General features: G+C 44.6%; 1 protein-coding gene, 1 non-coding gene and 1 pseudogene across 2 annotated transcripts; 2 read left to right on the top strand and 1 right to left on the bottom strand.

Moving 5' to 3' along the window:
* The first annotated feature begins 42,198 nt into the window (after positions 1-42,198).
* Positions 42,199-42,298, top strand: LOC115900613. The gene has a single exon (XR_004060282.1). It is a non-coding gene; the product is annotated as a small nucleolar RNA U13 (small nucleolar RNA).
* A 1,575-nt stretch (positions 42,299-43,873) lies between these two features.
* LOC104656459 lies at positions 43,874-44,636 on the top strand (annotated as a pseudogene).
* A 7,590-nt stretch (positions 44,637-52,226) lies between these two features.
* On the bottom strand, positions 52,227-62,144 carry SLC25A28 (solute carrier family 25 member 28). Its single transcript, XM_010356073.2, has 4 exons — positions 61,729-62,144; positions 55,379-55,607; positions 54,249-54,305; positions 52,227-53,071 (listed from the first exon to the last, which is right to left on the bottom strand). Exons 1-4 carry the CDS (start codon positions 62,017-62,019, stop codon positions 52,554-52,556), a joined length of 1,095 nt encoding a protein of 364 aa, XP_010354375.2. The 5' UTR covers positions 62,020-62,144; the 3' UTR covers positions 52,227-52,553.
* Positions 62,145-71,617: the final 9,473 nt, after the last annotated feature.

Below are 71,617 nucleotides of genomic sequence, written 5' to 3'. Positions count from 1 at the left end.
CAGGCTTGAGCCACCGCACCCGGCCTATTATATATATTTTTAAAAACAGAATATAACAAGTATTGGTAAGGATATAGAGAAATTGAACTTTTGTGCATTGCTGGTGGGAATGTAAAATAATGCAGCCACTGAGGAAAGCAGTATGGTGTTTCCTCAAACAATTAAACATATAATTACCATATGATCTAGCAATTCCATTTCTAGGTATATACCCAAAAGCATTGAAAGGAGGGACTTGAACAGATATTTGTATATCTATATTCATAGCAGCATTGTTTACAATAGCCAAAAGGTAGAAGAAGCCCAATGTCTACCAACATCTGGATAAGCAGAATCTGGTATTTGCATACAATGGAATATTATTAAGCCTTAAAAAGGAATGGAATTCCAATGCGTGCTACAATATGAATGAACTCTGAAAATATTATGCTAGGTGAAATCAGCCAGACTCAACAGGACAAATATTGCATGATTCTACTTTTTTATTTTTAAATTTCTGTGTGTGTGTTTTTTTAGAGATAAGATCTTGCTCTGTATTCAGGCTGGAGTGTAGTGGCAGGATTGTGGCTTACTGCAGCCTCTAACTCCTGAGCTCAAGTGATCCTCCTGCCTCAGCCTCTAAAGTAGCTAGGACTATAGGCACATGCCACCATGCTCAGATAATTTTTTTGAGGGGGTAGGGAAAGGGGGTCTTGTTATGTTGCCCAGGCTGGTCTTAAACTCCTGGCCTCAAATGATCTTTCCACCTCAGCTCCCAAAGTGTTGGGATTGCAGGCATAAACCACAATGCCAATCCCATGATTCTTGTTTTTGAGGTACCTATGAATTTGAAGCAAATTCATAAAGAAGAAAAGTAGAATAATGATTACTAAGGGCTGGAAGACAAGGCAATGAGGAGTTATTGCTTAACAGTACAGAGTTTTCGTTTGGGAAGATGAAAACATCCTGGCAATAGATGGTGATAATGTCTTTGCAGTGATGTGAATGTACTTAATGCCACTGAATTGCACCCAGGAAATAATTAAAATGGTAAATTTTTACGTTGTGTGTATTTTACCACAATATACAAAGTAAAAAAAAGAAAATCAAGTGTGGATTCCTGGGTCCCCCGCTACTGATTCCACAGGTTGGTGATAAGGTCCAGGAGTCTGCAGTTTTAAGTCCCTGGGGATTTTGATGCAGGTGGTCTTGGAGAAACATTAGCCTTCTGTGATGGGAGCTGTTTATGCTTTCCACAAGCTCTGCTTGGGGAGCATCTACCACATGGGTTTTAAAGGACTGATTGCCACTTCCAGTGTGTGACAGGCAATTGAGCCTCTCTGTGCCTCTGATCCTTCATCTCTGAAGTACTGATAGTGCTACCTCCCTAGTAGGGTCTTTGTGAAAATTGAAGAAGTGATACATGTAAAGCGCTTTTTAAAAATATAGCAGGTGACTTGAGATTACTCCTTCCTTTAGTGATTAGGGTTATATACTGTCTGCTCCCCAAGACTTTATGCCTTAACAGTATAACCAGTAATCCACCCAGAATTATACTAATGGCAATGTCTACTTTTTTTTCCTCTCTCTCTCACCCAGGTTGGCATGCAGCGGCACAATCACAGCTCACTGTAGCCTCAACTTTCCAGGCTCAAGGGATCTCCCACCTCAGCCTCCCAAGTAGCTGGGACTACAGGCACATGCCACCATGCCCAGCTAATTTTTTTATTTTTTTGTAGAGACAAGGTCTCACAATGTTGTCCAGGCTTGTCTCAAACTCCTGGGCTCAAGCAATCCTCCTGCCTCAGCCTCCCGAAATGATGGGATTACAGGCGTGAGCCATCATGCCAGACCCAAAGCCTTCTTTTTTTTAAATGACTGCTTGCAGCCTGGACAACATAGCAAGACCACATCATTACAAAAAATAAAAAAATTAGCTGGGCACAGTGGCTCATGTCTGTAATCCCAGTGTATTAGTCCATTTTCATACTGCTATAAAGAACTGCCCAAGACTGGGTAAGTTATAAAGGAAAGAGGTTTAATTGACTCACATTTCAGCATGGCTGAGGAGGACTCAGGGACTTTACAATCATGGCAGAAGGCAAAGAGGAAGCAAGGCACCTTCTTTGCAAGGCAGAAGGAAGAAGTGCTGAGTGAAGCGGGGGAAAGAGCCCCTTATGAAACCATCAGAGCTCATGAGAACTCACTGTCATGAGAACAGCATGGAGAAAAACAGCCCCATGACGCAATTACTTCCACCTGGTCCCTCCCTTGACACGTGGGGATTATGGGGATTACGATTCAGGATGAGATTTTGGGTGGGGGGACAGCCGAACCATATCACAGCTACTTCGGACGCTGAGGCAGGAGGATCACTTGAGCCCAGGAATTTAAGGTTGCAGTGAGCCATGATCATGCCGCTATACTCCAGCCTAGGCGACAGAGCAAGATCCTGTCTTTTAAAAAATCAATTTAAATGACTGCTTGTTAATATTCTCAATGGCTGGTAAGCAGATGGTATTGGTTAACTAATTTAATGAAGCAGGATTAGGAGTTAGAGGCATCTCTGCTTCTGCAAAGGTTTCAGTGGTAAGGATCTTATCCCATGAGAAACAATGACATTCCTTAAGGTTTATGGGGGGAGCAGGTGCAGGGGGTTGTGAGGCGTCTCATAGTGTTCTAATGGTTTTACTTTCAATTATTCATATGTTTTGTTTTGATTTGTAGCAGAAGGTGAAAGGGGACTTTCATTTTTCACCCTGTGTCTTTCTGGGCTGTTTGTTTATTTTACAATGTGAGGCCCTATATTACTTTTTTTTTTTTTTTTTTTTTTTTTTGAGACGGAGTCTTGCTCTGTCGCCCGGGCTGGAGTGCAGTGGCCGGATCTCAGCTCACTGCAAGCTCCGCCTCCCGGGTTCACGCCATTCTCCTGCCTCAGCCTCCCGAGTAGCTGGGACTACAGGCGCCTGCCAGGTCGCCCGGCTAGTTTTTTGTATTTTTAGTAGAGACGGGGTTTCACCATGTTAGCCAGGATGGTCTTGATCTCCCGACCTCGTGATCCGCCCGTCTCGGCCTCCCAAAGGGCTGGGATTACAGGCTTCAGCCACCGCGCCCGGCCTACTTTTTTAACTTAGAAAAAAAAAGTGTTTGTTTTTTCTAAATGTGACTGTTCCCGTCCATTCAGGACAGCACCAGCAGTTTAAACACAAATACCCACTCAAATTAATATCCTCACATAATATAGATGATGCCACCTTAGAAATTAGCAATGTACAAAGCATGCTCACAGCCATTATCTCGCGCAATCCATAGCATGGTTTTGTGAAGCAGGAAGTGTTTTACACTTTTACAGCTGAGAAATGCACAAGAAATGTGCATCAGTGTTGTGTAAACTGTATCTTTCTTACCTCCTTATCCTTTGAGTGTTGACTTTGTTCACTTTGCTGTGGTGTTTTGAGCACTTATTTTAGTTATATAATAAAATATATTTGCAATCTGTTCAGTTGAGGATAAGCATCGTTAGCTGCAACTGCCCAGAGTGAAAGAATTATTTGGACCTGAGATGGGCAGACCAAGGCAACCTTGGCCAGGTAGGAGGGAGCTATGGCTGCTGTGTGTGTTTGCCTCCCAAAGTTATCATAACAGCCTTTCAAAAAGCAAAATATCTCATGTATGTATGTTTTAATGGGAACGGGATTTTGTTTAGTCTAATTAGCAGGCAGGCAGAAACCACATAAGATTTTTTTTTTTTTTTTTGAGACAGAGTCTCTCTCTGTTGCCCAGGCTGGAGTGCACTGGCACAATCTCAGCTCACTGCATCCTCTACCTCCCAGGTTTAAGCCTTTCTTGTGCCTCAGCCACCCAAATAGCTGGGATTATAGGTGCACACTACCACATCTGCTAATTTTTTTTTTTTTTTAAGTAGAGATGGGGTTTCATCATGTCACCCAGGCTGGTCTGGAACTCCTGACCTCAGGTGATCTGCCTGCCTTGGCCTCCCAAAGTGCTGGGATTACAGGATTGAGCCACTGCACCCAGCCACCACATAAGATTTTTATTGTGCAGAGCTTCCTTTCACAGAAAGCTGAAATGTCAGGTAGTTTTTGGAGAGTTATAAGTAGCTGTTGCAGTGTGGGCAGGGTACAACTCATCATTTGATATTCCTGCCAGCAAATGTGTGGCTTTTACTGATGAGGCAAATAGAGATGATTTTGCTTGCTTGCACTGCAATTGCAAATATTTACTTACTTATTTTTTAATTGTAGTCATTAATGGCACAAGAAAATGAAAACGTGTTTGAGCTCCACAAGTGTCTCCTTTTAAATCAGGACAGCACCTATAAACCAAGGGTCTCTCTAGAACTGGCTAAATAATTTACAGGATCCAGTGCAAGATGAAAGTGAAGGATGCCGTGTTCAAAAGTCATTAAGAATTTCAAGATGGCAACATCAGAGCATTAAGCCCAGAGCAGGGCCCTTTGCAAGTGTATAGGTTTCACATCCACCATGCCAGTCCTGTATCTCACTTACATTTAAATTTTCTGTTTATTTGTTTGTTTATCAATTGTTTGATTAGAGTAGAGCATTAACATATTACAAATTTTAAAAAATACAAAAATAAGTCTCTAGCTCTCTTCCCTATAGGTACCACTGTTACTGGTTTGTGCATCTTTTTTATTATTATTATTATTATTTTTTTTTTTTTTTTTTGAGACGGAGTCTCGCTCTGCCGCCCAGGCTGGAGTGCAGTGGCCGGGTCTCAGCTCACTGCAAGCTCCGCCTCCTGGGTTTACGCCATTCTCCTGCCTCAGCCTCCCAAGCAGCTGGGACTACAGGCGCCCGCCAGGTCGCCCGGCTAGTTTTTTGTATTTTTTAGTAGAGACGGGGTTTCATAATGTTAGCCAGGATGGTCTCGATCTCCTGACCTCGTGATCCGCCCGTCTCGGCCTCCCAAAGTGCTGGGATTACAGGCTTGAGCCACCGCGTCCGGCCTTTTTTATTATTTTTTGAGACAGGGAATTGCTCTATCACCCAGGTTGGAGTGCAAAGGCATAATCATAGCTCACTGGAGCTTCAACCTCCCAGGCTCAAGTGATCCTCCCACCTCAGCCTCCAGAGCGCCTTCCTTCAGGACACACACACACAAATGGTATCATACATTTCACATTGTTTTGTATTTTGTTTTCTTAACAATATATCTTGGAGATAATTCCCTATCCCAGCAGACAGTGTCTCCTCATTCTTTCCCATGGCTGCATAATGCTCCACTCTACTATATAGACATAACACAATTTATTTAACCAGTTCCTTTTGATGGATGTATAGATTGCTTCCAATTACCAAAAATGCTGCAACAAAGTTGTTGTAGATCATTTTTCTACATGCCTGAGTGTTTCTGTGGGATTGTCAAGTCAAAGATTATAATTTGTTTTAAATTGTGATAGATATTGTCAATTACTCTCTAAAGAAATTGTACCAATTTACACCCCCACCAATAAAGAATTATCAACTTTTTTTATCTTTGCCAATCTAATGGGTGGGACACTGATCTATTGTAGTCTTAATTTTCTTTCTTTCTTCCTTTTTCTTTTCTTTTTTCTTTTTCTTTTTTTAGATGGGTTCTCACTCTGTCACCCAGGGTGGAGTACAATGGCATGATCATGGCTCATTGCAGCCTTGATCTCCCAGGCTCAAGTGATCCTTTCACCTCAGCCTCCCAAGTAGCTGGGACTACAGTCACACACCACCATGCCCGGTTAGGTGTTCTACTTTTTGTAGAGACAAGGTCTCACTGTTGCCCAGGCTGGTCTCCAAATCCTTAGCTCAAGCAATCCTCCCATCATGTCCTCCCAAAGTGCTGCGATTACAGGCATGAGGCACCACACCCAGCCTTATAGTCTGAATTTTCATTTCTTTTATTATCAGTGGAGCTGGACATCTTTTCAAATGGCTAAGAGTTTCTTCCGTGAATTGACTGTTCACAGAGGCGGTTATTTCTTTGTTGTGGTGTTAGACTTTTTATGATTAGTCTTTTTCTTATGATTTGTGTCAATGCTTAACCTATTAAGGAAATTAGTTCTTGGTTTGTGAGCTTTGAAAATATTTCCCCCAGTTTGTTTTATCTTTTTTTGTTTGTTTGTTTTGAGATGGAGTCTCACTCTGTTACCCAAGCTGGAATGCAGTGGCACGATCTCCGCTCACCACAAGCTCCGCCCCTTGGGTTCAAGCAATTATCTGCCTCAGCCTCCCGAGTAGCTGGGATTACAGGCACCTATCACCACACCCAGCTAACTTTTGTATTTTTAGTAGAGATGGGGTTTCCACCATCTTGGCCAGGCTGGTCTTGAACTCCTGACCTCGTGATCCACCTGCCTCGGCCTCCCAAAGCGCTGGGATTACAGGTGTGGGCCACCGAGTCCGGACTGTTTTGTCTTTTTGACTTTGTTGGTTTTGCCATGCAGATTATTTTTTAATGTAGTTGAATTTATCAGTTTTTTAATGGCTTCTGCATTTTATATCATACTCAGAAAGATCTTCTCCCATGCTTCCTTCTAGTATTAACCAGCTGTAAATTCTCAGAAGTAAACCTTTGCTCCATTTGGAATTTATTTTAGTGTAAAATATAAATAGGCATCCAGTTTTATTTTTATTCCAGCTGACTACCTAAATGTCCCAGTAACATTTATTGAACAATTCACCTTTCCCCCACTTACTTGAAGTTCTGTTTTTATCAAATAGTAAAATTCCTACTTGTATTTGTGTCTATTTCTGAACATTCTATTTTATCTATAAGAATGATTATGCATGATGTGTAAACAAATAATAATAAAGAATTTTCTAAACCTCTTTGCAGTTTGGGGAGTAGTCATAGATATGGCTTGTCCAGAGTCACCCAATTCAATACAGCAATCATTGAGAGGCCAGTCCCAGTATATGTTTGCTTTCATATGCATTTCAAGGAAAAAGATTATCATGATGTTTAAAAACATGGATTGGAGTGTGAGACTGACCTGGGTTGCAATCTCACCTCTACTCTCCAGGACTGTGTGACCTTGGGTGGGTTACTTGTCTTATCTGATCCTCAGGTTCCTCATTTATAAAACAGAAATAAATCTAGAACCTCTCTCATTGTGTTGATTAGGAAGTAAATGAATGTAAAATGCTTAAAACAGTGCTTAACACATAGTAAATTATTATTGTCGTTATTATGATTTACCCCTAGGGTGACCAGTTGATCCCCATTTTCTCAGACTTCCCTATTTTATCACTGAAAGTCCCAAGTCCTGAGCAAATCAAGATGTTTAGTCACCGTAAACCCTATCGTCATGTGCAATGGTTAAGAATCTGTGTTTGTGGCCTGGCGTGGTGGTTCACACCTCTAATCCCAGCACTTTGGGAGGCCGAGGCAGTCAGATCATCTGAGGTCGGGAGTTCAAGACCAGCCTAAGAAACATGGAGAAACCCCATCTCTACTAAAAATACAAAATTAGCCGGGTGTGGTGACGCACGCCTGTAATCCCAGCTACTTGAGAGGCTGAGGCAGAAGAATTACTTGAACCTGGGAGGTGGAGGTTGCAGCGAACCGAGATCACGCTGTTGCACTCCAGCCTGGGCAACAAGAGTGAAACTCTGTTTTGGGGGAAAAAAAGAATCTGTGTTTGTTTTCCTCTATCAAAATCATACTACTCAGTTCCTACATCGATTAACTCAACTTTTACAGAAATATCACAATATGTAAGTTTTTTCATAAATTTAAAATCCATGCTCTTATCTCATTCCAATTGTGTGCCCCTCCCCCCAAATGGGAGACATTCTTTGGCCATCAGAGCCTAATCTAGGATTTCCTCTGGTTTCCACCTGAGCCAAGATCAAAAGCCCCATCCCCAAGAAGTGGGGGGGGGGCAGGAGGGGACGCTGGGAGAGGAGGAGTGGGGGTGGGGGTCAAAATAGGGCTAGACAAAAAAACAAGGCAGAGTGACTCCAGGACGTTGGAGATTGAAACACTTTGCTTCTAGAGTTAAACACACACACACACACACACACACACAAAGCAGTCTCCCCAGGACTCACTTGCTGGAATGTAGAAGAGCAATTGTCTTCCTCACTCACTTCCTCACTCGTGAATGATTATAATCATGAATCATTTAGGCACTGTAATAGCCTAGTTGAGGACATATCGCCGAGGAGGTAGTGTGTTAGGCAAGTCTCAAATCCTACCACTGAAGCAGTGCCTACTCTGCCGAGGTATGTAGCAGACTCTGAATCCACAAGGACAAAAGTGCCAGGTCCTGGTGGTTGGAGAAGTCAAGCCTTGGGCTTATAATTAGGTTTAATTTAATGATGCAACGGAGAGAGGCCTGGTCTGAAACTTAGAAAACAAAGTTCTCATCCCATCCTTTTCATGAACTAACTCTGTAACCCCAAGTGAGCCACTTCTCCCAAGGGCCTTCCTGCATAATTTCAGGGAGCGCATGTCACTCACAGAGACATGTAGTGTTAGGGCCACATGTGGAGGCTGCTGGGGGTTGTGGCTGGGGCGCCAGAGAAGCAAGCGACCCTGTTGGCCAAAGGGGAAGGTGTGAAGGCGCTGGGCAGCTTGCTGGGCAGAGCCAAAGAAAGGTTTCCCTGACCAGGACCGGGCTGTGGCAGTAAGAGCACCGAATCCTAACTCCTAGACCACCACTTGCCACCTTGTAGGTGGTAATACAGGGACCCCATATTGTCTCCAGTCCTCCATTTCTACTCCTCTGTAAAATAAAAGACTAAATTTGATGATGGTCTTAATCATTTGGCTAACACTCTTTACAGGTCAATAGTTACCAAACCAGGAGAAATCGAGTCCTGGCATACAAGGCTCACTTAGTCTCAGTTGAAAGAGCGCTGTATTCTAATGCTAGTACCAGCTTTGACTTCTTCCCTAGAGAATAAAGTGGTAGACAGAAACTAACAAGATGAGGAAGAAAGTCAGAAGACGATGTGGTAAACATCTATGTTTCAGCTTCACTTGCATCCATTCCCTCTTCTTCTGGTGACTAACCTTGATTTTGGTTTGGGAAAGCAAATCCTAGATTAGAGAAAATCTGGCCAGTCATGGGATCCCACCCTCCCCTGGCCAAAGAGTCATTGAGCGACCCAAGTTCTTTCTGCCAATCAAATGCTCTCTCCCTTGATGGTGGGAATGTAAATTAGTACAACCACCATGGAGAACAGTTTGGAGGTTCCTCAAAAAACTAAAAATACAGCTACCATGTGATCCAGCAATCCTACCACTTGGTATACATCCAAAACAAAGGAAATCGGTATATCTGCACTCCCAGGTTTCTTGCAGCACTGTTCACAACAGCTAAGATTTGGAAACAACCTAAATGTCCGTCAACAGATGAATGGATAAGGAATATGTGGTATTTATACACAATGGAGTACTACTCAGCCATAAAAAAGAATGAGATTCAGTCATTTGCAACAACATGGATAGAACTGGAAATTATTATGTTTTTGTTTTCGTTTTGTTTTGTTTTGTTTTGTTTTGTTTTGTTTTGTTTTGTTTTGTTTTGTTTGAGACAGAGTCTCTCTCAGTCACTGGAGTGAGAGAGCTGGAGTGCAGTGGCTGGATCTCGGCTCGCTGCAACCTCCACCTCCCAAGTTCAAGTGATTTTCCAGCCTCAGCATCCCGAGTAGCTGGGACAACAGGCTAGCGCCACTGCATCTGGCTAATTTTTGTATTTTTAGTAGAGACAGGTTTCAACATGTTGGCCAGGCTGGTCTCTTGACCTCAGGTGATCTGCCCACCTCAGCCTCCCAAAGTGCTGGGATTACAGGCATGAGCCACTGCGCTCCCCCCCTCCCAGAAATTATTATGTTAAGTGAAATAAGCCAGGCACGAAAAGACAAACATCACATATTCTCACTTATTTGTGGGATCTAAAAATCAAAACAGTCAAACCCATGGAGGTAGAGAGTAGAAGGAAGGTTACCAGAGGCTGGGAAGGGTAATGGGGTGCTTGCGGGAGGTGGGGATGGTTAATAGGTACAAAAAATAGTAAGAAAGAATGAATAAGGCCTATCTGATAGCACAACAGGGTGACTGTAGTCAATAATAATTTATTGGTACATTTTAAAATAACTAAAAGGATATAATTGGATTGTCTGTAACACAAAAGATAAGTGCTTGAGGGGATAGATACCCCATTTTTCATGATGTGATTTTTATGCATTGCGTGCCTGTACCAAAATATCACATGTGGCCAGGCTCCGTGGCTCATGCTAGTAATTCCAGCACTTTGGGAGGCCAAGGCGGGTGGATTACCTGAGGTCAAGAGTTTGAGACCAGCCTGGCCAACATGGTGAAACCCTGTCTGTACTAAAAATACAAAAATTAGCTGGGTGTGGTGGCGCATGCTTGTAATCCCAGCTACTGGAAGGCAGAGGTTGCAATGAGCCGAGATCACGCCATTGCACTCCAGCCTGGGTGACAGAGTGAGACTCTGCCTCAAAACCAAACAAACAAGCAAACAAACAAAAAAACAAATACCCCATAAATATATATACCTATTATGTACCCACAGAAATTTTAAAAAACATTTAAGATATTTTTTAAAAATCACACACACACACACACACACACACGCACACACACACACAAATGCTCTCTCCCTTGAGTTTGAATTGAGCCAAGTAATGTGAGGACTGAAAACAGAGAAAATCCACGCCAAAGGAAATACCCTAAAGTGAAGTCGTTGAACTATAGCTGTGGATGAACTCTGGCCCTCTGGCTCTTTTTGTAAATAAAGTTTTATCAGAACACAGTCACAATCATTTGTTTATGTATGGTCTATGGCTGCTTTTGTGCTACAATGACAAAGCTGAGTAATTATACGAGAGATCGTCTGTCATATAAAACCTAAAATATTTACTATCTGGACCTTTACAGATAAAGTTTATTCCTGCTACTTAGGTCCCAGGAGCTCTCCTGGTTCCTGTCTATTTCAAAGCTTGCTTCTTCACATTTTCCTTGGATTCTGTGAGCTACTCCATATTTTTCTGAGAAATTCCAGTTTTGCTTAAGTTAGAGTGAGTTGATTTCTATTGCTTACAACTTTTTAGCACTTAAACTTATTTTTCCATAGTAATTCCATTGTAAATAATGGTTAGTTCTCCAAGCTACTTCAAAAAAGAAAAATACATTCAATTTATGTTTTTAATTTTTAAAATCATTTAGACAAATAATAAGTATTTTATTTTATTATGGTGTCTGGCTAAATGTGACAGGGGAGGATCCAAATATCTGTGGGGCAGCACAGATGTGATAAAGAAATCAACCCACGTTGGCGGGGCGCGGTGGCTCACGCCTGTTATCCCAGCACTTTGGGAGGCCGAGGCAGGTGGATCACAAAGTCAGGAGATCGAGACTATCCTGGCTAACACGGTGAAACCCTGTGTCTACTAAAAATACAAAAAAATTAGCCAGGCATGGTGGTGGGCGCCTGTAGTCCCAGCTACTCGGGAGGCTGAGGCAGGAGAATGGCATGACCCTGGGAGGCAGAGCTTGCAGTGGGCCCAGATCGCACCACTGCACTCCAGCCTGGGTGACAGAGTGAGACTCCATCTTAAAAAAAAAAACAAAAACAAAAAAACGAAATCAACCCACATTGTGTTGTTTGACCCTAAGCAGGATTTTTAAAAATTGTGTCAATGAATCCAACTGGAAACTCACATTGACACCTAGTATGTCCAACCATCCTGCTTTACCCAGGACTGAGGGTTTGCCTAAGACGATAGTTTTCTGGGACTGAGGAGTTTGTGGAATGCAGAGTTTTAAGTTTTAAAATGGGAAAAGTCCCAGGCAAATTGGCACAACTTGATCACTACAGGATATTGTATGATTGAAATTACATATATGTCATTATTAAAAATCAAATGACCAGGCAGGGTGGCTCATGCTTGCAATCCTAGCACTTTGGGAGGCCGAGGTGGGTGGATCACTGAAGGCCAGGAGTTCGAGACCAGCCTAGCCAACATGGTGAAACCCCATCTCTACTAAAAATACAAAAAATTAGCCAGGCATTGTGGCACGCATCTGTAATCCGAGGTACTGGGGAGGTTGAGGGAGGAAAATTGCCTGAACCCGGCAAGCGGAGGTTGCAGTGAGCCGAGATTGCACCACTGCACTCCAGCCTGGGCAACAGAGTGAGACTCGGTCTAAAAAATTAAAAAAAAAAAAAAAAAAAAATCAAATGAAGAGTTTTCTTTAAATCCCCATTGATCCAATTTGGTTTTAGCCACAATATTTTAAGTATTGTAAATACTCAAACAATATTAAAGGAGAGGATGAAATTTTTGTGTTTAGCTAAAGGGAACATAAGTTTGCTACATTTAGGGAATCCTGTGTTGTCATGGAAATAGTAAAAAATGAGTCATGGCATCATGAAACACACATTGGAGCTCTGTATCCACATCCTGGCTCTGGGATAACTGTATTTTGTATGTGAACATTACTTCTGAGAAGCATAAGGTGCCACACAAATGCAATATGCTTATAATTATTGGTGGAAGGAAACGAGTACAATTTCAGATTTCTGATGCCTGGGCCAAGAACCAGAGCCTGATTGGTGCCGGTGATTTCAGAAACGAATCCAGGGCCGATGCTTGTGTGAAGGAAGAAGACTGATCCTCTGGATTTGCAGAGTCCTGGAAAATACCTTCGCTGATGAAAAACATCTATTTGGATTAGGCAGCCTCCAATAAGTAGGCGGATTATCCAGCTTCCTTCGTTTAGAACTGACTGGACTTGTTCAACGACTTTGTAACTGTCAGGAAGGAAGGAGGGGTGTGCATGTTAAATCTAGTGCAAATATGAAGCATGCTGAGTTGGAAGTTGGCAAGATGAACTTCTTTCTATGTATGTGCAGAGAATGACCAGGTGGTAGAAGTGGTTGGGGGCTGAGAAGATGGCTAGAGTTGGGAGAAACGCCAAAATTAACTCTGAATGATTCCATAGTCATGGAAGCTGAAGGAGAATCTAGTGGTTTGGGTAAAAGGAAATTTTTAAAAAATGAAAGGGGGAAAGAGATTTGGAGATAATTTTCTCCCTTCACCTTTCCCAGGATAATACATGTAGAAATTCTCTAGAGTGGGACTCTGTTGACCTAGAACCCACTGATGTATGTAGATTTCAGGAGGTCTATGAACTTGGGTGGAGACAAAAATCACATCTTCACTAACTTCAAATGAAATGTAGCATTTCCTTCAGTTACCAATGTTTGCAATGGACCACAGTTGTATGAATGAACCTGAGACTTCTCACTAAAAGAAATCACAGGTATTTTCAAATCACATTATTGTGTTGCAGGTACCATAAAATGTCACTACTGTGGTGGCTCGCGACTATAATCCCAGCACTTTGGGAGGCTGAAGTAGGCAGATCACCTGAAGTCAGGAGTTCGAGACCAGCCTGACCAACAAGGTGAACCCCTGTCTCTACTGAAAATACAAAATTAGCTGGGCATGGTGGCGCATGCCTGTAATCCCAGCTACTCTAGAGGCTGAGGCAGGAGAATCACTTGAACCAGGCGGAGGTTGCAGTGAGCTGAGATGGCGCATTGCACTCCAGCCTGGGCAACAAGAGCAAAACTCTGCCTCAAAAAAAAAAAAAAAGTCACTACTTTGAGTTTAAAATAGAAATTAGATCCACTGCTAGAACCTTGTTACTTAATGCACAAATAAGTATATACATTTTTTGCTATACTACATATTTGTATTTTGATAACTGTATTTCAAGGTAACTAGTTTCTTTTGTAATTCTACATATTTTATTTTATGCATTTAAAAGTATTACTCTGAGAAGGGGTCTAGTGGCTCCACCAGACTGCTAAGAGGTCTGTCCCTAGAGCTCTGTTCTGGAAACTGGCCCGTGGACTAGCCTAGCTCCCTCCCCTACCCCATGCCTTCCACTCCTTTCAACAAGCCTTTAAAAGAACTCTGGAAAAACTGACAAATGTTTCAGACACAATGCGATAAAGGAGGATTTAAGCATGGTTTTAACCAGGTACAAATATCTGTTCCAGTTTTTGTATATGAACAAGAATGGGAAAGTTATTAACAAAAATGAAACACTGTGTTTACTTTTACAGTGTTATTACATTACCCTTTCAATACCAGTTTCAAAAATCATTTATGATCTCTTTTTACATAGGTCATATATCTTTTTTCTACTTTCTTCTTTTTTTCTTTTCTTTCTTGCTTTTTTTTTTTTTTTTTTGAGACAGGGTCTTGCTCTGTTGTCCAGGCTAGAGTTCAGTGGCACAATCACGGCTCACTGCAACCTTCACCTCCTGGGCTCAAGTGATCGATCATCCCACCTCAGCCTCCCAAAGTGCTGGGATTACAGGCAAGAGCCACCATGCCCAGCCTAATATATCTCTATTGTTGAGGAATTACAAAGTACAAGTGAGTAAAAAGGAAAAATATTCAGTCTTCCATTACCAGTTAAGAAAAAATCATTCTGCATTCTATGCAGCCTTTTAAAAAATGATATAAAGTCATATATTCTGACATGGAAAGCGTTCTATTATTTGTTAAGTGAGAAAGCAAGAACATCATGCCTGTAATCCCAGCATTTTGGGAGGCTGAGGTGGGAGAAGTGCTTGAGCCCAGGAGCTCAAGACCAGCCTGGGCAACATAGAAAGACCCCATCTCTGGCCGGGCGCGGTGGCTCAAGCCTGTAATCCCAGCACTTTGGGAGGCCGAGACGGGCGGATCACGAGGTCGGGAGATCGAGACCATCCTGGCTAACACGGTGAAACCCCGTCTCTACTAAAAATACAAAAACTAGCCGGGCGAAGTGGCGGGCGCCTGTAGTCCCAGCTACTCGGGAGGCTGAGGCAGGAGAATGGCGTAAACCCGGGAGGCGGAGCTTGCAGTGAGCTGAGATCCGGCCACTGCACTCCAGCCCCGGCGACAGAGTGAGACTCTGCCTCAAAAAAAAAAAAAACAAAAAACAAAAAAAAAAAAACAAACAAAAAAAAAAAAAAAAAAAAAAAAAAAAAGAAAGACCCCATCTCTAAAAACATTTAAAAAAAAAAAAGTTCACGGCCAGGTGCGGTGACTCACATCTGTAATCCCCGCAGTTTGGGAGGCCGAGGTGGGCAGATCACCTGAGGTCAGGAGTTTGAGACCAGCCTGGCCAACATGGTGAAATCCCATCTCTACTAAAAATACAAAAATTAGCCAAGTGTGGTGGCGGGCGCCTGTAATCTAGCTACTCGGGAGGCTGAGGCAGGAGAATCACTTGAACCCGGGAGGTGGAGGTTGCAGTGAGCCGAGATCGTGCCGCTGTACTTCAGCCTGGGTGACAGAGCAAGACTCCGTCCTGAAAAAAAAAATTTGCTGCATGTGGTGGTGTGCGTCTGTATCCCAGCTACTTGGGAAGATGAACTGGAAAGATGGCTTTGAGGGAGGAGGTTGAAGCTGCAGTGAGCCGTGATTGTGCCATTGCACTCCAGCCTAAGCATCCGAGTAAGATCTTGTCTCTAAAAAAAACATAAATAAAAGAAAGAAAAGACAAGAAGAGAAGAGAAGAGAAAAAAACAGAAAAAAGCAAGCAAGAACAATGCATAAAATAGAATCCCATTTTGCTTTTATAAAAGTATATATAGATACATGTGAAAATACCTAGAAGGCCACACATGAAACAGGCATCAGTGTTAACGGTTAGTTACCATTATTCAATACCAGTTTTGTTAAAGGAAAGGAAATCCTTCAAGGAAAAACACAGTGTTGATGTTAGGATTAGCAGCTTCAGGGTGTCCCAGATATATCCTGTGGCAGCCTATACAGGTGGCTTCGTGTGTCAGGTGGCTGGTGTCTGGGGGAGCCAGCTGAGCACTCCCATGGACCCCTGGGGAACTGGGCTTCAGCTTTGCAGGCTTGGAGGTGCTATTTGGTTTCTAAACCTGGAAGAGATTTGCCTCTGGGGAAATACGGTTAAACTCACAAGAAACAAATGCATAAACCATAATTCAAGTGTTTTGAATTAGGATGATAACACTGCCTGCCTTGCAAATGAAAGGATGAACTCAAAGCTGCGCAGCCCTTGGGAAGCCCTCAGGAAACGGGGCAGGGGCCATTGTTGTTATCCGGCTTCCCAAAACTTACCTGCAGGGGAAACTAACTGATTAGTAGCCATGAGTAATCTTGAGGCTTCCCACACGCCACACACTCTGCTATGTGCTTTGAATACATCCTCTCATTTCATCTTCATACTCATGCAGGGCAGGTGTTCTTATCCCCATTTTAAAGATGAGGGGCTGGGGCATAAAGCAATTAAGAACCTTAATTGGGACAGAACCAAGATTTGAACCCCATTTGACTCATTGGTAACCAGCATTGCCTTTGGGGACAGCTTGATGACCATGAGCTTAAGTGTGGGTTTCATTTGAATGGTCTTCATGGCAGTTCATGCAGCTGTGAATCCCAGATAACTCCATTTGCCCTGTCCAAATGTGGCTTTGGGTCGGTCACTTAAACTCTCCCTGCCTCCATTTCCTCATCTGTAGAATGAAGGTAATATTAGTGCCTACCTCCTAGGGTCATTTTAAGGATTAAATGCCTTTTTTTTTTTTTTTTTTTTTTTTGAGACAGACTCTTGCTCTATTACCCAGGCTAGAATGCAGTGGTGCTATTGTGGCTCACTGTAGCCTTGAACTCCTGGGCTTAAGCGATTGTCCTGCCTCAGTCTCCCAGGTAACTGGGACCACAGGCGTGCAACACTGCAACCAACTAATTTTTTATTTTTAGTAAAGACAAGGTCTCACCATGTTGCCCAGGCTGTTCTCAAACTTGTGAGTTCAAGAGATCCTCTCGCCTTAGCCTCCCAAAGTGCTGGGATTACAGGTGTGAGCCACCATGCCAGCCAGGATTAAATGCTTTTAAAATAGTGCCTGGTAGTCAGTATTCAATTAATGTTAGTCATTGATGCTATGATTGTGATTGTGGTTGTTACTGCCTCCGAAGCTCATCTCCAAATTATAGATCTGGGTGAGGCAGGAAAACAGGGTCTGGAGGCAGGGAACCTAAGACCAATTCACACTTCAGCTATGACAGGAAATATCCTCTCCATAGGATGTACGCCAAGTAAATGACTTTGTAACTTTGCTTCATCTTCTTCATGTACATAGGGCGTACACCAAGTAACCGACGCAATCCTCTAGAGGGTATTTAAACTCCCAAAAATTCTGTAACAGGGCCCTTGAGCCCCCATGCTTGGCCCGCTCCCACTCTGTGGAGTGTGCTTTCATTTTCAATAAACCCCTTCCTTCCTTCCTCGCTTTATTTGTGTGTTTTATCCAATTCTTTGTTCCAGACCCCAAGAACCTGGACACCCTCCACCAGTAACATGGGCATTCGTCCCCCACGTCACGCTGAAGACACAATGCCAAACCGCCTCCCTAAGTACACCTTCACGGCTGCCTCATATGCACTATCCCAGTTCTTTTTTTTTTTGTCTTTTTTTTTTTTTTTCCTTTTTGTGGAGAACGGGGTCTTGCTATATTACCCAGGCAGGTCTCGAACTCCTGGGCTCAAGCTATCCTCCTGCCTCTGCCTCCCTGAGAGCTGGGATTACAGGCGTGAGCCACCGCGCCCGGCCCACTATCCCAGTTCTAAGCACTTTCTTCCACTAGAACCCCATACAATATAATCAGTTTAAGTTTCCGCAGTTCCATTCACAATCGACTCGGGTCTCCCTGAAGTGAAGCACCAACTGCTCCCCTCCCCCTGGTACCCCCAGGTCACCTTGAATGGATTAGGGGTGTTCTCTTGGGACACTTTAGAGATAGCAACTCTCATAACTAACAACTGGATGCAGCCCCATTTCATTCTCAGAGAGTGACTGCTAGCCCATTATACTGTCCACACATCCTTCCCCCATCCCAGTTTCTCAGATCAACCATTCCCCAGGGAGTTCTGAGTCTCAAATGACAAATAAAGCTGTAAAGTGAGAGTACATGGGGTTTGCCCCATAGATACCTGTGTGCCCTTTTAGGCAGTTACCACTCTGAGCGAAGTCCACCTGTGCTCTAGGCAGGAGCAGGGGCCAGTGAGACTGAAGAAGTCCTGTCCCTGGACAGCTGGAGCCAGGCTCTTTGACCTCCTCTAGGACCTGCCCTGAGACATGGGGAAAATTTGTAACAGTAGCTGAGGCTCTGGCTTGTTGGGCTTGAAAGGGTTGGAGAAGCTGCTAGTCTCTTTCCTCAGCTGGACCTTACTGTAGTCCTGGGGAGGTAGAGGCTGTGCTACACCATTCCTGGCCATTATTCCAAGACAGTGGATTTCTTACAGCAGCAGTAATTCTTATTTAAAGAGGTGCTTCATACAAAAATACTCTCACATAAGCCTTCCCTTTCACCCCGACCCTTTGTACAAAGCACGCTGTCCATCCATTCCCACTGCGCCCGCAGGGGCACACCCGGGCCATCCTCACCATGTTTACCATATCAAAGTCCTGCTTGTACTGTTATTTCCTTCATATTTTGCTTTAAATGGCTTCCCTTTCTTTTCTTTTTTTTTTTTGTCAGTTAATTTTGACAGGAACGTTGTCAGTAATATCCGTGTAATTACAAATTTAATGGGTTACATGTTTCTTAACACACATTACAATAAATACGTATATATTAAACATTTTTAAAATTTCTCCCAAATCACCTAAAATCACTAGTGGTATCCAGACCACACCCTGGGAAGCCCCTGCAAGGCCTGTCAATGTTTGTGGAGGCTCTCCTGGGTCACCATCTTGTCACTGTTGCCTTCTCTCACTAATACCCCTCAGTCCGTGCCCTGAGGGAAGAGGGTGGCTGAAAAGAGCTGGCTGGGAACCGGGAGGCCCCACCCCGGGAGTGCTGAGTTCCATGGTGAGCTACTCTCTTCCACTCAAACTTGGATCTCCTTCCTGTCTGCTAGAGAGAGACCCGTTCTTTTATTGATCAGGGGTGAGAATTCTACTCAGCTCTCCTTCCTAGGGAATGATGAGGCCAGACAAGGGCCTGGGAAAAGGAGCATCAGAGGCAGATGGAAGTCAGAGGCAGCTGTGGCGAGAGGATGGTCTTGCCTGACTGAGTCGAGGACAGATTTGCCTCTTTTCACAAAGGACTTGAGGCACAGATGGAGAAACACAAGGGCTGTGTGGGATCCTGGCTCCTTCAATTATTGTCTGTATAACCTGTGGCAAATTCCTTCACCTTCATGAACCTCACCCTCAGCAAAATGGGATTGATGCTATTTAGTCACACTTGTCTTATCTGCTGTCCAGGTTGTGGTAAGGACGAATAAACAAAAGAAAGTATTGCTGCTCTGAAAACTCTAAGGCAGGAACCTCAATTCTGGATGTACTTTAGGATAACCTAGGAGAGCTTATAACGGCAACAACAATAACAACCAATGCTGTAAGACCCAAACCCAGAGATTCTGATTTAATTTGAGGCTGAGAGTGAGTCCTGGGCATCTGTTTTTTTGTTTGTTTATTTGTTTGTTTTTTGAGACCGAGTTTTGCTCTTGTTGCCCAGGCCAGAATGCAATGGTACGATCTCGGCTCACTGAAACCTCCGCCTCCTGGGTTCAAGTGATTCTTCTGCCTCAGCCTCCCAAGTAACTGGGATGACAGGCATGCACCACCATGCCCAGCTAATTTTGTACTTTTAGTAGAGATGGGGTTTCACCATGTTGGTCAGGCTGGTCTCGAACTCCTGACCTCAAGTGATCCACCCACCTGGGCCTCCCAAAGTGCTGGAATTGCAGGCATGAGCCGCCGCACCCAGCCTGGCATCTGTATTTTTAAATGTGCTTCTGTTGATTCTAACATGCTGCCAAGGCTGGGAATCCCTGCTCTAGGGCTGTGCTGTCCAATATGGCAGCTGCTAGCCACATGTGCCTATTTAAACTTAGATTAATTAGCTAGGCGCAGTGGCTCACACCTGTAATCCCAGCACTTTGGGAGGCCGAGGTGGGCGGATCACCTGAGGTAAGGAGTTCGAGACCAACCTGGCCAACATGGTGAAACCCCATCTCTACTAAAAATACAAATATCAGCCGGGAGTAGTGGCACGCGCCTGTAATCACAGTTACCTGGGAGGTTAAGTAACGAGAATCACTTGAACCTGGGAGGTGGAGGTTGCAGTGAGCCGAGATCGCTCCACTGCACTCCTGCCTGGGCGAAAAGAGTGAGACTCCATCTCAAAAATAAATAAATAAATACATAAATAAACTTTGATTATTTAACTAAAATTAAAAATTCACTTCTTCAGTCACACTAGCTACACTTCAAGTACTCAAGGGCTGCAGACGACTAGTGGTTGCTGTATTGGACAGTGCAGGTATGGAACATGTCCATCATCACGGAGAATTCTATTGCCTCTCAAAGTGTGGTCCGTGGACCAGCAGCACCAGCAGCATTGGGAGCTGGTGAGAAATGCAAATCTCAGGCCCAGGCCCAACCCACAGAATCAGAATCTGAATTTTAATAAAATTGAACAAAATCTCTAGGGCTTTCATTATAGTTTGTGAAGCACCGCTGTAAAACATACATTCCATTCATTCATTCGACCAATTATTTATTAAATAACTGGTATGTGGCAGGTATACACAGGTGATGGAGAGTGATCAGGGAAAGCACAGCATGGTCTGTCATTCTAGTTGCAGGAAACAGACAGTAAGCAAGATAGAAAACTCATTTCAGAGTGAGAAAGTAAGACAAGGGGATGTGCTAGAGAGGCACTCCGGGCAGGGATGGCTGCTTTAAGCCGGGAAGCGGTGGTGATTGAGTGTCTCTCTGAAGAGGAGATGCTTGAGTGGAGCCTGAGTGACAAGGAGCTGGCCAAGGGAGGAAGTGGGCATGGTGTTTTCTGGCAGAGGTAGCAGTAAGTAAAAATGCCCTGAAACTTGGGAGGCTGAGGCAGGAAGATCACGAGGTCAAGAGTTCGAGACCAGCCTGGCCAATATGGTGAAACCCTGTCTCTACTAAAAATACAAAATTAGCCACGTGTGGTGGCGCGTGCCTGTAGTCCCAGCTACTCGGGAGACTGAGGCAGGAGACTCACTTAACTCAGGAGGCGGAGGTTGTAGTGAGCCGAGGGTGCACCACTGTACTCCAACCTAGGGGACAGAGCAAGATTGTCTCTCAAAAACAAAAAAAGAAGGCCCTGAAACAAGGTTGCTGGATTTAGCAAATAAAAATACAGAATGCTCAGTTATATTTAAATTTCAGCTAAACCATTAATATTTTTTAGTGCAAGAATATCCCAAATATTGCATGGGATATATTTATACTAAAAAAGATTTGTGGTTTAGTTGACATTCAAATTTAACTGACAAATCTGGGTAACATGGTGAAACCCTGTCTCTACAAAAGATACCAAAAAAATTAGCTGGGAGTGGTAGCGAGCCCTGTAGTCCCAGCTACTTGAGGAAGTGGGAAGATTGCTTGAGTCCAGGAGGCTGAGGCTGAGGTGAGATGTGATGGTGCCACTGCACTCCAGCCTGGGTAACAGAATGAGACCCTGTCTCAAAAAAGAAAGAAAGAAAGAAAGAAAACGAAATGTGTGTTTTTTTTTTTGAGACGGAGTGTCACTCTTGTTGCCCAGGCTGGAGTGCAATGGCGCGATCTCAGCTCACTGCAACCTCTGCCTCCCAGGTTCAAGTGATTCTCCTGGCTCACCCTCCCTAGTAGCTGGGATTACAGGCATACACCACCACGCCCAGTTAATTTTGTATTTTCAGTAGAGACGGGGGTTTCTCCATGTTTGTCAGGCTGGTCTCGAACTCCCGACCTCAAGTGATCTGCCTGCCTTGGCCTCCCAAAGTGCTGGGATTACAGGCGTGAGCCACCGCGCCCGGCCGAAAAGAAAAATTTAACTGTTTGTTCTGTATTTTATTGGGATCCTGCAAAAAGACCAAGTGGAGGAGTGGTGCTGGAGGGACACGAGGAGGAGCAGTGTCACGGGGATAGTCAGGAAACAGGGGTACCATGAACGTAAAAGAGAGAGCAGGGCCCAAATCTTGGGCTACAGAAAAACAAGTTAGAAAAATAAAATAGTCTCCAAGGGAATGGACTGGCCGCTGTTGTTTCTTCCCCTTGATGAAATCATGGGCTTTACCTTCCTGCAACCCTATGGTTTCTGGGAAGGGCTTCTTGGAAGATGAACAATTGTCCAGGCTTGTTATGCCTGGGTGGTGCTTGGGGAGAGCGAGGACCACTGGTTGACCTGCTAAACATAGCGTGCGATATATATTGTTTGGTCTGAGCTTTTAAGTGCTCTTTCCCTGTTTGTTTGTTTAATTCCTGCGTTTTTGTATGTGATCTCCTATAAATCTTCCTCTCCTTAAGGACTATGTTTGACAACTTCATTTCCCCCCAACTGGAGACATTTCCCCTGCTAAGGGTCAAAAAGACTAATTATCCTAAACCGAGTATTGGAGACACCCTCAGGCTCACACATGACTGAGAAGTGCATGATCCCAGCCATATTAATAGAATGCAGCAAGAGAGTATCTGAGAACAGAGGCAGTGACGTCTTCAAAGCTCAACCGTATTCCTGTCGGAAAATAAACTCCTGACCCCTTTAACAACGCCTGTGTGGAACCTCACAGTGGAAGAGGCCACGAAAGGTATTCTGTTCAAACACTTGAGTTTATGCATGAAGAAACTGAGGCTCTGGGAGGATTACGATTTGCCTAAGGACCCAGAATTGATGATGGGACTGGGACCCGAGCTCAGAGTTCCTAACTCCCTGACCAGTGCTCTCTCCACCTTTGTTGGGTTTGGTAGGAGGAGGGTGAAGGAGAGGAATGAGTAGAGGAGGGGGGACGGGTTACAAAACAGCTGACTCTCATAAGCTGCTTTAACGCAAAGTACTTTCCTACTATTTCTCATTTAAGGTGGGTCTAATTTCCGTTTTGCAAGTGGGGGACCTGGAGCTCGAGAGCGTAAGTGACTTGTCCAAGGTCACAATGTTCTTTAGTGGCAGAACAAGGAGTCAAGCCCAGATATTCAGGCTCCTTGGTTGAGAGCTGTCTTCACCATCACCTGGAAAAGATGGGGGAGGAGAGCACAGCACGCTGGTTGCCAGTGTATCAGAGCTCCAGGGCAGGCAGGTGGAGAGAAATTTAGCCTGAGAAGTCAGGAGGAGGACCACCTGCCTGGAGCCATGCAGGGCACTTTCCGTGCATAACCCCCTTTAATCATTGCCTCAAACTCATGAAAGTGACGAGGAACTGAAGCTGGGAGAGGCTAAGCGGTCACCCGGCTAGTTAATAGCAGAGTTGTGGACCTGAATCCAGATCTGTCCAACTTGAGAGCCTCTGCAGATCTCCACTGGGGCTTTTCAGGTGAGTCAAAGTCTATAGGCCAAAACTGGGCATGAGGGAGGCACACACAACATTGCAAGGAAAGAGGACCTGGGAGACTTTCAGGCACAATGACTGATCCTGGAGGTGCAGAGCCTCTTCCTCAACCTCCATCGGCTCTCTCCTCTGCAGTGAATGCAAATATTGCCCCCAAAGCATTAGCCAAATCCCCGCTTCTTCTCGGCAGTCTGTAGATTTGCTTGGGGGCTGAACTAGGGCTCTCCCTGTGTTGCGGCTGGGTTCCGCCCTTAGCACTGCAGTGTTCTGCCCCTTGCTTTCCGGGCCACACCTAACAGGGCCTCCTTCCCCCGGAGCCCTACCCCACCCCTTCCAAAGACCACCAGCACGAGGCAGGAAACAGAGCTGGATTGTCTTGTTTTCATGCAAGAACTTGTCCCTGCCTCCCTCCCTCCCTCCCTCCCTCTCTCCCAATTTTTGTTTCCAAAATACTTGTGAGGTGTTTTCCCCACATGAGGGTCCCTGACTGACTATTGGTGGGGAAATTCCTACCAACACTCTTATCTTTTCTAGTCAGCCACCTCGTTTTTCTGATAGAGGCAGCATCATTGATAATATTACCATTTCCTCCAGTACCTGACACATAGTAGGATCACAGTGAGTCTTTCTGCCCTGAGTTGACAGCACAAGAGAGGAAGAGGTGGAGTTATTCTGAGGGCCTGCCATGGCTAATGTTTCCCTTGTTCAGATGTCTTTTGTAGCTAACGAATCTTGTAAGGCCAGGTGTCTGGAACATTCCTCAGAAGCCTTCCCGTGAGGCAAGTTACTGGATGACCCTCTTGTACTTTGGGGGAATGCTGGCAATTGGTACAGCTGTGTCGGTAGCTCGGGGTTCCTGCGTGGTGAGTGGAGCCTGCAGCCCACCAGCCAGGGACACGTCACATCTCCTCGCCCTCGGCAAGGCACTGTGGCGGGTGAAAAACAAATGAAAATGTAAGTCCAAGGGAATATAAAAATGTAGTCAGAAAATATAATCAATATTTACTCCCAGCAGTAAAATGCTAACATGTGGGGAACGTGGATGAGGGGTATATGGGGATTTTTCGTACTGTTTTTACAAACTTTCTGTTCAACTGAAATTATTTCAAAATAAAATATTAGGTAGACAGAAAAACAAAATATGTTTTGTGACTGAGTGAGTGAGAACAGGAGAAACAGCAGATAGAGGTGGGAGTAGAGTAGTTAAGAGGGGGCTTAGGGTTGGGAGAGCTGGGCTCACATCCTGCTTTCCCGCTTCAGAGCTGTCACACCTTGTGTGAGTTCCTCCTTTCTTTTTTTTTTGAGACGGAGTCTCGCTCTCGCCCAGGCTGGAGTGCAGTGGTGCAATCTCAGCTCACTGCGACATCCGCCTCCGCATCAAGCCATTCTCCTGCCTCAGCCGACCGAGTAGCTGGTATTACAGGCACCCACTACCATGGCTAGGTAATTTTTTTTTTTTTTTTTTGAGACAGAGTCTTGCTCAGTCGCCCAGGCTAGAGTGCGGTGGCGCGATCTCGGCTCACTGCAAGCTCTGCCTCCCGGGTTCATGCCATTCTCCTGTCTCAGCCTCCCGAGTAGCTGGGACTACAGGTGCCCACCACTACACCCGGCTAATTTTTTTTTGTATTTTTGGTAGAGATGGGGTTTCACCGTTTTAGCCAGGATGGTCTCGATCTCCTGACCTCGTGATCCACCCGCCTTGGCCTCCCAAAGTGCTGGGATTACAGGAGTGAGCCACCGCGCCCGGCCTGGCTAGCTAATTTGTGTGTGTGTGTGTGTGTATTTTAGTAGAGACGGGGTTTTGCCATGTTGGCCAGGCTAGTCTTGAACTCCTGACCACAAGAGATCCACCCACCTCAGCCTCCCAGAGTGCTGGGATTACTGGCATGAACCCCTGTGCCTGGCCCCTTAACCTCTTTTACTTCCAGGTTCTTCATCTGAAAAATGGGAATGAAAAAGGCCTATTAGGAGGTTAATGCAACAATGCATGTATACCTCTTTAGGACAAGCCCCGGTACATAGTAAGGGCTCCCAAATGGTGAGAAGAGGGCAAAAAGAGACACAGAAAGGACAAAGTCCACCCCTTATTCAATCCCTATGACTTCTTTGTCTTTGCCATTTAAGTCCCCAGATCCTATACCTCCTATACCAGGGACTCACCACGCTGCCATAACCAGTCCCTGGCTTTGGCCCTGTTGCCCTTATAAAATAGGCAGAGAAGAGTCCAGGGCTGCTGCCCATACAATGTTTCCTGACATTCTCAACTGGTTATCTTAAAGGGCCAGCAGGAAGGTGCTTATGAATACTTCTCAGCTTGTGACCTTGAGGCCACAGTCTTTCACTCATTCTTCAACATACCTTCATAGAGTGTGGGCCAGACACAGTACTTGGCATGGAAATATGGCATGGATTAGATTAGATACCAGTCACAATTAGCACTACCAAACCTACTCAACCTCTCTATGTGGCAAAGTTTTTTTAAATTAAGAGACAGGGTCTCACTCTGTCACCCAAGCTGGAGTGCAATGACTCAATCAGAGCTCACTGTAGCCTCAAGCTCGTGGGCTCAAGTGATCCTCCTGCCTCAGTCTCCCAAGCAGCTAGAAGTGCGGGTGCATACCACCATGCCTGGCTAATTTCTTTTTTCGATTTTTGGTAGAAATGGAGTCTCGCTGTGTTGTCCAGGCTGGTCTCAAACTCCTGATCTCAAACGATCCTCCTGCCTCAGCCTCCCAAAGCACTGGGATTATAGGCATGAGCCACTACACCTAGCCTGAATGTGGCAATTTTTTTATTCATTTGTTTTATAGAAAAACTGGAGTAACAATACAAAGCACAAATTGAGGAATGAAGAACTTCATCTTTCTCACCCTCTTTCATATTCACAAATCTTAACCCCTCACTTGTGAAAACTGTTTGACCTTAGATATTCTCATTAAAAATAAATTACTGTTTTTTCCCTTTAGAGCCTCACATCAATATTATTTATTGAGAACTACTTCTGTTTTACACCCTATAGAGAAAGTCGAATATATTCCTCACAGATAAAACCTACAGTATAGCAAAAAATATAGCTGAACATACATTAAAGGAGGGACCTGAATGAGTTCCACATGGCATAATATCTAAGTGTAAGACAGTCTCAGAAAGGTGAACTTTGTGTGTATATGTGTATGTTATCAACAAAAAGACATTTATCAATTATTTTGTGTTTTATATCATGAAAAACAATTTTTCATAAAGTGTAAAAATAAAAAAAAGGAGTCCAGGCTCTGGACTTACAGCTCTCTCCTTTCCTATGTGTACCAGCCTGTAGAACTGGTATGAACATTAAAAGAGATAATAGATATAAATGAATTACCTCAATAAATGATAGCAGACTGGTAGACACATACCCCCAAATCTATTCTCTTTTTTCTTTAAGTAATAGAACATTGATTCTTATTTTGGATGTAGAAACTTTCTTGCAGCTAGGTGCAGCTGTGTGATGAGGCCATTGAGTCCTGAGCAAAAATATTGCACGGGACTTCCAGGAAATCTCCCTAAATGTAGAAGACACTCTATCATCCTTCTGCCTCTTATTGGTCTGGACTCTGGAAGTGGTGTCTGGTGCTCCAACTGCTCTTTCGGATCATGAAGAGGGGACCACAGCCTGTGGATGGCATTGCAGACAGTTAAAGAGCTTGGTTCTTGATGAGCAGGAAGCTACCATTCCAGCCCTGAATTTCCTGAGGATTTCTTTTCATAAAATATAATCTTTTTCTCATATTTAAGCCATTATTTTTCAGGTCTTAGTTTCTCAAAGTGAAGCTAATCACAACTAATATACTATAATTATTATTTTCCTCATTATTTTGTCAGCCCTGGCCCACAATCCTACTGTCTCACAGATCCCCTCTTTTCGCCATTAGAAGCAGCCTAAATGTCATCAATAACAAAGAACCTTGCCTTAGTTCTGATCTCTGTCGCCAGTCCATCCATGCCCTTACTATGGTGCACCCACATCCTCCTGGCCCTGGTGACATGCATGGCACCCCTCTCTGCTTTCTCTCCTTTGTTTCCCCCTCTCTCTGCATTTCTGATTCCAAGTCTTTTTCTGCTTTCCCTGGCTGCTGTTTGCAGAATTCTCACACTGACTGGGTGGGATTGAACCACCCTGAAAGCAGAAAATTTGGACTAACTAGAAAGGAAGGAGGAGCTTTCCAGGTGGATGAAAAAAATAAGCAAAAGAGAACACAGATGGGGCATAATGTGGGGACTTAGAGGGAAGTCGCTGAAGGTTTCTGTTGCGGGCAGCAGGAGATGAGATTGAACTGGAAAGCGGGTGAGCCTATTACGGAGGGTCTTTAAGGCCTAGTAGAGGAGTTTGGACTTGAGGAATAGCCACTACGAGTTTCTGAGCAGGGGAGTGACATGAGGCAAGTGATGTTTCCAAACGAATTCATCTGGCTGCCGGGTGCAAAACAGATTGAAGGCAGGAAGAGCCTAGAGACAGGGAGACTAATATAAATCTTCCACCCAGTAATCAGATGGTCAGACATTGTCAACAGACTTTGAAAGGGGCCTTGTGAAACAGCAAAAGCAAAATGCAATTATTTCAGCTAAGCAGCAGCTGCAGAAGAAGCCTTAAACAAAGTCTTGCCCCAGAACTTTTCACATGAAAGTAGCAAGCTTCCAAATAATGAAAATTGGTTCAATCTTTTTGTAAAACAGTCTAACAACTGTGGATCAAGAGCCTTAAGAATGTTCACACCCTTTGACCCAGTAATTCCACTTGTGGGAATGCTAGGGAAAAAATCCAAACCAGGGAAAAGAAATAAAATGCATGGAGAACTTAATCACAACTTATCAAATAATTTGGAATTATTTGATAATAGCAAATAACCAGAAACAATCTAAATGTTCAGCGAAAGGGGGGTGTGGTGGCTCACACCTGTAATCCCAGGGAGGCCAAAGCGGGCAGATCACCTGAAGTCGGTAGTTCAAGACCAGCCTGGCCAAGATGATGAAACCCCATCTCTGCTAAAAATGCAAACATTAGCCAGGCATGGTGATGCGTGCCTATAGTCCCAGCTACTTGTGGGGCTGAGGCAGGAGAATCACTTGAAGCTGGCAGACGGAGCTTGCAATGAGTCAAGTTCGTACCACTGCACTCCAGCCTAGGCGACAGAGCAAGACTCTGTCTCAAAAAGAAAAATGAAAAAAAAAAAAGGTCAGCAAAAGGGAAAAGATTAAACAAACTCTGGATCTCGATTAACTCCATTGCCCAGCCATTAACTCAGAGGGGTAAGAAGACCAGACAGATGACGTGAAAGGGGTTCACAACATAATTGGAGGAAAGCAGGATGCAAAATGCATCTGGTGTGTTATCACACAACAAACATCCGTGCAGGAACAAGACCGAAAAGTAATATTCTAAATTACTCCCCATCGTTTCATTAGACTATAGGAACTTTTCTCTTTTTAAAAATTATTTTGATAGGCCAAGTGCAGTGGTTCATGCCTGTAATCCTGGCACTTTGGGAGGCTGAAGTGGGTAGGATTGCTTGAGCTCAGGAGTTTGAGACTAACCTGGGCAACATGGAGAAACCCTGACTCTAGAAAAAATACAAAAATTAGCTGGGCCTGGTGGCACACACCTATAGTCCCAGCTATTTGGGAGGCTGAGATGTGAGGATCATTTGAAGTTGAGCGTTCGAAGCTACAGTGAGCTGTGATCACACCACTTCACTCCAGCCTGGGCAAAAGATTGAGCCTCCATCTAAAAAAAAAAAAAAAATTTTCCTCCAGGCCACAGATTGGTTGAGGTCAGGAGTTCAAGACCAGCCCCTGGGCAATATGGTGAAACCCCATCTCTATCCAAAATACAAAAGAATTAGTCAGGCTGGCCGGGCGCGGTGGCTCAAGCCTGTAATCCCAGCACTTTGGGAGGCCGAGACGGGCGGATCACGAGGTCAGGAGATCGAGACCATCCTGGCTAACACGGTGAAACCCCGTCTCTACTAAATGCAAAAAAAAAAAAAACTAGCCGGGCGAGGTGGCGGGCGCCTGTAGTCCCAGCTACTGGGGAGGCTGAGGCAGGAGAATGGCGTAAACCCGGGAGGCGGAGCTTGCAGTAAGCTGAGATCCGGCCACTGCACTCCAGACCGGGCGACAGAGCAAGACTCCGTCTCAAAAAAAAAAAAAAAAAAAGAATTAGTCAGGCATGGTGGCATATGCTACTCGGGAGACAGGAGGATCACTTGAGCCCAGGAGATGGAGGTTGGAGTGAGTCAAGATCACACCACTGTTCTGCTGCCTGGACAACAGAGTGAGACTCTGTCTCAAAAAAAATTTTTTTTTTTTCTCCAATATACTTTTCATTACATGTATACTTGCAATTATAGGGAATGTCAAGGAGAATTCTTACTTTTCATTCTGTTCACTCTGAATTATTTTACATTTATAAGAATGTATTAAACAGGTACTACTTGTATATTTTAAAAAATAAATAATTTTTCAATGATAAAATATACTAATAAGGCCAGGCATAGTGGCTCACACTCGTAATCCCAGCACTATGGGAATGCAAGGTGAAAGGATCACTGGAGCCAAGGAGTTTAAGACCAGCCTGGGCAACAAGACAAAACCCTATCTCTATAAAAAATTTAAAAAAAAAATAGCCAGTTGTGGTGGCTATAGTCCAGCTATAGGCATGTGCCACCATGCCTGACTAAGGAGGTTACTCAGGAGGCATACTACTCAGGAGGCGACTCAGGAGGCTGAGGCAGGAGGATTGACTAAGCCCGAGAGGCCGAGGCTGTAGTGAGCCATGATTGTACCATTGCACTCCAGCCTGGGCAAGAGAGCAAGACCCTATCTCAAAAAAAAAAAAAAAATACTAATAAATGTAGGAAACCATGAGACATGCTCATGCCATCACCAGCACAGGTGCTTACTATTTATCTTCTCTATGATGAGGTTTAAAAGAAAAAGATTTAGGCTTTGGAGCTTGTTGGGAGAGGGCTGAGTTTAATCCCACCTTAGCTGGTAACCATAGCAAGATTATCTTTGCAGTAGGGAATGGTCACACATCCCTTGCATAATTTGGGGGAAATCAAGTGCGAGAATGATGAAAACCTCTTAACAGAGTGTTCTGCACTTAAAAGACACACAGCAAACAGTGGCTGTAAATACAGATAGCTATTATTTTCTCAATTCTGTTTTCTGCCTCTTGCAGTGGATAGCTGTGAGCTTGTGGAGCTGACTGTCCAAGGACAGAGGCCACCGAGACTTTTCCCCACTGTGAACCCACCAGGCAATTCCTGCTCCTTGATCTGGCCTAACGGTGCAGTTCCCTTTGCCAAGACCACACCTTGGCTATGGTGTACAAATGAACTGAGCGTAGAAGACAAAGTTTGTTTTCTTTTTTTTTCTTTCTTTTTTTTTTTTTTTTTGAGACGGAGTCTCGCTGTGTCGCCCAGGCTGGAGTGCAGTGGCGGGATCTCAGCTCACTGCAAGCTCTGCCTCCCGGGTTTACACCATTCTCCTGCCTCAGCCTCCTGAGTAGCTGGGACTACAGGCGCCTGCCACCTCGCCCGGCTAGTTTTTTGTATTTTTTTAGTAGAGACGGGGTTTCACCGTGTTAGCCAGGATGGTCTCAATCTCCTGACCTCGTGATCCGCCCGTCTCGGCCTCCCAAAGTGCTGGGATTACAGGCTTGAGCCACCATGCCCGGCACAAAGTTTGTTTTCAAAAGGAAATTTTATTCTCCGCATACCCAACTAGCATGTATTTAAGAATGGTTTTATGTTTTAGACATTTAAGTTTGAACATAAAGTGGCCTTTATTTTCTTAACTCATTTTGTTTTACCTTCTTTGACCCCAGTTTTTACGCAAGTCCCAGTTTACAACCCTGCTCAAAGCTGTAGAAGTCCCTTTGAAGGACAGTATGTGATTCTAAAGGGTCATTGAGATGAGAAGAGAGATGAGGATAGCTAAAAGACCACCCAGAGCAAAGCAAATTAATGTCAAGAATGATTTTGGGGTGTGCTAAATGGCACCACCAATGTTCACAACTTCCTGCTTAATTAAACTTTCACACTCAACCGGATCTTTTGTTTGTTTGTTTGTTTTTGACAGAGTCTTGCTCTGTTGCCCAGGCTGGAGTGCAGTGGTGCAGTCTCGGCTCACTGCAACCTCCGCCTCTGAGGTTCAAGTGATTCTCCTGCCTCAGCCTCCCCAGTAGCTGGGATTACAGGCACCTGCCACCACACCCGGCTAATTTTTTGTATTTTTAGTAGAGATGGGGTTTCACCATGTTGGCCAGGCTGGTCTCGAACTCCTGACCTTGTGATCTGCCCGTCTCCGGCTCCCAAAGTGCTGGGATTACAGGCGTGAGCCACCACGCCTGGCTCAGCCAGATTTTTCAAGTTTCTCAAGGAGTACTTAAGTGGGAACCCACTGAAAACTTTATTAAAGACCAGAGAGATGACATTTATTGGCTCTCTATGGCCTACTCAGCCAGCAGTCTGTTGAGGGATACCTTGTATCAACTCCCTGGTATTCTCAGCATGCTGGGGAATGAGGCTCGGGGAGGGAAGAAAAGTCTTCGTCCTTCCCCACCCTGGATTTTACTTTTGAAGCAAGAACATGCCCAGTCTGCAAATAGAAACATGATGTGATGTCTGGACCGCAGATCCAAATGTCAGGGAAGATGAGACTGAGGGTGACGGTCAGATGGGCTAACATGGTGGGGCGGGGCCATGTTGTCTTTCCCTTGGGGCTGCTGCTGGCCCCTGTGGCCCCAGCAATTCCTTACTAACTCATGGTTTCAGTTTTTTCAGCCAGAGTGATGTTGTGACTTCAGTCAAAGGTAGGGCCCTGGCGTAGGTGCTGTTGTATTCACAGCACCACAGCTGCTAGATGTTTGGTGATAGTTTGATGAATAAATGAACCCCTGTATGCATGAACAAATGAATAAAATTCCTTTCCAGGTGGATGGGGTGGCTCATGCCTGTAATCCCAGCACTTCGGGAGGCTGAGGCAGGCGGATCACTTGAGGTCAGGAGTTCAAAATCAGCCCGGCCAACATGGTGAAACCCCATCTCTACAAAAAATACAAGAAAATAGCCAGGTGTGGTAGTGCATGCCTGTAGTCCCAGCTACTCGGGAGGCTGAGGCACAAGAATGGCTTGAACCCAGGAGGCAGAGGTTGCAGTGAGCTCAGATCGCGCCACTACATTCCAGCCTTGGTGACAGAGAAAAACCCTTTCTCCAAAAATAATATATATATTAATATATTATTAATATATAAATATATATAAAAAATAAATAAATAAAATTCCTTTCGATGAACCCTCACATTCTGACCTGTTTCTCTCTTGACATGTCTTAGCTTCAGCTGGTATATGAAAAAATTATGGCGTCTCATTATTATATTTCAAATTGTCTTTCCTCATTGCTGACTTTTTTTTTGAGACAGTCTCACTCTATTGCCCAGGCTGGAGTGCAATGGCACCATCTCAGCTCACTACAACCTCCGTCTCCCAGGTTCAAGCAATTCTCCTGCCTCAGCCTCCCAAGTAGGTGGGATTACAGGCACCTGCCACCATGCCCAGCTAATTTTTTGTATTTTTAGTAGAAACAGGGTTTCACCATGTTCGCCAGGCTGGTTGTGAACTCCTGACCTCAGGTGATCCACCTGCCTCTGCCTCCCAAAGTGCTGGAATTACAGGTGTGAGCCACCGTGCCCAGCCTTGCTAATTTTTAATAGTTATGACTTTAAAAGAAAAAAAAAACTAGAATGTATTTAAATACAAATAAGACATCTGAATTATAACCAGGTGGAGCAGAACTGTCCAACGACCTGGAACCTCTGTGCTGACTGTATTGTGGTAAGAAAAAAAGTCTATATTCTGAAGACAAAGAGAGAAAGAAAGGAAGGAAGGGATGGAGGAAGGAGAAAAGGCAAGTGAGGAGAAAGAAGGATACAGAAAGAAAGGAGAGAGTTTGAGAAATAAACTGAGTTCTGGTTCTGTGTCTCTGACTTGGGCACTCATGGCTTTGTAACCTTGAGCCTCACTTTCCCTGTTGTAAATCACAGGTTGGACTGAATCTGAAGTTCTCAGGCTTTCTGAGTGAATCAGAATCCCTGGGATGGGGAGCTACTAATTGTGCACATTCCTGAGTCCCTTTTGGACTTTGACCCTGTGCTGGGGCTCTGGGAATCTTCATGTTTAATAAGCCTCTTTTTATCTTCTCTTTTCTTTTCTTTTTTTTTTTTTTTTTTTTTTCTTGATAACCGGGTCTTGCTCTGTTGCTCAGGTTAGAGTGCAGTGGCATGCATGATCACAGCTCACTGCAGTCTCGAACTCTGGGGCCCAAGTGATCCTCCCACCTCAGCCTCCTGAGTAGCTGGGACTACAGGCATGTGCTACGGGGGCCACTTTAGCTCTGATTTAGATGGGAATGACCCGTGACTAAGTGCTGGAGGCAAGGGGAAGTGTATGTTAGCATCTTAGAAACTAGCACACTCTCTCAAGATAGCCTTTGCCTTAGGTTGTTAGAACTTGCTAAATGGGATGGGATTAATCCCTGGCTGTTCCTACCTATATAGAGGTGGATACAACAGTATTTCCTACCATCTGTGGGTGATTGGTGCTTTTTCTAGATACTTTCCCATGCATGATCTCATCTGAGCCTCAAGGGGTAGGCTATTACCTCATTTCACAGATGGGGAAACTGAGATGTGGAGGCTTCTTGCCAGAGTATTTGCAGCTCTTTATTGGCAATCAGGAAAAGAGTGCCTATCTCCTTTTTCCCAGTGTGCCATGTTGCAGATAACTACATATTTCTTTTCTCTTTCTTTCTTTTTTTTTTTTTTTGAGATGGAGTCTCGCTCTGTCACCCAGGCTGGAGTGCAGTGGCGCAATCTCAGCTCACTGCAAGCTCCACCTCCCAGGTTCACGCCATTCTCCTGCCTCAGCCTCCTGAGTAGCTGGGACTACAGGCGCCCGCCACCATGCCCAGCTAATTTTTTGTATATTTAGTAGAGATAGAGTTTCACCTTGTTAGCCAGGATGGTTTCGATCTCCTGACCTCATGATCCGCCCGCCTCGGCCTCCCAAAATGCTGGGATTACAAGCGTGAGCCACTGCGCCCCGCCTATATTTCTTAAACTAAAGGACAGAGGAGTTATTAACAATAAGTTTCCAAAACTTCTTACTTTTCCAGAGCAATGATAAAGTTCCAGTGTAGACTGAGGTTACTACTCTAATGATATTAATGATAAAAATTATCAGAAGCCCTACAGGTACAATCCATGTAATCCAGCCTTATGGTGAGGGGGCACATACATATATAATATATATTTACATACATGTGCTTTGGATAAATGATGAAAGAGGCTATACAGGGGCCGGGCGTGGTGGCTCACGCCTGTAATCCCAGCACTTTGGGAGGCCGAGACAGGCTGATCACGAGGTCGGGAGTTCGAGACCAGCCTAACCAACATGGTTAAACCCCATCTCTAAAAAAAAAAAATAAAAGTGTTAGCTGGGCGCAGTGGTGCATGCCTGTAGCTCCTTGGGAGGCTGAGGCAGGAGAATCACTTGAATCCGGGAAGTGAAGGTTGCAGTGAACCGACATTGTGCCACTGCACTCCTGCCTGGGCAACAGAGTGAGACTCCATTTCAGAAAAAATAAAAAGAAAAGAAAAGAGAATATACAAAATAATAACAGTGATTATAAGTAGTGGAACTACAGATTTTTATTTTCTTCTTTAGCTTTTTACATTTTGATTATATCCATTATAATTTCTATGTATCATTATTCCTTTTTTTTTTTTTTTTTTTTTTTGAGACAGAGCCTTGCTCTGTCACCCAGGCTGGAGTCTGGAGTGCAGTGGCACAATCGCAGCTCACTGCAACCTCCGCTTCCCGTATTCAAATGATTCTCCTGCCCCAGCCTCCCGAGTAGCTGGGACTGCAGACATTCACCACTATGCCCTGCTAATCTTTGTATTTTTAGTAGAAACAGGGTTTCAACATGTTGGCCAGGCTGGTCTCAAACCTCTGGCCTCAAGTGATTCACCCACCTCGGCCTCCCAAAGTGCTGGGATTATAGGTGTGAGCCACCACACCCAACCTGGATTTGATTCTTAAACCAGCTGAGTAGATGGTTTTTTTTTTTTTTTTTTTTTTTTTTTGAGGCGGAGTCTCGCTCTGTCGCCCGGACTGGAGTGCAGTGGCCCAATCTCAGCTCACTGCAAGCTCCGCCTCCCGGGTTTGCGCCATTCTCCCGCCTCAGCCTCCCGAGTAGCTGGGACTACAGGCGCCCGCCACCTCGCCCGGCTAGTTTTTGTATTTTTAGTAGAGACGGGGTTTCACTGCGTTAGCCAGGATGGTCTCGATCTCCTGACCTCGTGATCCGCCCGTCTCGGCCTCCCAAAGTGCTGGGATTACAGGCTTGAGCCACCTCGCCCGGCCGTAGATGTTATTTTATTATCCCCATTTAACAAAGGAAGTAACCCCCAAGTCACATCATACCTTTTATAAGAGGTGGACTTTGACACAAGCCCACATCTCCCAACTGCTTTGATATTTATTTCCATTCTGAGACCCCATGTTTATTTGCTTGTTTGAGTGAATGAGTGAGCTCTGAGCCTTCCCTCAACACACTCACACACCCCTGCAGTCCTGTATTCTTGTCCCCTTCCTTACTATTTCCTCTGTGTGGCCTCTGCCAAGCACAACCCTGAACACTTACGTGGGAAGGAACCCAGGAGGGGGTCTTTACCCAGTACTCAGTCTTTGCAGTGCTGGGAGCAGCCTGCTGCCCCCACAGGGTGTGCGTCTGCGATTTCTTTCACTCTGCATTAGTCTATGAGACAGGCATTCTGGCATGCTGTTCCAGGAATCCCCATGAAAGGCCTGAAGGGGTAGGGGGAAGCAGGTATTCATTGCAAAGCATGAGGTTGAGCTGCTCTTGCCACCTGGAGGGTGATCTGGGCTCAGCCCACTGCACTGCAACTGGACACCAGGCAGCAACTGGCAGGGAGCTCCTCGAAGAGCTGGTGACACTGATGCTGTGTCGTGCTCCTCAGAGGACATGACCCTGCCCTGCCCAGAGATTATAAATGGCTCTCCCGGGTATTGTTGGGTTTCTTTCCTTTCTACAATGAACTAACAGGCTCTGGACCACAGAACTATGGAGTATTTGAGTCGTGGGAGGAGAGGAATACAGTGTTGGGCAAAGAGACTGGTGGGAAAAAGGGGGACCCGGGCATGTACCCGGGCTGATGGGTGTGTACTGTGGGACCTGGACCTGCCACATGACTCCTCTAGGCCTGCTTCCTTCCTTACCAAATGGCCATGAGCTTCACAATTTTAATGGCACCTACCTTGCAGCATTGTTTTAAGGCTTAAGTTGATTTACTTGCTCAACAAATTACTTAATAAGTGCCTATTGTGTTTCAGATCTTGTTCTCGGTGCTGGGGATAAAGCAGTGACCAAGACAGAAAAAGAGTCCCAGTCCTCATTTGGGGGAGATGGATGATAAACAAATAAACATAGAAAAAAACTTCGGACAGTGGTAGTGCAATAAGAGAAATAAAGTGGAGTGAAAGGAATAGTAGGGTAGGAGAGGCTATTTTAGATAAGGAATTTGGGGAAGATCTCTCTGGGGAGGTGAGACCGAAACCAAGACCAGGAAGAAGTGAGCGAATGAGCCAGGCCAAGCTCAGTAGCTCACGCCTGTAATCCCAGCACTTTGGGAGACCAAGGCAGGAAGATCACTTAAGTCTCGAGCTTGAGACCACCAGCCTGGGCAACATAAGACCTCATTTCTACAAAACATTTTTTAAAAAAGTAGCTGGGCATGATGTTTGCACCTGTAGTCCCAGCTACTTGGGAGGCTGAGGTAGGAGGATCACTTGAGCCAGGGCAGTCGAGGCTGCAGTGAGCTGTGATTTTGTCACTGTGCTCCAGCCTAGGTGACAAAGCAACACCCTTTCTCAAAAAATATGTATAGGCTGGCCGCGGTGGCTCACGCCTATAATCCCAGCACTTTGGGAGGCCAAAGCAGGTGGATCATGAGGTCAGGAGTTTGAGACCAGCCTGGCCAACATGCTGAAACCCGTCTCTACTAAAAATACAAAAATTAGCCAGGCGTGGTGGCACACACCTGTAATCCCAGCTACTCAGGAGGCTGAGGCAGGAGAATTGCTTGAACCCAACAGGCGGAGGCTGCAGTGAGCCCAGATCAGGCCACTACACTCCAGCCTGGGTGACACAGCGAGACTCTGTCTCAAAAAAAAAAAAAAAAAAAAAATGTATAAATAGACCAGGTGCAGTGGCTCTTGCCTGTAATCTCAGCACTTTGGGAGGCGGGTGGATCACTCAAGGTCAGGAGTTCGAGGCCAGCCTGCCCAACATGGCGAAACCCTGTCTCTACAAAGAATGCAAAAATTAGCCAGACGTGGTGGTGTGCACCCATAGTCCCAGCTATTCAGGGGGCTGAGGTATGAGAACTGCTTGAACCCGGGAGGTGGAGGTTGCAGTGAGCCAAGATCGTGCCACTGCACTCCAGCCTGGGCAACAGAGCAAGACCCTGTCTCAAAAAATATATCTATCTAAAAATAAAATACATAAAAGATAAAGAGAGTGAGCCAGGTGGTATCTGGGGAAAATCGTTCCTCATGTTCCTCGCAGAGGGAACAGCAAGTGCAGCAGGATGGGATCACATGACACAATGGATATGACAGCCCTGGGCTGTCATGTAAACACAAGGACCCTCCAAGCCGGCCACTCCTCACTGGCTTCCTGACGCTCTGACCACTAGCAAAGAAGTGACCAATCACAGAAACCTAAGTATTACACTTTACATTTCCAAAGGTCCTGGGTCGCCTCCCATGAGCACCGCTCCAGGAACAGGCAGAAAGAGAATGGAAACAACTTTCCTCATGCCTCTATTAGAGCACTTACGTCTCATGATCTCTTTACAAATCAGTCTCACCCCTGGCACATGGGCTTCTGCAGGCGGGACTGCTTCTCACTTCTTAGGGACCCTGCAGGGCACTGGCGAGCCACACTCCCTTTGGAATCCTGGGTTGGAACGCTGGTTCTGTCATGTTCTTGCTGGATGAGTTCAGTCCTGTTTTTTGCCTTTCTGAGTCTCAGCTTCCTCATCTGTAAGATGGGGGCATTTTTATAGCTAACTCCCAGGGCTGTTTTGAGAATCAATGGGGCCCAGCATATTGTAAGTGCAAAAGTGTAGGTTATTTATTGTCATTGCTCACATTCTGAATGCCTGACAGTAAGTGCTCAAAAAATTTGGTAGAATAGAACTCAAGAGTAAGAAAATCCTCCAGGAAGAATTTCATGTTTAGAGCTGCTGCTATTTTGAGGGGATGTGCTTACCCTGCAAGGACCCAGGGAAGGATGTAGTCATCCGTGTGAGAACACCTGTGAGACATGACATCGACCCAAGTCCCTAATCTGATTCCTTGCTCCAGAGCCTGTTTTGATGTCCTGTTCTTAGGTAGAAGCCTTGTCAAGCCATTAATGTAATATGAACAGATACAGTGTCTGATCTTCGCTGGAAGCTAAGAAGCAGCGTTCATTCCCCCCGTATCCTTGGCTGCCTTCCGGCTCCCACTAGCCTCCTCTGGAGCCGTGTATGGGCCTTGCACTCACCCCACCCCACCCCAGCACAGAGGTGTTGTAGCCACCTCTGAGATTTGTGGAAAGTAGTCTTAGAATAAAGTGAGCTGGGCAGAAGATAAAGCAGGAATATCAGGATTTAGCCTTAAGTTCTCACGTCCTGGAGGTGAGACCTGCAAGAACCATCTTGGCCACGTAAAGTGTGAGTTGGAAAAATAGAAAGCAGCAGCTCATCATCCTGGATAAGGGAAGATTTGAGGAAAAGGGAAAGAAGCCCTTGGTGCTTGGATTCTGACAGTAGGCTGATGGCTGGAGGCGGCTGGGCAGTGGAAGCGGATTCCCAGCAGCTGGCAGGAGTATGTGGCAGACAAGGCTGAGGAAGACGTCCCCCCGGGGATAGCCTCCTTGCTTGCTCAGATTCCAAGTGACCATCAGCATTTTGTTTGCTTTCCTGAGACCCAGCCCTGGCATGAAGAAATAATGTGACCTTCAGACCCTCAACAAGCTGAATTACTAACCTTTGGTAAATCAATGCCAGGAATTGAGAGTGTTTAGCTCAAGTGAGCAGCAGACCTAGGCCAAAATGGCGTTACAAAAACATGGAGGTCACTGTTAACACTGTGCACGTGAAGTCAAAGTGGAAGTAAGCTATTAAGATCTTAGTATGAGTCCAAAAGGTCCTGCTGACACTCCTTGGCTATATGACTGTGAGCAAGTGCCTTAACCTTTCTCAACATCACTTTTCTCATCTGTAAAACAGGAATAAGAATTCCTGCCACATTTGACTCATAGGGTTCTCATGAGACTCACATTTGAGCAAATTTAGAACACATGGTATCAAGTGATCGTGCATGGCTTCCTTGATGTTTCCCACGAGGGTGGTGGTGAGGCTCACCTGAGCAGCTACTCACAACGATCAGAGCATAATAGATGTGCAAGATTTAGAATTCAGTTGTTGCTTGTAAAAATGCTACATGTGAAAATGCAATATAAGTGCACAGAATATTATAAAGTGTAAATTCTTACTTTCATCTTTCATTCATCTGTTAGCAGATAGAATTAATATGCGGTCCCACAGTCACCTGTCCAGCCAGGTAAATTTTTCCATCCCTGGTCCCAGGGGACCTCAGTAACTCCTTGCCATCCTTCTTACTCCTCAAGCCAGCCCCACACATGGTCTCTTCCTCAAACACTCTTTTTACCACATTGTTCCTCCTGAAGAACAATGCTTCTTACGGGCACAGGACTCCAGCCCCCTCCAAATTGTTCTTCGAAGCAAAACCTCCCTTTTCTGCTCTCAGGGTCAAGCCGCCTCTTCTCCATACCTCTGCTTCTTCCTTGAGCCATCACTGCCAGATGGAATGCCCTTGTCTCACCTCTCTTTTTTTCAGGCTCAACTCTTCTTCAAAACTCATACCCCTCCTTCCTCTGGGAGCTTCCTCTGATTTACCCCACCCACAGATCACTCAGCTAGTGTGGGCTCGGTTTGTGTTGTACAATTTGACTTTTGCTCACACTTGATTTTCTAAACATTCTTTCAGCCCCGTGGCAGGGACTGCGTCTTCTTCTGTCTTTGCCTGTGCTTAGTGGAACGTACTGTTTAAAGGATGCAATCCAGGGAGAATAGTCCTTGACCAAGAGTCCCTCACCTTATTGTTTGCCTTCCTAGGCCCCTCTCTAGCAGCAGAAGCTCCCCGGGGAGCAGTGCCACCCTTCAATGAAACATCTTGTTTTAGATGTCAGCGGGGGTCCCTACCTCTCACCATACCCAGGGAAAGCTTTCAATTAGTGCCTGCAGGGGACTAATTCTTCATGACTCCTGGCTTTTCTATTCAGGTATAGTTGGTCTTATTCTCCAATTTGGCAGGGGCCTTGCAGCCAAAAGAAGCCTGTGCAGGGAGTAAATCAGAGCATTGGGTCAGTATCTCTGCAACAAACTGGGGCTTTTCTTCTAATTTCTTTTTCTTTTTCTTTCTTTCTTTTTCTTTTTTTTTTTTTTTTTTTTTTTTTGAGACAGAGTCTCGCTCTATTGCCCAGCCTGGAGTGCAGTGGCATGATCTCAGCTCACTGCAACCTCTGCCTCCTGGGTTCAAGAGATTCTCCTGCCTCAGCCTCCCAAGTAGCTGGGATTACAGGTGCATGCCACCACGCCTGGCTAATTTTTGTATTTTTAGTAGGGACAGAGTTTCACTACACTGGTCAGGCTGGTCTCAAACTCCCGACCTCAGGGGCTCTGCCCACCTTGGCCTCCCAAAGTGCTGGGATTACAGGTGTGAGCCACCACGTGCCCAGCCTAGTTTATTTTTCTTTTCTTTTTTTTTTTTTTTTGAGACAGAGTCTTGCTCTGTGCCCTAGGTGGTGGCATGATCTCAGCTCACTGCAACTCCGCCTCTGAGGTTCAAGCAATTCTCTGCCTCAGCCTCCTCAGTAGCTGGAATTACAGGCACCCACCACCACACCCAGCTAAATTTTTTGCATTTTTAGTAGAGAAAGGTCTTGGATAAGCTTGTCTTGAACTCCTGACATTGTGATCCACCTGCCTCGGCCTCCCAAAATGCTGGGATTACAGGTGTAAGACACCGTGCCTAGCCTAGTTTATTTTTCTATGTACACCTATAGACAGATGCCCAGGCTGTGTCCCCACCATGGTGTGATTCTAGGCATGCCCTGGAAGGCCCAGAATCTAAGATTTCTGAGCTGATGTCACTGGTGGGGAAATGCTTAGAAAGAAAGAGCAATCCTGAGTTGACTTCAAGGTACAGATTTGCTCCCACATTTCTCTTTTATTTTCCTTTGGTGTCTGTTCCCTCTGCGTTTATGTTTATGCTCAGCAGTGGAGATATAAGATAAAGAAGATCCTGTCTGTCCTGAGAGACTCACAGTCTGGCAGAACTTCCTACCCCACTAGTAGGAAGCCTCTTAGAGGTTCCTGGATTCCTGCTCTTCTCTATTGCTCTCCTAAATTGTGAGGTTAAAGACCATTTTAAGAATCTTATGAAGTTATGGATTCTCTCCCCTTCCTCCAAATGCAGACATATTCAATATTTTGCATAAAACTCCCGTGGGTTTACAGACCCGGTGAAGCCCATCCACAAAATCCACAAGCTCCATTACAAAAAAAAAAAAAAAAAACCAACAAGGATGAGAAGGGGGAAGAAACTTAAAATGGAATACAAATAGACACAAATGCATCCTTTTGTAGCTCATCATCTTGATGACTGGGTTTTCACACACATGTGAGATGTGCCTCCTGCAAACCCTAAGACATCAGCACGTTACCTGACATGAAAAAAAGAAATGAACTTAGCTCTGTTTTAATTAACTCTATTTCAAACAAATAATATTAAGATGCTGAAGGGAGGATAAAACCAAACAAACAAGCCCAACAAATATTTAATTCTAGTTATAAGGATTTTTTTCTGTAGTGATATGGGTTAGTGGTTCTGAAATACCTTTTGTGTGCTGTAAAGTTGGGCAAATGAGTAATGTACTGAGGATATTGGAAGCTAGTTCTTGCTGTTGGAGAGAGTTATAAATATGGAGAAAGGGAGGACTAAAATGAATCTTGTGGTGTTGAGTTGGAACTGGAGGTATCTATATGAATCCGTGATTTTGTGTGTGTGTGTGTGTTTGTGTATACAGATGTAGAAATTAAGATATGTATATTTCTTAGCTCTGTGGGCTAAAGGGCTTAGAAGTAGACACTATGGTAGCATTGAGTACACCTGGCACTCGAATCTTGGTTTCTAAATACCATTTTGTACTGAAAAAAAAAAACAAAAACAAAACTAGGGCTCCTTGGAGAAATGGCTAATTCTAGGGCTGAGAGGGGGAAAGTACAAGATAAGCTTAGAATATCATGCTGTGCCAGAAAGCAAGGAAGTGCTTTTTAAAAAATGGAGATATGAAAAAAGAACACAGAAATCAGAAGGGACCCCCATTGGCCAAATCTGGGACTATTTGAACATCAGAATAAATAACGGTAATTCTTTATTATCATTACAGTGGTATTATAGGACAATATTACAGTGGTAATATCACTATAGAATAGCCATAGAATAAAATAATCTATGAGTTCATACAAATATAAATAAATAAAGGAGAAAGGATAGCTCTCTCTTATAGTAGAAATGATGGAGTCAGAATATCATCTTTGTGCAACCATGATTTAGACAAGAATTATCAATGGATGCTAAAACTAGTGGGTAGAAGTTTGATAAAGAAGAGTATATGTACAAAGATTCTGAGCACCTCCATGAAAATAACTTGTTGATTATAAAGGGAAAATTAGTAACTCCACGGTGAGTTAATCTGATGAACACAACCATAACCATTTAACCACAGTTAACAATACCAATAAAGAGATGCACTGACCTCACTGCCTTGAAAAGGACTCCATATCATTTCTATGGTACACCTGCCAAAACTGTATAACCTTAACCTAATTATGAGGCAGCATCAAACAAACCAAACTGAAGGGCATTCTACATAACAACTGGCCTGTAATCTAAAAACAAAACAAAACAAAAAAATCAAATTCATGAAAGGTAAGGGAAGGCTGAGAACCTGATCTAGCTGAAAGAAGACTTAAGAGATATGAACAGTAAATGCAAAGTGTGATCATTAATTGGATGCTGGATCAGAAAAAAAAACAGCTATGAAGGACATTATTGGAGCAATTGGTGAAATTTAAATATAAACTATAGCTCAGATAAGCATTTTGTATCAGTGTTACAAATTCCCTGATTTCCATACATGTGTTGGGGTTACGTAAGAGAAAATCCTGCCTTTTCAGACCGAGTCGCCTTGTTGTTGTCGCGGAGATTTTCCTGCTACTGCTGCTGCTGCCGCCGCCACTACCACTAGGCTCATTTGCCCCAACCCCTTCCCACCGCCCCGCCCCCAGCCCCACACAAGATGTCAGAGGATTTAGCAAAGCAGCTGGCAAGCTACAAAGCTCAGCTCCAGCAAGTTGAAGCTGCATTATCTGGAAATGGAGAAAATGAAGATTTGCTAAAATCGAAGAAAGATTTGTAAGAAGTTATAGAACTAACCAAAGACCTGTCAACTCAACCTTCTGAGATGCTTGCAAGTTCAGACAGTTTTGCTTCTACTCAACCTACTCATTCATGGAAAGTAGGAGACAAGTGTATGGCAATCTGAAGTCAAGATGGATAGTGTTATGAAGTGGAGATTGAAGAGATAGATGAAGAAAATGGCACTGCTGCAATCACTTTTGCTGGTTATGGCAATGCTGAAGTGACTTCACTGTTGAACCTCAAGCCTGTAGAAGAAGGAAGGAAGGCAAAGGAGGACAGTGGTAACAAACCCATGTCAAAAAAAGAAATGATTGCCCAGCAGCATGAATATAAAAAGAAGAAGGCTTTGAAAAAAGCTCAGAGAATAAAAGAATTTGAGCAGGAAAGAGAGGACCAGAAAGTGAAATGGCAACAATTCAACAACAGAGCCTATTCCAAAAGCAAAAAAGGCCAGGTAAAGAGGAGTATTTTTGCTTCTGAGAGTGTGACTGGCAAAGTTGGAGTAGGAACTTGTGGAATTGCCGATAAAACTATGACACAATATCAAGATACCTCTACATATAATGTCAGACATTTGATGCCTCAATAATCAGAAAAACTGTTGGATTTTATCTCTGCAGGGCTTTGCATTTACCTTTTTATCCTTATATTTTTCTAAAGGTAAATTATTTGTTAGATGAGTAAGCAAGATACCATTGTCGTCATTGGTTGACTTCACTAGAATGAAACGTGAAGAAATTGCATTTGATAACTGCTATTTGTTTAACTTTTCTTGTTATCAGTACCACAGTTCCCTCAAAGTTTGTTGAATAAAGTGACTTTTGTAGATGCTGTTTCATACAGCACTTAGATGAATTATTGATCTTCCTAATATCAGGCGCCTACTTAACCTATGGTATGTACTTTTTGTAAGCTGTAACTTGAAACTTTCAGATGCTTTGAACTTGACACATACTCTAGCAATTCATTGGAACACCAAGGCAAAAACACCAACCTGCTAAAGAGATCCTTTCATTTTTCTTATTTTCAACTTTAAAACTTGGCTGTTGTTCAGTTAAGCCTAAAGATAGGTTAACTTGTAAATGGCAAAGTTTGTTTTGAGGTTTTTCCTCAAAAACTTGTTTCCTAGGCCTATTAGGCCATCTCTAATATTGATCTGTTTTATTTTTATGTACTCTTAGTTTTATGTAAGAAACCTTAGAATGAGCTCCCTTTTCTAAGGTGTTTTTGTGTTTTGTATGTTTGCCTTTTTCCTGTTTTTTGTTTTTTTCATTTACGGCAGTGGTACCATGTTTTGGATGTGTAATGTTTATATGGGAGAACAAAAAGCTGATGTGTAGCCCTGTATACAGTGTAGATACTATTTTTGTAAAAACACAAGGCTAAATTAACGAACAAGAGTACTGAATGTTTTGTCATTAAAAAATTCTTGTATTTCTTGTGCATTAATCTGACCATAATTTACCTGTATATTATGTTCATTTAGCTGTTTGTAATTTTTGTTAATTAGATCAAGTTGTCTGCATTTGTTGGTGTAAGTGAACATCACAATTATCCTGAGTTGAGTTTAAGCCAGATACATGCATAGAAAAGGGTCTTCCTATTAATGGAAGAAGGTAATTTTTAGGATGTGTATTATTTCAGTTTTGTATGTTTAACTTTTATTAAATAAAGTGTTTTTAAAATAAAAAAATCCTTGTTCTTAGGAAATACTGACATATTTATGGATAAAGGGGGCATAAATAGTTCAGAAAAAAATATGTGTACGCACATATATGGATTGATAGAAAGACAATAGATCCAATGGGGCAAAATTATAGCAATTAGTGAATCTGGTAAAGAATATACTGTTTCTGCAACTTTTCTGTAAAAGTGTGAAATTATATAAAAATTAAAAAGTAGATAAAAACAGTATTTGCTGTAAGCTGGAACTCTTTTTTTTGGAGACAGAGTCTTGCTGTGTCATGTATGCTGGAGTGCAGTGGTGCAACCTTGGCTTACTGCAACCTCCCAGGGTCAAGAGATTCTCATGCCTCCGCCTCCTGAGTAGCTGGGACTACAGGTATGTGCCACCACACCCGGCTAATTTTTGTATTTTAGTGGAGAAGGGGCTTTACTATGTTGGCCAGGCTGGTCTCAAACTTCTGACCTCAGGTAATCCGCCCACCTCAGCCTCACAAAGCACTGGGATTACAGGCATAATCCTACCGCGCCCAGCTAAGCTGGAACTCTTATACATTGCTGGAGGGAATACAAATTGCTACGACCTCTTTGGAACTTCAGTAGTATCTTTTAAGGCTAAACACATATATCCCTGTCACCCAGCAAGTTTGCTTTCATATTTAACCAATGGAAAAGGGTGCTTCTTTCCACTAAAGGACAGGTACAAGAATGTTTATAGTAGTAAAAACTGGAAACAGTGAAACACTGGAAGCAACCTGTGATGGTTAATTTTATGTATAGTTGGCTAGGCAATGGTGCCTAGTTGGTTGGCCAAATATTAGTCTGGATGTTATTGTGAAATATTTTGTAGAGGTGATTAACCTTTACAATCAACTAACTTTAGGTAAGGGGAATTATCCATAATGGCCTCATCCAATCTGTTGAAGGCCTTAAAAGCAAAAACTGAGGTTTCCCAGAGAAGAAGGAATTCTGCCTTAAGACTGTGACATAGAAACTCTGCCTGAGTTTCCAGCCTGCTGCTCTACAGAGCAGCAGCACTTTTGTACTTGCCAGTCCCCACATGTAGTCAATTCCTTAAAAAAATAAAAAAACCCTCCTCTCTCTCTCTCATACATATATATAATTGGTTATATATAACATATATAATTGGCTCTGTTTCTCTGGAGAACCATGACTAATATACAACCCAAATATGTTTTGGTTGTATGAGAGAGGTAGTCAATGAGAGAATGGATACATAAAATGCATCCATATTATTCAAACTACATAGATTATTCAAACTACCCAGCAATGGAAAAGAACAAATTGCTAGATGCACAAACATAAATGAATCTTACAGATATAATGTTGAGCCAGACACAAAAGAATATATACTGTATGAATTAATTTTTACAAAGTTCAGGAACGAGCAAGACTAATCTGTAATGACAGAAATCAGAATATTAGTTACCTTTGAGGGATGATAGTAACTAGGAGGGCACACAAAGCAGTCTTCTGGGGTTTTGGAACTGTTGTGTGTCAGTGTGGTAGTTACGCAGGAGCAAATATATGTCAAATTTCATCCAGCTGTGCGTTTTATGTATTTTTTTAAAAGAGGTTAAAAAAGAGTACTTATTTTAAATGCTCACTTTCTCCGTCCCCTCTATGGCTAAGCTGTAACCTCTGTACCAGATATTTCTACATCCATATTGCAGATCCTGAAAATCCACTCAGGCCTTAAACACATGTTCATAACTCTATTTCTTATTCCTATCCAAAAAACTTGTTTTCCTTTTAGAATTTGCAAGCCATTCAAGAATCCTCCTTCTCTGTAACCCCGAGTACATCTGATGGCCAAGTGCAGTTGATCAACTTCCTAAATATCCCTCCATTTTGTCTCTTCCTCTCTTTCCCATCACTGCCTTTGTTTAAGCACAATAATTTCTGCTTCAGTTGCATCATCACCTCGGTGACAACAACACCTAAATTAGTGTTTAAATAACTAAGGACTGTAGCTTTGCCATACTGACACATAAAACTGACCATCACATAGGCCTAGCATCTACTCCAGTGCCCCTATCTGCTCAGTCTGTGTTTGTGAAATGAAATGGCTCATTTCTAACCCCAGTACCATCATGTTCCAGACAAGTCTTGGTGTCTGACCATGGGAAGCAAGTAGTTATCATGCATATCATGCATCCATTATAAGTACAGTGGTGCAGAGGGTGATTCCAGAAATATATGATTCTGGGTTTTAATCTAGAGAGACAAAACACGGTCAGATGAGTACAAGACAACCTACAGATAAGTTCCCACATGAATGTCTAAACCATCATCAGGTGCTTTTCATCTTCTTGTAACAATTTTTCTCAGGTTCATCTTTGTTTAAACGATGACAGTAGCCCCTCTGCTGGAGTCCCTGTCTCTAGCTCAGGCTTTCCCTGCTCCAGGGTCTCCTGTATCTGGGCTGCTGGTTGAATTGTCCTCAGATATTACTTTAGTCATGTCCCTTCCTGCTCAAGAACCATAAGAGCTCCTCATTAGCTGCCAAGTCAACTCTAAACTCCTCTGCCTAGCTTTCAGGACCTCCATGCTCTGACCCCTCCCAGGGTGATATGACAGCTGTCTTAATATTTTTGAAGGGCTGTCAGAGAGAAGGATTAGTTTGATTTGTGCTGCCCCAGCAAGCAGAAGTATTATCATAGGTGGAAATTACAGAAAGATTTAAGTGCCTCGAAGTGTAAACATTTTCCTTTCTACTTAGTGTGTGAATGTGGGTGGCAGAGGTGGTGGTGGCAGTGGTGGCAATGTATGGAATACTGTGTGACTCTGACAGAACTTGTTCTCCACTCACCAGTCTAAGGTTCCAGGAAATAACAAAATACTGCACATCCAGTATTTTGATGTATACATTTTTTTTAATGTTTTTTTTTTTGTAATTTTCAAGAATGAGATCTCACTGTAACCAATTTCTTTCACATAACAGAATACAGTGTCTATCTTTCCACATCATTAATTTTCTTCCATCACCTCAGTGTAAATAGCCATGCCACATTTCATTGTATGAATGTTTGATAATATCAGTATCTTATTCAGTAAGTCCCCTGTGGCACTTTATTTTTATTTTTTGAGACAGAGTCTTGATCTGTCACCCAGGCTGGAGTGCAGTGGCACCATCTTGGCCTACTACAACCTCTGCCTCCTAGGTTCAAGCGATTCTTGTGCTTCAGCCTCCCGAGTAGCTGGGACTACAGGTGCATGCCACCACCCTCAGCTAATTTTTGTATTTTTAGTAGAGATGGGGTTTCACTATGTTGGCCAGGCTGGTCTCAAACTCCTGGGCTTAAGTGATCTGCCTGCCTCGGCCTCCCAAAGTGCTGGGATCACAGGCTTGAGTCACCATGCCCGGCCCCCTTGGCACCTTTATAATAATTTATTATCAGAAACATTGCTATGGGTAGGTAGAATCTGAATGATCAAAATGAGAGTAGATAGGTTGGTGGAGAGAGAAAGTTCAGAGTGGTGAGACAGCCTTGCAGCACCTCCTGACAGGCACTGAAGAGATATGGCCTGACGACAAGGATGCAGGTTAGAGGATAGTGGGGCTGAGACTGTCCCTGAGAACATCTAGGGCTAGGAGGCTTCTTAGAGGTCATCTTGCTTTGCATCCCTCCGGGAGCCTGACTTCACTGTATAGAATCCCTGGCAGGGCTGACCAGCCCCAGCTCCTGTATTTGAGAGCTCGCTGCTGTGCAAGGCTGTCCGTGTCATTGCTGCAAAGCTCTGTCTGTTAGAAGGTCAAGTTCTCTGGGTAATGGGATTCGAAGTATTTTCTTTTTATCAATGCTTCTCAAATTTTATAAAATTAGCATGATTCAACTTTTATTGGCTTTTACAAAAGTATTTTTTAATTCTGTTCATCAAAGCCACCTTCTTCTCTGTTTACTCTGACCTACACTTATCTTTCCTGTCTCTAAATCTCATTGTTAATTTCTGTATAATCCAGTACATGTCTATATACTGTCTTGTGTTATTACAAGTTTGTTTCACTCATGTTGGTCTCAGCTGTCCAGTGAAGAACATTTTCCTCTGGCCAAGTTGTGACTTATTTTCTCATTTTCCCTGACACATAGCACTGTGCAGGAATTGGCCACTTATGATGGCTTGGTACTGGATTCTCCAGGTGTCACATGAATTATCTGGCATTCCACAGAGGCTCTGGACCTGGGGATGCCCCCAAACACCCACAGTTCTCCTGGGCCTGCTGAGCCCCTTGGAAATGACCCAGGTATCCAGTCACTGGCATTGCTAATGTTCAACCTGTCACATTATTGTGCCTCTATCTCCTCTTTGACCTCTAGTGACCGGGCCAAGAGACCTGCAGAACCTAATGTCCTGTCCAGATTTCAGATTAAATGTCCTCTAGTAGCTACAGCATAATCAGAGGCTGGAAGATCACTTTTGTATTCTTTTCTCATTATTTGTGAACAGCATTAGAGCAGAGGTGGTCTCTAGCGGCTATCAATCTTTAAGAAATTACCCTGCGTTCTATTCTTGAAAAATGAGCCTTATTGCCATCGTGTCTACTGTGTGCCAGATACCATGCCAGACAGCTCTGTAAAGCTGACTGCAGGGACTAGGTCCTGACAGCCATCCCTTTGCTCTCTTGCTCAGTCCATACTGGGAGGCAGCTACTCAATTACATTTTTACTAGCAAACCCTCTGAAATGACCTCTACAATGATATCATCACACTCTTTTTACTCAGAAACCACTGCTTAGCACTATTAACATCTCTCCTCTCCATGCTAAATCAGAGGGGCAGGATAGCCTACTTAAATAAAGCAAATAAAGCTCAGAACAGGAGACCCTGCTGGTTTCTTGACAGTTTTTTTCAAGTGCATTCAGACATGATTCTCCAGATATTGAAGGGCTGTCGGGTGGGAGGAGGACAAGATCTACTTTGTGACCGAATCCTGTTGCTTCTACAATCCTAACATGGCTCGCTGCTCCATGCCACAGTCCTGCTTCAGACCACCATGCACTTGCCTGGATTACTGCAGCAGCCTCCTAACCAGCTGGCCTGCCTGTCCAGTCTTGCTCCTCTAATCCTTTCTCCAGAGAGCCTAAGTGATCTGTTTAAATTGTAAATCTGATCACACCACACCTCTGCTTAAAACTCCATAATGCTTTTTTGTATGGCCTTCAGGATAAACCTAAACTCTGTAGCATTGCTTTGAAGACCCAGTCTCTGCTTGGCTTTCAGGCTGCATGTTTTGCCCAGACTGTTTCAGTCCTACCAAACCACTTGCACACTGAATCCCAAATACTTTTTAATTCTCTTACCTCTAGGTCTTTGCCTAGAACATAACCTCTCCCCTGTTCACCAAGTTAGCTCATTTGCCTTCCAGGTGTTACCTCAGATGTCACTTCCTCCAAAAGTCTACCCTGGTCACTCAAGGCTACGCTGAGTATCCTTCTGTCTTCTGAGTATTCTAGGTGTATTCTATCTTCTCTCCTGTCGTTCTATCTTGTGATTGCCTGTTTCCATGTATCTTCCTCTCCAGACAATAAGCTCCTTGAGGGCTGGGATTGTTTTATCTATCATTGTATTTCCAACACCAGTGCTTGGCACAGAGACACTCAATAGTTAATGAATAACAGATGAGCTAACAAGAATAGGTGGAAGACTCAGAGGGGTACATTTGTACTGAAGAACTTGCTAATAACTAGTGATATTAAAAAAAAAAGAACACACTGACCTACCAAGCACAGGGAAAGCCCCATCTCTGAAAAGTCTCCAAGCAGAGCCCAGCTGGTCATCAGGGAGCTTCTTCAGTAGATGGCAGTAGATGTGAGATGCCCTCCACTCATTTCCCATCTGTAGGAAGCCACGCTTAGATTCATTTGTGAGGTCAAAAGACTTGGGCTGGGGTCCCAGTTCTGCACTGACTGTGAGGCTTTGGACCAGTCACAGCCTCAGAGCTTTCTTGCTTGTGAAATAGAAATGACACCTGCACTGCCTACTTCAGATTTTTGAGGTTCGAATGAGATCACACATGCTCAAGCACTCTGTGAAAGCCTTAAAATAAAATGAAATGTATTATTTACCATGTAATCTTCAGGACTTGCAGCCTCACTGAATAATTTGAGTTTCACAACTAAAATGGAAACCAAGTGCCACATGTAAAGCACTGCTGCAGGCAGAGCTGCGAATTAGAGCAGAGACCTGCCTCTTCCGCACTGCACTACCGCCCTAGGGAAGATGGTGAGCATCTGGAGCATCTGGTTGGTTGGGGTCTGTCAAGGGCTTGTTGTTCTAGCCATCAGAGAGATTGCTTGGGGCCTACTACTAATGTCTTAAGTCGTCATGAAAATCAGCAGAAAACAAAAACTACAGACATATGCAACAAACCTTTCCTTTGGGTCCCTTGATTTATGCTTAAAGGAAAGTCAAGAACAATTAACAGCATTTCACTTCCCCTTTAGCAAGACAAACCCAATGAAACCATTAACCATTTAATTTAAAGGCTTTTTATTAGGAACCAGGGGAATGAGCTGCTTATCCCTCTATAACAGTCTAGAGCAGGTCGTCAGGCCCAGGATGGAGAGAGGTTATCAAAGGTGCTGTGGTGTGCTTTGCTGCACGTGCTTAGGGCCTGGAAGGAAAGGTGGTGGCAACAGAGGTTGGCAGGAACTGGTGTTAGTCGAAACACCAAAATCCTGGGGGAGAGCCCCTCTACCTTCCTTCTAACTCCACTTGAGGCGGGAGCATTCCAGGAGACAGAGAATGTGAGCAGGATGCAGCAGTGTCATCTGAACCCCTGGCTTCGTTCAGTGCTACTTCACTTGCCGGCCCTCCACTCTTCTTGCCGTTTAGTGATTAGGTATTTGAAGAACTCATACACAGACCACGCTATGGCTGTGGAGGGGATCTGGTAAATTACTCTAGCCTGTACCCCTCGGAAGTAGGCGGTCACCCCACCTACTTGATATACCGTCCTGAAGGCACTAGCCATGCCTGTGATGTGTCCTGTAATGTGTGAGTTCAAAGCCAAGGACTCCTGGGTGTTGAGCAGTGTTTTGCAAACGTCCAGTGGGGTTGTGGCTGCGGCAGCTACAGCTCCTGCGCAAGCTCCAGAGAGGACGTGGGAGCTTGGGTTGTACCGTCTCTGGGGGTTAAAGTGCTCCTGCAGGAATTCATAGGTCATGAAGTGAATGGCTTGGAAGGGAACGTTCATGGTCAGCTGGGTGGTGTAGCTGCGGTAAAAGGCCCCAGCCCCTTCATTTTGCCACACTGCCCGTACACAGTCTGTCACCCGGTGGTATGGTGAGTTGTACATCTGCATCCTCTGCTTGACCACTAGTAGTGCCATCATCAAGGAAGGAAATGGTGACAGCAGCCAACCGGTGATGGAGATTATCCAGATTCAGAGTCCCAAGTCAGCAGATCAGCCAATGGAATAGAGAGAGAAAAAAGTATGAGTGAGCTGCTGGCTAACCTGAGAAGTCAGCTTCCCTTTTTTGAGGGGAGGGAGTAGGCAGAGGGTTGGTAACGAGTCAAAAAACAATAAACCCACTTCCATCAGGACTTTTGTAAAGCCAGCCAATTCACACACAGGACATATCTATGGTCCTGGGAGCTCCAGAGAGTCTTCTTGAACTAAGTACCTATCTCTAATCTTACCCTCTTACAACTCCCAACAAGAAATGACTCCATGACAGCGAACATTATCATGAACACAGGCCCCTAACAATCCCAATCCTCAGGTAAAGAGCACCTAACTTTTAAAATGTGAGATGGTGATCCTCCTAGAGGGGAGGAGAGAGAAGTGCTACCAAAGAAAAGATTCTTAGCCAAAAAGAGTTGGCTTTAGTTTTCAAACACCTCCCACTCCCTCAAGTAGATAACATGGTGTGAGCTCTGTGGAGCTTCAGCTTAGCTTTGGCTCTGTCCACCCCATGGCCTTGCCCAGACAGAAAATGAACGTGGCAACGATGCTATCCCCTCGTATTTGTTCATCCTCACATGGAGAATGTTTTTGGAGAATTTTCCTCCAGCTGAAAAGCCAAGACCCCAGTAGAAATGCAGGGACTGAGTTCTACAATTTCACCTTTCATTCCTATCCCAACTAGCTTCATTCCGATAAGAAAGGCAATATATTTAAGTGTCAATTCCTGCAAATCATGGGGGGGCAAAAAAAAAAGAATCCATCTTCACCTCTTCGAAGAAAAATGAACCTGCTAAACTTTCAGGACAGAGCAAATCCTACAAAGGAGACTCCCAGGAAAGCCCCAAAACAGGCCACATGGAGCCATATCTTTTTCTAGGGAAGCCCCAAGGATTAGTGAAATCCCAGTGAATCTGCTTCCTGTCCAAGAGGGTGCCTCCTAACTACCAAAAACATGGAGGGAGCACCCTCTTGTGGTAAAACAAGGTAAGAGAATTTCCCACCAAAACTGATGTGCTCTTTCTTCTGCAAACTGGAAAGAAACACAGGTGCAGCTGCCCACAGAGTGATAGGTTGAGGAATCATTACCTTCCGCAGGGTTCATGGCTGCATCATGAAGTAATGTTGCCACACACCCGGCCGCACCTGCAAACAAGAAAACAACTGCCACATGTAAGGCCAAGAGAGCGTGACCAACTCATTGAAGTTCCCCACTGAAGGGGAGTGGCTGTGCTACACCACAAGATAACGTTAGGAGGTAGTCCAAAAGATGGGGACCCACTGCTCCTAAACTCCTGTTTAAGAAGGGAAGTATCTGTTCCCACCAACTTTGTAAGGTCACCAATGCATTCCACATCCATGATAGGAAGGCCAGCTCAGGTGTCATCAATAAAGATCGTTCTGAGAATAAATGCAGCGCCCCAGACAGGAAGCAGATACATTGCTGCCTAGGGATGCCAGCACATCACCTGCCACCAGTGGAGGGAGATACGGGCGCCAGGTGGTCAGATCTCATAGAATCTCACCACAGAATCCCACCTCTGTCCTGCTGCAGAACCCATTTGCAGATCCTAACATTTGTCTATAAAGATCTTTCGTTCAGGTCCTGAACTACTCTGCCCCTCACCCTCTCCACACTCAACTTGGTTCCAGCCAGTCCTGAAGCCCTAGGCTGCTATCCTTTCTCTTACTTCCATACAACCTTCTGGTTTCTTCATGCAGTTCCTTGGCCCCACCCCCATTCACTTTGTCATGTTCTCAACAACACAAACTGCCTCTGGTGAGTTGGGATCCTGAAAAGGTGAGGCGAAAAGCAGGGGCTTCATTAGTATCTTCCTTGGGTGGCTGGCTGGGTCGCCTCCAATCCTGCCCTGAGGAGCAGGACACCATACAACTATGAAACATACACTGGGGGTAGTTCAGTGTGTCTCCACGTTACCAGGGCATTAGAAGTTGATGCCAGGGAGATGAGAGGAACAAGTCAAGCTGGTAGGTAAGGGAGGATACTGTAACCCTTTGTTGAGATGCCCCAAAGGAAAAGGCAGGGTTGAAGCGGCCGGTTGTCTGAGAACATCAGGTTTGGAAGTCCCTCCCTTATAATCTGGCCTATCCCAGCCTAAAGCTTCAGCTCCAAACCATGCTGAGACTGGAAAGCACTGACAGCAGCAAAGCCCAAAGAGTTGGGAAAGTGGGGGAACCAGCACAGGAAGGCTCAATACCATTGGCAATATGGCTATTGCCCCCAGGGTGGATTACATCACTCAATGTCTTTTTTAACTTTTCGTAGCAGGCAAAATAAAGGGCGTGGGCAGGCCCTGCGCCTGTTGCTGTGACGTTCAGCCCCCTCATGGGCCTCCATAGGCCCTCCGTTCTTATAATCCTCCAGAGGGCTTCCAACACATTGCGATAGCGGGCAGCTGGGTCAGGCTGTAGACTCTGCATCCGGGTCTGAAATTACAGCAAGGAGAAGCGCAATGTCAGCAATGCCAACTTCTCGCCCCACCTCAACACACTGGGCAGACCTTCTACATGGAGCTGTGCCCATCTGTGAGAGGGATATCTGACATTCAGCTTATTTCCAATCTATGGCTGATCTTTCTTTTAAGCCTTGGACCTTTCTTTTTCTAGTCATCTATGACCCTGAGTGGAACATCATTATTTTCCTTGAAAAAATAATACCACCATTTGCTAAGTGTCCTGGTACTCCAAAATGATTCAGAGCCCCAGCAACAAATATCAAGCTTTCAGAAGTTGCTTTTGTGCCTTAATACACTCAAGCTGACAGTTCTTCACAGATGGATTCTAAATTCAAGTATTTACTATGACATACTTTATGCTTTATACCTAAAGACTGCCCCAGCCCTGCTTCGTGACCACACACTGAGGGGCGGCTAATATTTTGATACTTTTTCAGACTATCTGGCAATGGCGGCTGGGTCTACACCGAGTCTTGGCAGAAGTAGCATTCTTAATAGATGATTTTATTTCTTGGGAAAGAAAGTTTACCCTGAAACTGCAAAGGTGGGAGTGTCTAGCTAGAAACCAATCTAGTCTCCAATCCTGAAGGGCCCTTCCAGATTTCTAATCTAAATTGATTGAATCCCAAAATTGGCATTAGCAAATCTGTCTCAGTGAAACATAATCCTTGGAATCTCTCTAAAGGATTCAATGATTGGAATAAAAGCGTAGGGTAGACACTTTGTATGATGTTCCTTGACAAAGTTTTGTTGAAATTTGGGAAATTAATCTTATTTGAAACACCTCCCTAAATTAGACCTTTTCTGAAGAGTGTGTTTCCCCAGGAAAATTTCTCATCTACTGACCCATTTCAAGGTAAAGTAACATGGAAACTAATAGTTAATATAAAATCAATGTCTAAAAAGAAAAACCAATGTCTGGTGCCTGACATACAATAAGCACTTCTGATTTGTCTGTTGAATGAATGAATCTTTTGTCACATAACTGTATCAGCTACAATCACTGGTGAGCCAATGGGAGCACGTGACGCCCAAGTACAGTTTAAATTTCTGCATCAATCTAATCACTAGATTCTATTTGGAATTAAAAGCTTGAACCTTTGGCCAGGCACAGTGGCTCACGCCTGTAATCCCAGCACTTTAAGAGGCTGAGGCGAGCGGATCACCTGAGGTCAGGAGTTCGAGACCAGCCTCGCCAACATGGTGAAACCCTGTCTCTACTAAAAATACAAAAAAATTAGCCAAGTATGGTGGTATGCGCCTGTAATCGCAGCTACTCAGGAGGCAGGAGAATCGCTTGAACCTGCAAGGCGGAGGTTGTAGTGAGCCTTCGCTGGTTTGAGCCACTGCACTGCAGCCAGGGCAACAAGAGCAAAACTCCATCTCAAAAAAAAAAAAAAAAAAAAAAAAAAAGCTTCAACCTTCCTCTTCTTCCTCTTGGCCAACTGGAATCCAAGAGTAATACCTTTCCTCAAGATCATGGGAGAAAATAAACTAACCAGATGAACAGGTCCCGGTTAGCTGCAAGCAATCCACATTCCTCTGGTTATTTTCTCCTGCCTGCTACCAACAAAAAACCGGAAGCTTAAAAGGTTAGTTACTGGTGGTCAATCAGAAATACTCTATACAGTATCACTTATCACAATTTGACACATTCTTTCCTACTTCCCCCCACAAAACCTCATGTATTTCCAATAAAGGGTTTGTTTACTGATCTTTCACATCACACAAGGCATATAAAATCCATCAGAAGAGTTGTTCATAGAGCCTACGGGTCAAATGCTGGCTAGAGCTACTAATAAGCAAAGATAAATTGAGCCTCTTGGCTTATCGTGTTTCCATGCATTTATTCAAAACTGATCTTGTATAGGGAGAATGTTCAGAAATTGCATTGCTCTGCCGCAGTCAATGGTGTATTTGGCTACCAATTCTGAAAGGTATGGCTTTGGAGGCCTGGAACTCCTCACCCCCAAGAGAAAACCAGATTGTGGGAAGCTACTTTGAACATTCTATACATACATCTAAGTCTAACTCAACAATTCTAACTCGATAAAAATACACCCTTATGGAGAGGACCTGGGCATAAGCTATGCCAAGTATAAAAATAAATATGGCTCCCCAAATTTGTGGGCCAATAAATCTGCCTTTTACAGAAAGATGAAATATCTAAGTAAGAATTTCTGAAAAATCTCAATATGAAAAACCTCGACCTGGCTTGGAGAAAAGTCAAACAACCCAGTAGAGAGGTAAGTGGTTTGGTAAAAGACAAGCCACATTTGAGTCTAAAAGCCTGAGTCTGAACCTCAGCTTTGCTAGTTGTATGATCTTGGGTATGTCACTTAACCTCTCTAAGCTTCAAAATTGTCATCTATAACAACAGGCCAAGAATGACTGGCTCATAGGGCTGTTGTGGGGATTAAAAGAGACAAGGTATGTAAAAGCCATTGGTAATTTATAAGGTGCTAGAAATACAAAGATCTTTATTGTATTCAAAATGATTCTAAGATATATTTGTTCATATCTAAGAATTTACAGATCATGGTAGCATTGCCTCCTGTATAAGTCATTTCACAAATATACATGGGCAACTAACTGTCCTTAGCCACTAATAAATCGGGGTTAATTTTGTATTTTTTGTTTTCCTTTTAAAGTTTCTCTGTGGCTATAATGATTTACATGTCCCACTATTAATCTGAAGGTCTCATGTTCAGGGACAAGCTTTACTGTGAAATTCTGTGCCTTGCCTGGTTCTTGTAATCTGCTTTTGGGAAGCTATATGGAAGGCTTGAGAGTCTGATACACTGAGTTCAAACCACAACTGTGCCACTTAAACTCTGTGACCTTGAACAAGCTATATAACTGTTCCCTAAGCCTCCTTTCAACTGTAAAATAATGAAAATGGTTTCTACTTCATCAAATTGCTTCACAGATTAAATGAATAAATGTATGTAAGGTACTTCAGATAGTGCTTGGCACACAAGGTCACTGAACACATTATTAGATGCAAGAAAATCAAATAAGCTAATGTTTCCATTTTCTAACCTTTCACAGGTGAATATGTACAGATACCATTTACATTTGGAAACTGGAGATTTATCTCCCTCTGCTCTTCCCCTCTTTATTATATAAGTGGATATTTGCTTCACCACTTCAGAGCCAACAACAGCAGCTTGATGATAGGTGGGTACTTAGCCAGATGATTTTGAGAAGGGTTCTGACTGTTTTGGGTTGCAGAATCTGTCCCCGTAGATAAAGTCTGGAGCTTGCCTCTGAGGCCCCGAAAAGGAAACTAGGATTTATCTGGGCTCCCAAGCCTCTTCATTATGGCCATGGAAATAGCTGGTTGAATAACCATGGTCCAGCAAAGCTACACTGACCTCTCATGGTCCCTCTCAAGGATATTTAAAGTCAACTTGACCCTGATAAGTAGCTGAGGATGGACAGGCTTGCATGCCAAGAGGCAATGTCAGCTTTCATTTGCAAACACTATGGTTGCCCTTTAGGCTCCAACAACATAGATACCTGCCTCCAGTCTTAAAGACTGGGCTGCTTTTCCTCCCCACCATCCACTTATTAAAAGAAGAAGGATAACTGCCGGAACAAGCAAACTGGGAAGCCCTTTCTGAAGGAAGGGATTTGAATTTTACTTTCATGCCTGCACAAAAGCATTTAACATACTCACTGACACTAAATCATACTGGCCTCACCTAGTTTTTCCCTCTAAGTCATTTAAATCCCAGCATTAAGTGCAAGTCAAAATGAGCCTTCTAAAATAAGCTTTCGTTATTGTTGACAACTCCTGAGCATTTTTTTCTCAAATCATTATTTCCTTAATGGAGGGCTTTCAGATATAACTGCAATGTTGTATGACTAATTTTTAAAAAACCAAAATGCCAAAGCTTATGTAAATGACTAAGAACTGTTCTTCAAAATAGTTACCTTGGAAGGCTACAATTGACTTATTCCAGCAATGCTGTGGTTATGCAAAACCTTTCTGGAACTTCTCTTTCAGAGGTGTTTCCTCAATGGGTTTATAGGCCTCAGAAGTAAAGCAGTCTCCTTGCTTTCAAGTCCCACCTTATTTTGACGCCAAGCAGTATTACCCATTTTGACCTCCCACTTTGTTCACCATATTTGATTCTGAATAGTCTTTGTTCCTGCAAAATCAATTCCATCTTGTCACAGGGCAAAGATTTGCCTCCCTTAAGGACATGCACCCAAATATTCTAGAAGCATTTTTAACAGGGATTTATAAAATGTTTATAGCAACAATAGCACTATGTAAATATATGGAGTAAGGAGCTAACCTCCCATTATGTTATAATGGAACAGTGGTTAAATTGATAAGTTACAGTAATATTTCTAAGATAAATTATTACACTGTATTTTTCAAGCCATTAAATAATTTTCATGGTTTTCTTTGATCTGTTTTCCATTCAATACTCATCCAGAAAAACAGCACCCTAAACCCTGCACTCTACTCACACTGCACTCACTCCCTAGTCTAAGTCTAGGGAGCTAGATTATATTAACTTTTGGATATACGGCATTATTAATTCACAAGTCATTCAACCTAGAGTCTATACATATAATGTATGCATCTTTTTTATTTGTACTTACTCATTTTACATTTCAATGTTGTTACTTCTCATGGATTTTACTGTTTATTTCTATTTCTCCCAATTGACAAGGGCATTTAACATTCTAATGCTCATTTTAGTCAAGTGCATTTACCCCATTTTCAATGGATATGGCCCTTGTTAGGAGTTACCTTGTGCTAAAATACTCCTGCCAGTTTACTGTCATTCACAAAGCTTAATGAGCACTCCCCCCATTTCCTTATCCACATTACTAACGAAAACATGAAACAGTACTGGAATCAGAGGGAGGTAAAAGGGATCTACTTTGCATTTCCCAAGTTGATTCTCTCCTCCTTTTGAATACATAACACTTTCCTGATTTGACGAGAAAACATAAATCAAAAAGCTGCCAGGTTACTGTTTGACTATTACCCTTAACATGTAGAGGAGGTATCGGTCTTTGTCATATCAACAGTCCCCTCTAGTTTACCTCTCCCTCAATTCAGTCCTCACCTTTAGTGGCTGCTACCTTTACTAATGCAAGAATAAGAACTGTAAAGAACAATAATCTGTTTCTTTCTTCACCCAGCTTTCTTCAGAAGGACCTGACTTCTGTACACATTAATCATCCTGCTTGGTTGTGAATGCAATTATACTTTCACAAGAATCGTGTCCTCTTGTTGATCTCATTCCATTGTCTTCATACTTACATCTACTTTCTAATACCGTCACATTTCCTTTCTAGGCAACTTCTCCCTTTTTGTCAACTTCAGGTGGCCAAAGAAATTGCTATCAGTTTCATCTCTCTTGTTTGGAGGCTGATGTGCTCCCTGCACATACAGTCCTAATCCCAGCTCAATTTTCATGTTCAGGAAATAGGTGGGGTATCACGCTTGCTTCACAGAGAAACTGAAACCTTTTCCTGAATACGATCTTTCCCATATTACTTCCAGTCTGGAACTCTGCATTCTCACTGCACAATGATTTCCAATCACTCATGTGTTAAGATTTAACGTGTAAATCCTTTATCTAGCTGAAAGATCCCAGATTCGGGTTCCTGCCCCGTCAGTAAAGGAAGATACAGTAAGGAGTTTGTAAAAGCACTAGCCCAGAAAACATCTCAAGCCGTTAGATCCATTTCAGGGTCTGGGTCACGCCAGCTGGCTTCACCTTAATCGAGTTAGTAGCACTTACCTGAGCTTCGGGATACCCCATCCCACCCTATTCCTGTTTAGTCCCAGGTGGGGTCCAGGGCTTTGGCTGACAGATTTTCGATCCTGAGTCCCGATTCAGATTTCACTGAAGGTTAGAAATAGGTCCTGGTTCCTGACTGGGATCAACTCCCAGCTGGGACCTTGCTTGAATGGAGTGTCGGTTCGAATCGTGTGGTAGTGGCAGGAGCCAGGAAGGAACCCATGTCGGCTCCGGCTCTCAGCCGGGATCCTGGCTCCGGACAAGACCCAGGGGTCGGGTCAGCCCCAGGTCGGGTTCGAAGCCCGGTGCAGGTCTCACCTTGACGCAGTCGATGGGGTACATCACGCAGTGCTCCAGGATCCCTGCCACGGCGCCTGCCACCATGTGCGTGGTGACAGTGGCTCCAGCCGGCAGCGCCTCGTAGTCCGGGCCGGAGTCCGGATCTTGACGTACCGGGGGCCTGCAGGCCCCGGCCTCCCCGCCGCCGGCCCCCCGGCCCACGCCCCGCTGCAGCCACCCGTCCAGCAGCGCCGACTCCCCGGGGCTCCGCCCGGGCCCTGCCGCCGGCCCCCCCGCCACACCGCCAGCACCCCGCCCCTCCAACTCCATCCACCCGGGCCAGCTGCGGCGCCCACCCTCGCCGCCGCTGCCACCAGTGCCGCCGCCGCCCCCCGGCCCCGTAGCGTCCGCCTCAGGCGCGGCCCAGAGAGCCCGGGGCCTCCGGCTCCCGCTTGGCCCCGCGGACACGCCCCCCAACCAACCATTGGTGCAGACCTCGAGTTAGGCCCACCCCTTTCCTGACGTGAGAAAAATCAGTCGGTAGTATTAGCGAAGTTGCCTGTCATTCCTCCACCCTGAGGCGTTGCTAGCGCCTAAATCCCACCCCTTCCCCTTTGATCTTGGAAGCTTCTTGTTTATTGGTCACTGATTGGCCGACATGTGCGATCAACCCGCCTCTGACTTTTTAGAAGGGCGGGAGAAACTTAAGGCTGAACTTTGATAGGCTCAACCACTCTTGATACTTTGACCGCGGCCATTGGCCCGCACCACGTCGGTCCCCGATTGGCTATAGAAAGAGCGAAGCGACCAAGGACTCTAGGGGCCGACTTCGGGCCCCTCAGTGGCGCCTGCAGAGCTGCGGTCCCTGTGCGCGGGATCGCGTCGGGGGCGGGGCGGTGACAGGCCTTCAACGTCAAACTGCTGACGGGCACCGTTACGACCCGCGCTCGAGTGAGCTCCTCAAATTCTGAGACGCGTGGCTGGAGAGCCGGCGGCCCTGGCCCCGGAGAGCCGTGTTCCCGCGGGATCTCGTCGCTGGCATGAGGCGGAGCCGGCCTGGACCGGTCATCCCCTGGCTGGCGCGACCTGCAGCCTATCCGGGAAGCCGTTGCGACATGCGGGCCGGGAACCGCCTCACAGCCGGGGGGGACCGCGGCGGCCCGCTAGACTCTTGTCGGGTCTGGAGTGGTCCCTGGGGCCGGACCCGGTGCTGCTCAGGCCCCGGCGGCCGGCACTGAGCCTCGCATCCACATTCGCACAGTAAACCCAGCAAGTGTTGAATGAATGAGGTCTCCCGGGCCCCGGCTGTCACTGGGCTCTGCGCCAGGCCGAGAGCCGAAGGCGGGGAAGGAAGATGTCGAAATGGGCGGGATGATTCAGAGATGACGGCCGGTGGCGAGGCGGGGCTGGAGGCCGCATCCCAAAGGCAGCAGGAAAGTGCGGCGGCTGTGGGGAAGCTCGGACACACTGCGTGGCCCAGTCTGAAGCATCAGCATCTTGTTCCTGAGCAGGCGCGCTGATGGGCCCCCCGCCTGGCGATGAGGGCCTCTCCCTCCCTTGGGTCAGCCCGGGTCCTGAGAGGCAAGGCCAGCGATTCCCGGCCTTAGGACCTCCTGCGCTAGGGAGCACCGCCGCTTTCTTCCGTTTGCCTTCCCTGAGCGTGTTGGCACAAGCCGCCCGCGGTTTCCAGCTCTGTCTTCTGTTTTTCCCAGATGATGCAACTGTGGACTTCTTCATCTGTTTATAGCTTTTCCTTGGATAGGAAAGATGTTTTCCTTTTTTTCTGTCTAAAGTTTAGCCCTTCTCTGGGCTTCCTTTTTAAAAACTTTTTGTACTCTTAAGCGGTCGTTATTAACCGTTGGGTCGCGACCGTTTGGAAAATAATAAACCTACGAATTCTTTTCTCCTATTTCCACCTCCCATCCCTTCTGTGCACCCAAAATTTTGCATATCATTTCTGCGTTTCAGAATCCCTGAAGGTGCCTTGTGGACACCCTAGGGGGTCCATTAACCTAGTTAACCTCTCCCCGGCCGGCGCAGTGGCTCACACCTGTAACCCCAACACTTTGAGAGGCCGAGGTGGGACGATTGCTTGAGCTCAGGAGTTCGAGACCAGCCTGGACAACATGGCAAAACCCCGTCTCTACAAAATAATAATAAATACAAAAATTCAAAAATTAGGTGGGTATGGTGGCGTGCACCTGTAGTCTCAGCTACTTGGGGGAGGATTGCTTGCACCGGGGAGGCCGAGGCTGCAGTGAGCTGTGTTGACGCCACTACACTCCAGCCTGGGTGACAAAGCAGAACTTTGTCTCAAAAAAATTTTTTTAAAAGGGAAGTCCCCCACAGCATGTTCAGTCTCTCCTTTTCTCTAGCATATATAGCTTGAGAAATGAATAGGTCTACCAAAAACCCATTCAATCCTGCTAGAGTACTAATTCCCTTTACTGCCAGATTACTCGAGTAATGACCTATCCACCTCTATGTCCCTTCTCTCCTTAAGCTGTTTTCATTTTTCACTCTCTTATTCATTGGTCATAAATGACTTTTCCAACTCCAATGGTCTTTTTCTATTCCTGTTTTTCTTAACAGAGCTAAAACTTGCCCCCACCCCTCATTGGCACTTTTTCCTAGCTTCAGAAACCACTCTACCTTTTAGACTTCTCAGTCACTTACACTTCTCTAGCCACTAAAGTGGAACATCCCTAAAAGTTTAATACTTTATGGTCATCTTTAATACCTTAGAGAACTTTGCCATTCCAAACCAGTTGTCCTCATTGGAACCTATCTTAATTTCCCTTATTGCATACCTTTAACTGAAATTTCCATGGGAACATTCAGTAATGTTTATTGAGTACCAACTGTGTACTTGAAGCTGGGGATACAGGACAGACAGAATCCACGTTCTCATGGAGCTTTTTAATGATGGGGGTGGGGAGGTGGGACAGAAAAACACAAAATGTCAGCTCTGGATGCTATGCTGATCTTTGAAATAGGGTGGTATGATATAGTGTGACTGGGTGGCTACATTTGTATGGCCAAGGAAGGCCTTTCTGAGGAGATGACATGTGAGTTCTGAATGACAGGCAGGAGCCAATCATGACAGACTTGGAGAAGGGCATGCCAGCAGAAGGAACAGTAGGTACGACAAACCTAAGATGAGAACAAGGTTGGTGCATGAGGAACAGAAGGCCAGTGTGGCTAGAGCATGGTGAGTGAGTGGGGAGGGGATACAACATGAGGTTGGAAAGATAAACAAGTGGTGAATATTCACCTTGATTTCTGACTCAGCATGTCCATTCCAAACTCAGCCTTTCTACTCCCCACCCTAACCCATTCCTCCAAAATGTTCGTTTTCCATGAAAGTCTTCACTATTTGCCGGATCAATGAGACTGTAAAGCTGGAGTCTTGAGTGCCCATTCAGAATCATTCTGAACTGTTTCTTCTGTTTATGCTCTCCTTTTCCTCTGTATTGATATACTTTCCCTGAATCTGGTTACATCTGTATTGTCATAACCCCTTAAAAGGCCTGCCTGCCTCGAGGATCCCCTAGCTTCAGCAGTATTTTGATTCTCCTCCTTCCAGGTACATAGTAGGATGTTTATTCCACCTCCTTCCACCATGGCCGTGGGATTTGATTTGGCCAGTGAAATACGAGGGAAGCACAAGAGTCACACATTTCCTCCTCTGCCACATGACTAGTGATTGTTCAAATGGTGGAGGCTCTGTCAGCCTGGGGCTCTGGTGAGGATGACATGAAGCGGAGTTCCCTACTTGCTACCTGCTTGCTCCCAGACAGACTTCAGCATCAGTGAGAAATAAATCTTAGTTGTTTCAAGACACAGAACTTTTAGAATTATTCCACACCATAGCATAAACTATAACCCAGTACTTCTGAGACTTTAATGTGATGATAAATGATATTACCTGAAGAATTTGTTAAAATGCAGATTGCAGTTCTGTATGTCTGGGTGGGGCCTAAGATTCTTCCCTCCCTCCCTTCCTTCCTCTTTCTCTTCTTTCTTCCTTTCTCCTTCCTTCCTTCATTCCTTCCTTCCTTTCCTTCCTTCTTTCTTCTTTCTTTTCTTCTCCCTCCCTCCCTTCCTTCCTTCCTCCTTTTCTTCCTTTCTTTTTCTTTCTCTCTTTCTTTTTTTCTTTCTCTCTCTCTCTTTCTCTCTTTTTCTTTCTCTCTCTCTCTTTCTTTTGTAGACACAGGGTCTTGCTATCTTGCCCAAAATGGCCTTAGAACTCCTGGACTCAAGCAATCCTCTTGTCTCAGCTTCCCAAAGTGCTGAGATTACAGGTGTGAGCCACCATGCCTACCTAGATTCTGCATTTCTGACAAGCTCCCGAGTGATGCTGATGCTGCTAGACCTTGGACCACACTTTGAATAGTAAGCACCTAACCTGCACACAAACCCATACACACTGTCGTACATCTCACCAGCATTAAACCTTCCTAAAAAATTATAGTGGTAAGCAGGCCAGGCGCGGTGGCTCATGCTTGTAATCCCAGCACTTTGGGAGACCGAGGCAGGCGGATCACTTGAGGTCAGGAGTTTGAGATCAGTCTGGCCAAGATGGTGAAACTCCATCTCTACTGAAAATACAAAAGTTAGCCAGGTGTGGCGGTGTGTGCCTGTAATCCCAGCTACTCAGGAGGGTGAGGTGGGAGAATCACTTGAACCTGGGATGCAGATGTTGCAGTGAGCCAAGATTGTGCCACTGCACTCCAGCCTGGGTGATAAAGACTCTATCTCGAAGAAAAAAAAACTAGGCAAGGAACTTCATTGGTGATATTCTTCACAAACCCTCAACAGTTTCCTGCACCTGCAACTCCTCAGGTACTATAGTCATGTTTTTTTTGTATTCCAGTGTCCGGAATTTATTCCTTCTGGTGGGTTCTTAGTCTCGCTGACTTCAAGAATGAAGCTGTGGACCCTTGCAGTGAGTGTTACAGTTCTTAAAGATGGTGTGTACGGAGTTTGTTCCTTCAGATGTTCAGATGTGTCTGGAGTTTCTTCCTTCCAGTGGGTTCGTGGTCTCGTTGACTTCAGGAGTGAAGCTGCAGACCTTCGCAGTGAGTGTTACAGCTCTTAAAGGTGGCGCGTCCGGAGTTGTTTGTTTCTCCTGGTGGGTTCGTGGTCTCGCTGACTTCAGAAATGAAGCCGCAGACACCTGCGATGAGTGTTATAGCTCATAAAGTAGTGTGGACCCAAAGAGTGAGCGGCAGCGAGATTTATCGTGAAGAGCGAAAGAACAAAACTTCCACAGCATGGAAGGGGACCTGAGCGGGTTTCCGCAGCTGGCTTGGGTGGCCAGCTTTTATTCCCTTACTTGGCCCCCACCCCCCACATCCTGCTGATTGGTCCATTTTACAGAGTGTTGATAGGCCCATTTTATGGAGTGCTGATTGGTCCATTTCACAGAGTGCTGACTGATGCGTTTACAATTCTTTAGCTAGACACAGAGTGCTGATTGGTGCATTTACAATCCTTTAGCTAGACACAGAGTGCTGATTGGTGTGTTTACAATCCTCTAGCTAGACAGCGAAGTTCTCCAAGTCCCCACCGGACTCAGAAGCCCAGCTGGCTTCACCTCTCAATCCCCTCTATAAACAGGACACCCCAACTGCTGTTGGAAATTGGGTGATGACTGCTGTAGCTACTTCCTGCTGGATAGGGGCGATGAAGGGGCCCTGCAGTTATAGTGTCCTCCAGAGGGGAGCTCGTTAGGCCAGTGAAAGGGCCAGCGGGTTGATCCAGGGGTCTTCTATAGAAGTTGTTAGTTGAGCTCATTTGGGGTTCCATTTGTAAGAACATCTGTAGCTTGATGGCCTCGATCCTAGAGGAAACAAATTTGACAAGGAGGTTCAGAATACAGGGCCTGAACGCGAGTAATAGCAAGATGGCTGTCAAAAGACCTAGAAAAGGGAGAAGCAATGTCGCCCAACTCCAGAGGTTGGTTATAAGAGTTTGAAAGGTATTGTCTGATTTCAGAAACCTTTTCCTGTAAATGCCGGGTGGCATCTCATACTATCCCTGACTGGTTAGTGTAAAAACAACAGTCTTCCCCTAAGAAGGTGCAGAGTCCTCCTTTCTCAACAGTGAGGAGGTCTAGGCCTTGGTGGTTTTGGAGAGTCACTGCTGCCAAAGAGTCTATTTGGAATTATAGAGTAAGGATAGATTTCGCTATTTCTTGCAAACTGTCTGAGAAATCTTTTGAGAGTGTGTGGCAGTAGCATAATGAAGTAGATAAACTGGCTATTCCAGTTCCTGTAACAGTAGCCGTTCCTAACCATATAAGTAGGGGTATTAGTTGTATGGCTATGTGCTGACAGACTTGAGCTTTGAGGGGTACTGATAGGGTCTGATTTCCATAAGATTAGAAGTTATGATAATACATGTTACACTGTTAACTTTTAGCAAATTTTACTTTTGTTGAAAACCTTGTAAGTTTGGGATTTTAATTTTTCTTTGCTATTAATAAAACCTCGTTCAGTCCATATTAACTTAGAATTGGTATAGATGGCTCCTTCCTGATTCTGCATGTACTTTAAGCTCTGGCTGAGTGCAAACAACTCGCATGTTTGAGCAGACCAATTATTAGGCAATTTTCCTAACTCTGCTTCTACAAGAGTTTGCTTATCACTTACTGAATACCCACTGTGTCTTTTTTCCTTAATCTCTGGGTAGGAACCATCTATCGTCCTGTCCTGAAGGGAGTTCCTCCTAGGTCTGGTCAGACCTTTCTATGGTAATTAATTAAGATTTAGATCCCCTGTTAGGAAACCTGCTGGGTAAAGGATTTTTGATAGGAAGGCTATGGGTTGTCAGTGGCCTCAGTGCTTTCACGCTATGCCCTTGTTTACACTGACAACAAGGTGGTATTGGAGTGTTATAGGGTTACAGAGAAGACCTTCAATTATCAATTATAGGTTTTAAATTTACCCTGGCTTTTAAGGGAATAGGGTACACTGTTTTTTCTTTACTACTTCTATCTCTCTCTTTTTCTTTCTTTGACTTCTTCTTTGTCTCTCTTTCTCTCTGATTCCCTCTTTGTCTCTACCTCTCTTTCCATCTTTGACTTTCTGTTTCTCTGTCTCTTCCTCTCTTGTCTCTCTCTTTGACTCCTTCTTTGTCTCTGTCTCTTCCTCTCTCTGTCTCCTTCTCTTTGTCTCTCTGTTTCTTCCTCTCTCTCTTTCTCTGATTTTCTGTCTCTTTCTCTCCTTTCTACTGCCTCTGCCAGCTGCTTATGCTGCTGTTCTCCCCTCTCCTTTCCTTTTTGATGGCTTTGACCATGTAAGACTGACACCTCTTTGGGTTTTTGCATTGCCTGCAATAACTCCATGGTTTCCTTGTGATGTTTAATGGGGGTTCCCCCAGAGGTTAGGAACTCCCTTTCTTTCCATATTGCAGCATGGGCATGTAGGATTAGATAAGCATACTTACTATCTGTAGCAAAGTCTCTCAATTACAACTGAGGAGGTGGGAGAAATACCTGGTTACAGGCTGTCCCAGGATTCCTCAGATGGTAATGGACCTTGAGGACAGTTGTCCGGGACAGGAGATTAACACTGAGAAAGCCGCACCAGTATCAAGGAGGAAGTCAATTTCCTGGCCTTCACTGGTTATAGGTACCCAGGGCTCAGTGAGGGTGATGACGTGAGCTGGTGCTTGCCTCAGTCCTATTGTTGGATCATCTGGACAGAGAACCTTTGTCCTTCCAGTGATTGCCTCAACATAGTGGACATGGGAAAGGGGACAGCTTATTTCTCGTAGGACACTCTTTTTTAAAGTGTCCTTGTAAATAACAAGCCCCACCAGGTGATTGGCCTGCTCCATTTTCTGTCCTCTCTGAACCACCAAAGTTTGTTTGTCTGACAGCCATGACTAAGGCTGCAGCCTTTCTCTGACCTCACTTTTCCTTTTTGGTCTGTTCCCCTTGGTCCCTATTATAGAACACCAAGGTTGCCAGGTTTAATAGTGCCTCCAGATTTTGTTCGGGGCCCAGGGCTCGCTTTTGTAGTTTTCTCCTGATATCTGCAACTGATTGGGTAATAAATTTATCTTTTAGGATCAATCGACCCTCGAGTGAGTCGGATGACAGGGTAGTATATTTTCTTAAGGCCTCCCGTAGCTGCTCAAGGAAGGTAGAAGGATTTTCTTGCTTTCCCTGAGTTATGGTGCACATCATTGAATAATTCATGGGCTTTTTCCTGATTCTCCTTAGTCCTTCTACAACACAGGTCAACAGATGTTTGTGACTCCAGTCCCCATGATCTGAATCAAGGTCCCAGTGAGGATCCATACTGGGGATGGCTTGCTGACCAGTAGGGAATTTGTCCCTTTCTTTGGCTGTCATTCTGTCATTTACTTGACTAAGATACTGGGTATCTCCAAACTCACGGGCTACAGCTAAAGTCGCATGCTTTTCATTAAAGGACAGGGTTTGATCTAACAATAGCATGACATCTCTCCAAGTGAGATAGAAGGTTTGCCCTAGACCCTATAGGACATCTATGTACCTATCAGGATCATCTGAAAACTTCTCCAGGTCTGCCTTGATCTGCTTTAAATCTGAGAAGGAGAGGGGACATGTACTTGGTTGGGCTAAATTCCCCTCCCCCCTCAGCTTGAAGGGGACATAACCGATAGTCCTGGGGGTTTTTGTGGTCCTTTGGAGATTTCTTTGCTTGTTTCCTTCTAGGCGGGGAGATTAGAGGAGGCTTATCATTAATAGGAAGAGGAGCTATATATTAATAGGAAAGATACAGAGGTAAGCTGAGAGGTCCTCCTGTGGGATGTAAATTGCAAGCTTTGCATAGTTGTGGATTCTCCTTCAGTGAAAAAGAAAGCTTGGACATAAGGTATTTCACTCCATTTGCCTTCCCTCTTATAGAAAAGGTCAAGCTGCAGGATAGTATTGTAATTTATACTTCCCTCAAGTGGCCATTTTTCCCCATCAGAGAAAGAATACTGTGGCTAGGCTGTAGTGCAGAAAAAATGAGCTGCCTCTTTTTCAGGGTTTGTGGGTCAAATTGGTCCCAATGGCTTAGGATGCATTTCAAGGGTGAGCCTGTTGATGCCTGAGTGTTTCCCATATGAAAGACAAAACAGCCCACAGTTTTGGTTTGTTTCTCCCCCTGCCCAAGAACCCTCAATGGTCCCTGGACCCTGCTGATAGGAATAGTTGTGCTCACAGACGCAGCAGCAGACACCTCTTGCCAAGAACCCACAATGGTCCCTGGACTCTGCTGATCAGAATAGTTGTGCTCACTGATGCAGCAGTAGGAACACTACTTTTCCTCCTAGACTACAAGGAGGACCGAGGAAGGTCGGAATAGTGACCCTTACTGACGTATTCTCTAAAACCTGTTAGAGTCCTAAGCATTCTCCTGTTAGTATTGGGACATTACCCCTGTCCTATAAAGATGTTATGTCCCCAAAATGAAGTGGAGGGCCATACCCTGAGGGAGGGGAGGGATCTCCAGAGTTGGAAGAGTGATGCCTTTTGCCCTCACTTATATGAATAGGAAGGATACAATTTCTGAGGATCCCCAAATCCTAGCTTCAGGAATAGCTTTTTTTAGGCCTGCTAGTCTGAGGAGGGATCCTAAGATTCCAGATAGTCCCCACTTCGATGGGGCTTTGGGAAAAAAATTATGTCTTTCTAATTGGTGAACCCGGGTGCCTAAAGAAGGGAATAGAGTCCTGAAGTTTATACTAGAAATCATTCTTATAGGAGAAACTAGAAAAGCACCAGAGACAGGGAGTGGTTTTTAGAAGCAGGACTAGCCTTGGAGAAGAGAGGCAAGAGGAAGTTTGTCTGACAGGCATTAGGACCCAGGAGGCAAGGGTCAGAATAGATAGGATAGATGGGCGAGTCTCGCTTGGGAGACGTGACTTTGAGAGTTCTGCTCACAGC

Source organism: Rhinopithecus roxellana, chromosome 11 (assembly GCF_007565055.1).
Source record: "Rhinopithecus roxellana isolate Shanxi Qingling chromosome 11, ASM756505v1, whole genome shotgun sequence".
NCBI classification, from domain to species: Eukaryota; Metazoa; Chordata; class Mammalia; order Primates; family Cercopithecidae; genus Rhinopithecus; species Rhinopithecus roxellana.
Note: the sequence above shows the minus strand (reverse complement) of the source record. Positions and strands in the feature narration are given on the sequence as shown.

Excerpts from the sequence above, each read along its gene's own strand:
- SLC25A28 (XM_010356073.2), bottom strand. The coding sequence starts at position 62,019 with ATGGAGTTGGAGGGGCGGGGTGCTGGCGGTGTGGCGGGGGGGCCGGCG. Across the intron at positions 55,608-61,728 it reads ACCCCATCGACTGCGTCAAG|ACCCGGATGCAGAGTCTACA; the intron begins GTGAGACCTGCA and ends CTGTAATTTCAG. Across the intron at positions 54,306-55,378 it reads CAATAGCCATATTGCCAATG|GTGCGGCCGGGTGTGTGGCA; the intron begins GTATTGAGCCTT and ends TCTTGTTTGCAG.